The 72,089-nt window shown below is 40.8% G+C and overlaps 1 protein-coding gene and 1 pseudogene across 2 annotated transcripts; both read left to right on the forward strand.

The window, feature by feature from the left end:
• The first annotated feature begins 24,758 nt into the window (after positions 1-24,758).
• Positions 24,759-32,741, forward strand: LOC122754748 (annotated as a pseudogene).
• LOC122725467 lies at positions 32,407-43,294 on the forward strand. Of its 2 annotated transcripts, none has more exons than XM_043962586.1 (6): positions 32,407-32,736; positions 36,624-36,837; positions 39,671-40,000; positions 40,881-41,006; positions 41,180-41,315; positions 42,456-43,294. In XM_043962586.1, the coding sequence occupies exons 2-6, from the start codon at positions 36,753-36,755 to the stop codon at positions 42,481-42,483; spliced, it is 705 nt and encodes a 234-aa protein (XP_043818521.1). In that variant the 5' UTR covers positions 32,407-32,736; positions 36,624-36,752; the 3' UTR covers positions 42,484-43,294. The 2 variants fall into 2 exon arrangements, with proteins under 2 accessions (XP_043818521.1, XP_043818522.1); XM_043962587.1 differs by having other exon boundaries at positions 32,413-32,736; positions 42,560-43,294.
• Positions 43,295-72,089: the final 28,795 nt, after the last annotated feature.

The following is a 72,089-nucleotide window of genomic DNA, read 5'->3' on the forward strand; positions in this document are numbered from 1 at the left end:
CCTTCTGTTCTTCTAGTGCTCCAGTGTGCTTCTGTTCTCTTAATCTTCCAGCCTCCTTTCAGCGTCTCTAGTCTCTGGAGTCCCTCCTTAGTCTTGTCACACCCCTGCTCCTTGATGTGCCCCAGAGAACTTCTGGGGTACTCTGGGCCCACAACATTTCCCCACTTGTCTATATTTAAGGAAAGGGGATGAAGATTCTTCTGAAACTGCTTCATGCTGAGTGGGTGTTGAAGAAATCATGGCGCAAGGGAGGGGGATGGGAGATAAGTGGAGAAGGTCTGGTCCAGAGTGTGAGGAGCTTTGAGACCCAGAGGGTCCAGAGGGTGGGAGGCGACACACAGGCACAATGGGTATCTGCCATGAATCCTTGAGCCTAGATGGAACAGACTTTTTTTTTTCTTTGCAACATTTATTTTATTTTTTCCAGTTACATGTAAGGGTAGTTTTCAATATTCATTTTCATAAGATTTAGAGTTCCAAATTTTTCTCCCTCCCTCCCTTTCCTCCTCCCTCTATAAGACATCACACAGATTATATATGTACAATTCACAAGTGCTCTTTTTATCAGTTCTTTCTATGGGGATGGATAGTATGCTTTAGATGGAACAAACTTAAACAAAAAAATGAAAACTGACTGAAAAGGGACTTTATCAGATCAGGAGTAAAGTGTGACCACTTTTTTTTTTTTTCCAGTGGAAGCTGGAAAGGCTGAATGCAGGACAGGGCGTGGCCTGCTTTACTGGAGTTAAATAATCAGATCAAAGCCTAGTTCTGTGAGAGATAGTGTCTGTCTACATTTTTTAGAGTCCCTTTACCCCATCCCCACTTTGTGCCTTGATTGAATGCTAGGACCTGAATGAGAGAGTAAGACAGAGGTCGTCCCTGAATCATCCCTAGGCTTCCCTCCTATGTCCAGCTTGGCCATGGGCTTGGCCCTGGACATGTCAGTGACCAGGGGCTGGACAGGAGACCAAGCTGCAGAGCACTGGGTTTTCTCTAGGCCAGCCTCTTGGGTGCTGCTCTGGGGACAAAGAGGTAGGAGAGCTGGCCTCACCTTCATGCGGCGTCCCCCACTTCTGTGTCCCTGTTTACTGCAGCTGCCAGAATCTCAGCCACCTGGAGTTCTGCTGGTAGCAGATGTGGTGATGGCTGCTACTATTATAGAAGCTTGGTCTATGGAGTGGGCATGAGCCATCTTTTCTCTTTCTTTGGCTACTTCCAGGTCCCTGTTATTAAAAATATTAAAAGCAATATCAAGGAGTTGTGAGGATGGGATCTGGAGAACCCAGTCTAACTTCTGGAGTTCTCTCAGTTTACTTTTCTGTAAGAGGATAATAATAGAGCTTACTGCCCAGGGTTGTGAGGATCATGTGATTGTAAAGTACTTGGCATAGGGCAAATATATGAATAATTTTCTATGTAAAGTGTAGAGCAAGTACATGTTCACCTAACTTAAGATCACCTGATTGGTAATTAATTAATTGGTTCTATTTCAAATTTTTTTTTAATTACCTAATCCTATTTAAGATATTATTATGTTTCTAAATTTTCTTATACTGTGCAGTTTGGTAAACAATTATATCAGAAAGACAATTTTTCTTAAATCTAGATGTTATTAAATGAAGAATGATACTGTTAAACAACAATGTGAGAGAGAGTGAAAGAGTTAGGAAGGTCTTAGTATATTCTCTCAGCCCTAAAATTCACATTTCCCAAAGTACTATAAGGAACTACAAACTTCCAAGTTTTGCCTATATTTAAAAGGAAGTTCACCTAAAGTTATCACTTATAAAAATTGTGAGATTCTTAACTAAGCTATTTGGAATTATTGTTTTAATCAAATGTTTACACAAATTTTTTTTGAAAAAAGAAAAGTGGTAATTATAAAAAGATTGTAAAATCTCCTTTGTGAATCTATAAATATTCATAACATTTTAGAGCCACCTATACAAAAGTTTTTTGGTTTTTTTCCTGTGTGGTGAAATGAAAATTTCAAGCCTACTTATAAGGTAGAGTGAATTTCATCTAAGATTATTAGATTATATCATTTGTAGCAACTTATTATCAACAAAATCCACCAAATTAATTTTGCTTTAAGGAGTGAATGTGAAATTCCTTTAGAAAAGGATATATTATATATATATACTAATCATTTTCTAAAGGATTAAGTAAAGTGTCTCATACTCCCTGTCTATGTGGGACTCTGGAATGTAATTAGTTTTCTTGATTCCTGGTGAAAAAATATTGAGCAAGAATTTAAAGCCTTGGTAAACTTTATTATGCTGATACAGCTAGTTTAATTAGGCATTTTTCTTTTTTGGTTTAGAAGTAACTGATTTTCCTCCCCATTGCCAATACCTTTTGATGAAAGGTAGATGGTAACTAAGAAGTTATTTGTTATACTTTTAAGATCTATCTAGGCTTAAGACAGTTTTACACCAACTTAATCTAGACAAATTCCAATTTTATAGATTTGTTCTTGCTTTGAGGTTGAATAAGAGACATTTGTTATTCTAGAAATTTACTTCATAACAGTTTAGTGATTATTCCTTTTAATACTGGGATACATTTTAAGATGTTTTTAAGAAGGGAAAATGCTTTTTAGAAGAAGTATTTACATTTAAAAAAAAAACAGGGACGACTAGGTGGGTCAGTGGATAAAGCACCAGCCCTGGATTCAGGAGTATCTGAGTTCAAATTCGGCCTGGGACATTTGACACTTACTAGCTGTGTGACCCTGGGCAAGTCATTTAACCCTCACTGCCCTGCAAACAAAAAAAACAAAAACAAAAAAAAAACCTTTTGGGTGTATGTTGAAGTAAAGGATCTTTTGTATGATTTTGGAGGGCATATTAAATTTTATCTGCTAGCTAACGTATTGCAATAATTTGATGCTGCTAACCATTGTATCCAGACCTACTGTGATTAGATTTTATTGTCAGAGGGGAAAGCTTTTCTGAAACCCTGAAGATTCCTTTGAGATTTGCTGCATCTTTGGATTGTCCTTAATTAGGTTCTTTAATGGACATCAGCAGCTCAATGGAAGCAACATCTGAGATCTGAGGTTAGTATCAGCAGGAGAGATATTAATTGAACCAGGTGATTGGATCTATAGAAAAAGACAGATCCATAAGGAGTCTCATAAGCCCAGGTGGAAAGAATGTAACAAGTGGGGCTGACTACACCCAGCTAGGCTCCTGGGAAATGAGTACTGGATACATACTTCACACCTTGAAAAAGCTGCCGAACTGGTTTGGACTGCACAGCCAAATGGGGATCTTCAGCTGGCTCTGACTCACCAAAACCGGCAACAAGAAGACAACATCTAAAAGAGACTGCATTCCCAAGACTCCGGTGGGTGGAGTATACTCTGCATCCCAAGGACTCTGCCCCTTAACCCTCACTCTTTGTGTCCTATCCACCTTGTCAGGTCACTCTATGGCTCTTAACCTTATTGTTGATTTCTCCTACAGATAGGATTGGTTTTGGTGTCAGGTGTTTTTATTTGTGGGGGCTTTCTTCACAACCAGTTCTGCCCCCCATATGAAAATGCTCAATCCCTCTCATTTCACTCCACATCTGCTCAGACCCCTAGTTCAAAAAACTGTAACCCTCCTGAACCTATCCTCCTGCTGGTTTTGCATACCTACTGACTCTCAAACAGCCCACTCTGATTTATGGATCAGTACCCCTGTGACAGGGATCCCTCACATGTCATTGCAATGAACTTCCATGTCTCTGTGTGATCCTTTCACAGATTTTTCCATGTCTTACAGGGCCAACTTGGGCTTCTAAATTCAAACCCTGAACCTTATATCTGTGGCCAGTCACCTCTTGGTCTAGAATTATATGCATTCTTATTCATTCTGTTGAATGAATCATTATATTCATTCTGTCCCTATCTGTGTCCACTCAAAGAATACAAACCCCAAATTCGAATTTCTGAGTGATGTTGCATAATCTTATTGTAATCTCATCATCAGGGTAGGAACAGCCCCCACAAAATCCAATTGGCTTACCCCCTACTCTAGGTCCTCGGGATCAACAAATGGTGATAGGCACCTATTACAGGACTCATTATGTGACCACTGAGTCATGGGTTGATTCATGCTAGACAAATGGGAAATATTACCTTTTTCCTCTCTCTGCCTCCTGTTTGGGGAAAACTGCCTCAGTTTACCCAAATAACTCGAGGAGACCACCAAGTCAAGCAGAGACAGATTTATTACACTCCTGCAGGAATGGGCAAACTCAATAACTGAGTCGCAATAGCTAATACATGCCTTGAGCTTTTATAGGAATGTTGGTCTGGGGGGAAGTCCCCATGCACACTAGGGCAAGCTCACAATCTAACATCCAATCCTGTCTCACCCAGGGTGCTTGTTTAGCTCATGATCAATGTATGGAGACATGCATACGTGTTCCAGGAACAAGGGGGAAAAGGGGAGGGGGAACAAGGAAGAGGGAATGGGGAGTGATAGTCAGATGTTTCAGATCTCACAGTTCCCACTGACTCCCCCTTCCCCTCTCCTGGCCCCTATCTCTAAAGATATTCAACTTGAATAACAGTAAGAGTCACTCAAGTGTTTCAGCATTGTTTTGTAGTCATGTTAACCTCCATCCTCAGAGTTTAATCTGACTCAAATCCATAATCATCTCATACACTCCTAATGCAGGATTGTTTTTTTCTCTGTGGGGCTAAACCTATCTCACCCTACCCTTTCTCAGTCCTCGCCCTTTCACTCTTTAACTTCTCTCTCCTACATCTTCTAACCGCATCTTCTAGCATCTTCTAGCATCCTCCTCCTCTACCTGCAAGCCCCCTTCCTTTTCATACCATTTCTCTGGCGTCCTTCTGTTAGTCCTCCTAGCGTCTCTGTACTGACTGACCTTCTTCTAGCATCCCCCCTGAAAAGCCCCATTCTCGTTCCCCTTTATTAACTTCCTCTCTCAGGTGAAACTCAGGTTAGTGCCCCCCCCCCAGGCTGTGGCAGAGCCCCCATGCTAGTGCTATGTGCGCTGGGAGCTGGGGGCTAGGCGGTGCAAGCTCTGGCGTCCCTCTGGTTTTTCATACGCATCTCTGCTGTGCGCAGGGACTATGCTGTGCCATGCCTGGGGCCAGGATTTTTGTCTGCCAGTTTAGCCCGGTTCAGAGGGCCCCCCCCCACCCCCGCAGCTGAAACAGAGGGGAGGGGCAGCTCTGCTTGGGGAGCCTGAGGCTAATTTTAACACCTACACATGCCAGAACATAGCAAGTATGCTGTTCCTCTACTTTGCCTTCCTGGAAATAGTTGGGTCCAGAGTAGCTTCTATTACTGCTTTGGTTCAACAATCACAGCTCTTTGGAAATCTCTCCCTTGAGCCCTCACACAAGCATAGAAAAGACAATGGACCTTAAAGAGCAAGTTAACTCCCTTGCCAGGATAGTACCCCAGAACTGAAGGGCCATGGACACTGTTAGCCATGCAAAGTGGGGTCTGTGCTTTTCTAAATGAGGAGTGTTGTTTTCATATAAACCAGTCCAAACAAATAATTGATGATGTGTACCACCTTGTGTGTGAGCCTCTAGGCTAAAGACATGAGGCACAAAGGCCTATGATTTCCTCTCTTCCCTCCCTGGAGGACTTGGAAGTATCATCTGCTCTCTCCTGTTTGGTGCCATAATCCTCCTGCTCCTCATTTCCATTTTCTTTCTTTCTATTCATAGAGACATCCTACTGGCATCCAAATTATCAAATGCTGTCACTACAAAAATTATGTTCCCAACAGAAGTTCCTTGGTCTGCAGGGCAACAGTTGGGGAGGGGGGGTTGTTTCTTGATTCCTTGGAGTCAACCTGGAGGTGTTTGCATTTCACTCAGGCTGAACTTCTGCCCCAGGAAGTCAGGTCTTTCTTGGGGTCTTCTCTAGTTGTCTTAGGAAGATTACTGCTTTACCAGACTTTTGTTCATTCCTGTCACTCTATGTTCCCTCTGAGGTGATCTGTCTTTTCTTGTGGAAGAAATTTGGAAAGCGAAAAATTTTCTGACCCACTCTGCCACTTTTCCCAGAATCCTCTAATAATTGTTTTTCAATAGGAGTATATCTGATCTCTGCCCCTTTCCACAATTGAGACACCAGATCCTAAGAACATATGGCCCAACCCCTTCTTTTGCCACAACCTCCATCCTATTCTTTCCAGAGTCACTGTGAAATCTAGACTGAAGGGGACTCCTTTCTGTATGACCTTGCTACAGCTTTTATTTGTTGTACCAGCACTTTCACCTTTTCAAAGGCTTATCATTGTTCTTTTCCCCACCTCCACCTGGCACCTTTTTTAATCATCTGGGATAGGAGCAGCAAACATTGAGCCAGGTGGGATATAAATGTCCTCCAATACCCTAAAAGTCCCAGGAACACCTACACCTCTTTTTTGTTTGTTTGTTTGTTTGTTTAGTGAGGCAGTTGGGGTTAAGTGACTTGCCCAGGGTCACACAGCTAGTAAGTGTTAAGTGTCTGAGGCCGGATTTGAACTCAGGTACTCCTGACTCTAGGACCGGTGCTCTATCCACTGCGCCATCTAGCTGCCCCACCTACACCTCTTTTACTGTGGTAGAGAGGGGGCAAGCTTGTGACTTACACATGATAATCATTAGTACAATTCTTGTATTACCATGCCATACAACACTGAGGAACTTTATAGATATGCCAGGTCCTAGGGTTTGGCCAAATTCATTATCTTGCTCATTTCACTCAGCAGCAGTTCATATAAGTCTTTCCATGTTCTGAAATCTTCCTGCTCATTATTTCTTCTAACAGAATAGTATTCCATTACATTCATATACCACAACTTGTTCAGCCATCCCCTGATTGATGGGCATTCCCTCAATTTCCATTTCTTTACCACCACAAAAAGAGCTGCTATAAATATTTTTGTACATGTAGGTCCTTTTCCCTTTTTAATGATCTCTTTGGGATACAGACCTAGTAGTGGCATTGCTGGATCAAAGAGTAATGTATAGTGTAATTGACCTTTGGGCATAGTTCCAAATTACTCTACAGAATGGTTATATCAATTCACAACTCCATCAACAATGCATTAGTGTCTAAATTTTCCCACATCATCTCCAACATTTATCATTTCCTCTTCTGTCATATTAACCAACCTGATAGGTGTGAGGTAGTACCTCAGAGTTGCTTTAATTTGCATTTTTCTAATCAATAGAGATTTAGAGCACTTCTTCATGAGTCTAAAGGTAGTTTTGATTTCTTCATCTAAAAACTGACTTTCATATCCTTTGACCCTTTATCAATTGTAGAATGACTTGTATTCTTATAAATTTGACTCAGATCTCTCTATATTTGAGAAATGAGGGCTTTCTCATAAACACTGGCTATAAAAATTGTTTCCCAACTTTCTGCTTTCCTTCTAATCTCAGTTGTATTGGTTTTCTTTGTGCAAAATCTTATTAATTTAATGTAACCAAAATGATCAATTTTTCATTTCTTAATTCTCTCTGTGGGGTATGGATAGTGCTCAGGTGTGTAATGCCCCTGTACCCAGATGAAGATTAGATATCAAAGAAAGCCTTTGGCAGGTCAAGGATGAAAGAGATAGAATTTATTTAAAGATTTACTTACAGGGGGGTTGGTGTGTCTGTGGCAGCAGGCAGATGTGAATTGCTTTGAATTCCCATGCTTTCCCTCCCATTCCCCTATGATATTTATACATGTAGGTTACATAGGACAAGAAGCCATCTATGTCCTAACTAATGGTATTCCTTGGGTGCAGTGCTTGTGAGGAAAATGCTGATTAGGTTAAAGGCTGCATGAACTCCTCCTGCATGGTTGTTTTCATGCTATAGGCACTCTAAGTATAGCAAGTATGTCTCTTCCTTACATGGATAGTCTGTACTGCATGTCTTGGAATTCACATTCCATCCCTTATGTGGATATTCCATTCTTTATGTCACAGACCCTACACTATCTCTTGTTTGGTCGTAAATTCTTCCCTTCTCCATTGATCTGACAGATGAACTATTCCTTCCTCTCCTAATTTGCTCTTTTTTTCCCTAATTTGCTCTTACTATCACCTTTTGTGTCTAAATCATGTACCCATTTTGACCTTATCTTGGTATACAATGTGAGATGTTGGTCTAAGCCTATATCTTTCAAACTGTTTTCTAATTTTTCAAGCAATTTTTGTCAAATAATGAGTTCTTATCCCAGAAGCTGGAGTCTTTGGGTTTATCAAACAGTACATTACTATCATCATTTACTACTGTGTCCATTCTACTGATTCACCACTCTGTTTCTTAGCCAATATCAAATAGTTTTGATGATGGCCACTTTATAATATAGCTTTAGATCTAGGACTGCTAGGCCACCTTCCTTTGCATTCTTTTCACTAACCTTGATATCCTTGCCCTTTTGTTCTTCCAAATGAATTTTGTTATTATTTGTCTAGCTCAACAAAATAAGTTTTGGTAATTTAATTGGGATGGCATTGACTATATAAATTAATTTATGCAAAATTTCCATTTTCATTATGTTGACCCTGCCTACCCATGAACAATTAATATTTCTCCAATTATGAATATCTGATTTTATTTCTACAAAAAGTTTTTTAAAATAATTTTGCTCATAATGGTCCTGTGTTTGCTTTGGCAGGTATATTCTCAGGCATATTATAATGTCTAGAGTTATTTTAAATGGGGTATTTCTTACTACCTCTTCCTGCAGGGTTTTGTTACTGATATATAAGAAAGCTGATGATTTATGTGGATTTACTTTATATCTTGCTACTTTGCTAAAATTGACATTTCAACTAATTTTTTAGTTGAGTCATTAGGATTTTCCAAGCACATCATCATATCATCTGCAAAAAGAAATAGTTTTATTACCTCATTGCCCATTCTGATTCCTTCTATTTCTTTTTTTCTCTTCTTGCTATTGCTAGGATTTCCAATACAATATTGAATAGTATTGGTGGCAAGACCATCCTTGTTTCACAGCTGATCTAACTGGGACGGCTTCTATCTTAGCCACATGACAAATAATGCTTGCTGACAGTTTTAGGTAAATAATTTTTATCAAGTTAAGGAAAAAGCCATTTATAGCTATACTTTCAATTGTGTGTGTGTTTTTTTTAAACAGAAATGAGTGTTATATGTTGTCAAAGGCCTTCACATCCCTTTCCCACAGTTCTATGTTTATATTGTTTCATTGAGCAAACTCATTCATTTTTCAAATGAAACAAAGGGGGGAATGTGGTAAAAAAACAAGTTTTAACTTATTTTAAAAAAATCATTTGAGAGTTGAACGCATACTACTGAAGCGGCTTTTAAAGACCGTGACGAACAGCCATGCACCTGCTGCTGCCCAGGAGAGCATGGTCAAGCACACCGTACTTCTGGAAAGCCAACTTAAAACTGAGTAGTAGAACGGAAGTTGGCTCTCTCAGTCTCGCACACTCTGGCTTCTCAGTTTAGCGGTTATTTCGGTGATTGGCTCTGGTTCTCAGCCTGGCAGACAGTTTTGGGATTCGGTGACTTTTATAAAAGAATATAGACTAAGCTTAGATCTAAGACTATTCATTTGTATTTCTACTTTCCTATTTCCCTAATTGGTATCACCTGTTTGTCTCTAAACAATAAAAGCTAATCCCTCTCTGAATAAAGCTCAGAGGCTTCTTTTTCTTACTGGTCTGGGAGATATATAAGGGAAAAGTTCAAAGGAGAGTTTAATGCTCTTATATCCAATTTTAAATCTCACAATATGAAGAGAGAAAGCACTGCCATGTCCCAGACTGGTGGTGTTGAATGGCTGCTCTTCTGTTCAGTGGGTCATTCTAGATGTCTATGTCTTCAAGGCATTCTAGTCTTTTCCCTGCAAAGGAGACACTCACCAGGCAGACTTGATGTCCTGGACACAGGGAGTTGGCTACATACCTAGCAGTTTATTCAGTTGTGATACTCAACAATGGAAGCAGTCCATTGTAGAAATACCTTTCAGGTCTCACTGGAGATCAACCAGAGGAAGAACAGGTAAAAGGTAGAGCCAAAAGTACAGTTGTTTAGTAAGTACAATGAGGGATCAGTCCTCACCTTCCTTCATCATAATACGGTTTGCTTCATTTGATATAGAGAGTATAGTGTCTGGCAGTGTGGCATTTTGCCAGGTGAAGCAAAACACACATGTTGCCTATGGGATGGGGTTAGGGGGAGGGTTTTATGGACCACACCACAACATTTATTTCTTCTCACTTAATGGTACTGGTCCTTTTCCATGAATAGAATGATCAAGTTGGCCCTCCCTTTAAAAGTATCAAAGGATACCAAGTCAGGGCTGAAAGGTCTTCTGCATCCAGTGGGATGTACGAGGCTATCCACCCAGGGGGAACTGACCACTTCAGGTCACATTGTAGCACACCCATTTCCAGTCTACATTCCCTAGAAGTCTTCAGTATTTTGCTTCTTAAATTCAGTCAAACAAGGTACAATGGCAGTGGTGTTTAGCAGAATTGCCATAACAGTCATGGGCATTTCAGGCTGAGAGCCCAAAAAGTCATATGGGGCCTCAGACCCAACAGGAATTTCATTGATGGTCTGAAGGGCAAGAAGCAGCACCTTTGTCCAGCCCACCATTGTGTTACAACCTGTTAGTACCTTTTTCTGAGCCTTTCTTGTGCTCTACCAAACTAGCTGCTTATGGGTTGTAAAGCAGGTGGTACTGCCACTCCACAGTATGCTCATCAGCTCACCATGATTCATAAAGTAGCAACTCCTTCACCCCTGTGGTTTTCTGAATCATGCTTGCATGACACCTCTTACTGTAACCACATGTGCAAAAACATGCCTAGAACCCTCACTCCTAAGGGGAGGTCCCATATAATTGACTTGCCAAGTGTTTACTGGTTCAGTGTCTCAATGGATGTATCCAGGGGCATAAGGTATTTTCTGTGGCCTCTGACAACACATACAAGATACTGGGCAATTGCTTCCTCCATGTCCCTTTCTGTGAGGGGCAACCCAGAGACTTTTGGTATTTTCCATCCTACCCTAGCTCCTCTATAGATACTTTTACAATAGACCCAAGTGGTCATGTGAGTTATTGTTGTAGGCATTACTGCAAGTACCCTAGCTAGGGCATCTACATCAGTGTTCCAGAGTGGTGTCACTTAACAGTATGCCAAGACATGAAATACTGTTAATTGGGCTTTGGGGTCACATCCATATATCTTGCCACAAGTCACTGCCCCATAGAGGTTTGCCTAACATAGACCATTCATCTTTACACCATTGACTCATCCACATGGTTAACTGTCTCCTGACAGTCCAGTTGTCTGCCTGTTACCAAAGCTTTGACAAACCCTGATGAAGTCAAATAAAAATTTTATGAAGACCTGGAGACCTTCATCATCATTGTGCCAAAAGAGAGCAGCTTACAATTCTGAGAGACTTTAACACAAGAGTAGATGCAGACCACCAGCCATGGTAAGGTGTTCTTTGGAGGAATGGTGTCAGAAACAACCACAGTGGCCACTTAGTACTAAGTTTTTTGCATCTTATGACCTCATCACTGTCTTCCATTTACCTAAACTCAATAAAACTTTATGGATGCACCCTTGCAGCAAACATTGGCACTGTAAGGAGATGTCATTATAAGAAGACACAGGCAATATGCGAGTGACAAAGGCAATGTGTGGTAGAGAGTACTGGACTGATCACAGACTTAACCTCTCCAAGTTAAATATTCACATTCAACAAAAGTGGTGGTCCCAAGGCAAGACAGCTATCAGACTACTAAATGTCAACAGATTAGAGCCCTTCTGAAAGTTGGAACAGTTCACTGCTAACTTGGAGGGAAAGATTTATGGCAAATCTCTACTACTCAGTGCTAATGGAGCCACATTGATTAGTGATAAGGACATGATCCTGGAGACATGGACTGAACATTTCCATAGTGTTCTCAACAGACCATTATCAATCAGTGCTGAAGCCATACACCTCAAGTTGAAGTCAATCCCTCTTTAGCCAAACTTCCAACTGAAGAAGAGGCTTTGAATACCATTAGGGTCCTCTTTGTATGGCAAAGTGCCTAGTGCTGATTCTATTCCAGTTGAGATTTACAAGGTAGGGTGTGTAGTGCTCATAGAAAAGCTGACTGAAAATTTCCAGGTTATATGGCAAGAAAAGGGTATCCACCAGAAGTTCAAGGATACCTCCATTGTTCGTCCATATAAAGTTAAAGGAAATAGATTGTCCTATAACAAATCACAGCTGGGATTATCTGTTAGTCATTTCTGCCAAGATTCTTGTCAGAGTCCTTAATAGGCTGATCCTTCACCTGGAAGATGGTCATCAACTTGAGAACCAGTGTGGCTTCAGAAAGGTCTGAGAAATGACTGATGTGCTATTTGCTGCCCAACAACTCCAGGAGAAACACCAGGAGCAGAAAAAAGGTCTATACACAATGTCTGTCAATCTGACTGAGGCATTTGATACTGTCAGTCATGAGGGCTTGTATGCCTGTGCAACCTGGACAATAAACCAATGCCATGCCTAGAAACTGAATGTCTTCCATTTGAATTATCTTAAGAAGATTCTAAAGATCACCTGGCAAGATAAGGTACAGGACCCTGAGGTTCTTTATCCAGCTAAACTGCCAAGCAGTCAAACTCTTCTCTAGAGAACACAATTCCAATGAGCTGGCCATGCCTTTTGAATGCCAGACATATGGTTGCCTAAAAGACTATTTTATGGAGAACTCACACAAGGCGAGTGCTTATATAGAGGTCAGAAGAAGCAATTTAAGGACACTTTCAAGGTCTCTCTGAAGAACTTTGAAATGTGACATGGGAGACACTGCATGCCTGCATCAAAAAAGTGGGGGGCAGGTAGGTGGCGCAGTGGATAAAGCACTGTCAGGAGGACCTGAGTTCAAATCTGACCTCAGACACTTGATACTTACTAGCTGTGTGACCCTGGGCAAGTCACTTAACTCTCATTGCCCAGAAAGAAAAAAAAAAGCTTCTGTGTTCTGTGAGCAAAACAGAATTGCAGTAGCTCAAAAGAAATGTGAAATGCACAAGTTTTGAGAAATCTTCACTCCAAATGTTCACGTGTATTCGCGTGGACTATTTGTGCCCAACCTGTGTTAGAGCCTTCTTAGCTCATGTCAGTCTTTTAATCCACAGACACACTGTACCTTGACCCCAACAGAGTGATGTCATTTTTGGTCCTCTTTGGGAATGAAGAACAATAACCAATCAACAAACTATGTGCCAGGTATGCCAGACACTGTACTAAGTATTTTTTGTAAAACAAATATTATCTCATTTGAGCCTCATAACAGCCCTGAGAGGTAGGTGCTATTATTATCCCCATTTTACAATTGAGGAAACTAAGGTAAACTGAGGTTAAGTGACTTACATATGGTCACACAGCTTGTATCTGAGGCAAGATTTGATCTCAGGTCTTACTAACTCTAGGCCCAACACTCTAACCACTACACTGCAAGGTATCTCTCAAGAAGAAAGGGAAGAAGGAAAAAAGAGGGAGGGAGAGAGGGAAGGAAGGAAGGAAGGAAAAATTAGGCATTTCTAAGTGCCTGCTATATGCCATGCATTGAGCTAAGAACTTTACAATGTGAGATTTAAAATTGGATACTAGAGCATTAACCTCCCCTTTTAACCTTTCCCTTATTTATCTCCCAGACCAGTAAGTTAAAGAAGCCTCTGGTCTCTAGTTAGAGCTTTTATTGATTGGAAATTACAAGGTGATGTTGATTAGAGAGACAGGAAAGTATAAATACAAACGAATTGTCTTAAATCTAAGTTTAGTCTATATTCCGTATAAAACTCACCAAAACCTGTATAGGGCTCACCAAAAAACCCAAGTCCACCTCTGAGGTTGAGAACCACATCAAGCATGTGCTGTTACTGCGAGCTGGGCCGAGTCGTACTTCAGTCAGCATCTGTGTGTACAGCACAAACAGCGGACAAGGAGAGCCGATAAAAGACCCTCACTTCCGTTCTCTCCTTGCCTTTCAAGCTCACACCCCGGAAGTGGAGTGCCTAACAGATGGAGGTGGAGTGCGTAGCCCATGCATGGCCGTTCATTATGGTCTCCTCCCCGAAAGGGTGGTCCTTCAGTTTTTGCTAACTGACAGTTAAAAACTTTCATTTTTTTTTTACCACATTCCCCCCTTTGCTTCCTCAAGAAAGGGAATGTTTCCTTGACGGAACAATAAAAAAAATAACAGAATATAATAACTATTGCTAACTAATAATATGTTAACAACAATATAGAAAAGGAAGAGAGGAAAGTTTTGTCCAGAGGGGCGATTTTTTGTCCTCATGAACCAACGCTTTGACATTAGTCTTGCAAGGGGAGGACCTCTTCAGAGAGTACATGTTACAGATGGCATATAATAACAGAAAGGAGATAGTAAAAACTAACAAAACAAAATAGTTCATATAAAGTCTCTGAGTTCTCTTGTCTTCTTGAAGTGGTAAGATGTCATCAGGAGGAAACTGGATTCTGGTCTGGAAAACTGGATTCTGGACTCTGGTCTGGAAAGCTGGATTCTCTTCTTTAACGGTTTGAATTGCTGCATTTTTACTAAACCTTAGCATAGCATTGTCAATGATCAAATTAATAAATTCCATTACATTCCCTCCTTTATATCCTTAAACTTCTAATAGAGGGTTGAGGTAGTTATGCAATCTATAACACTTTTTTACCACCATGTGTCTGGATCAAAGCCAAATTTAGTATGTGTTCATGATACCTGAAAATGTTATGGAAAGATTATCATACCATATCTTATGGTTCCGAGACAATCAGTGATTGTGCTAGGCCACAGGTGAGTTCGACTGAGTGAGACAAAAGAAAAATAAGTTCAGTTAAATTAGGTTAAATTAGGAGGCAGAGAGGATGAATACTGGACTGTGCCTAGTAATTGTGCTCTACATAGTCACCATCATAAGCAAACCATGGACTTAGGTATACCTGTCTCTCCTTTTTTTCTTTCACATGAGATGTAACCTTCTGCCATTTTGCTTTTGATCCTGTGTTTTCAAATTAAATATTTGTTGGCAGGCATTTTGCCAGAAACCTTAAAAAAAATGTACTTGCCACTGGTAAATGTCAAAGGAATGTGGTTATTGAATTCAGATCTCAAACAATGATGAAGGCAATCCAGTTCCCCTTTAAATATATTACTCAGTAGCATTTTTTTGTCTTAATTCAAACTTCAGGCACTGTAAATATTCACAATATTATAATGATGTACAGATGATGCCATCTCTCATGCATGTCTGTAACCTTAATTCTTTATCTTATAGACTCTTTCCGAGAATACAGTATTTCTTTTGTATCTATGATGCTATAGCCATGAGTTGTTAGGGTTTTGGTTTTTGTTTTTTTTTTATAACTACATAACATAAATAAACAGTTGGAAAAGGATGTCAAAGCCCCCCAGGTGGTGCCGCACTGAGTAGTGAGATCACAGATGTGTCTGTCAAGCCTGAAAAGGAAGCTTCTAAATTAGGAAGACAACTGAACCTGGAAAGTGCAAATTTTATCCTCTACTCCAACCTTATTTATATTTTGCTTCAACTTTAGCTGGGTTTAAGGAACCAGAAACGAATCTTAGGCAGATACAGGGAGTTACATTTTTGCTTTGTAACTCAGATGGGGGCAAGAATCAAACTTCAATAAAGTAACTAGAGGCAAATAACTTCCATCTACATTTCATTAGAACAGTGTGAAGAAAAGTTAAAGGAGACCCAACAGCCACTTTTGAATTGGTTTTTCTTTTTTGTTTTGATTTGAGTAACTTTAGCTTGGAATAGCATAGTCTAAACAGCCAGGGGCAAAGGTAAAACACTAGAATTTTGAGTTGTAGAACAAATAGAATTTCATTTGATCCTCACAACAACCCTCTGAGTTATGTGCATTATTATCCCCATTTTGCAGCTGATGAAACTGAGGAGAGCAAAAATTAAGCAAAGGTTGAATTATTTGCTCAGTCACACAGGTAGTAAGTGTCTGAGCCAGATTTGATTTCAACTCTGGTCTTCCTGAATTCAGGCCCTGGGCAGTAACTGTGGAAGGAAAGAAAGAAGAGTGGAGAAAACAGGAGGAATGGGAGATGTGGGGAGTTAGTCTGTCAATAAAAAGCATTTGTTAGATGCTGAGTGAGGTGAGCAGAACCAGGAGAACAATGTACATAATAACAGCAACATTGTATGATGATCAACTGTGATAGACTTGACTCATCTCAGCAGTGAGACGATCCAAAACAATTCCAAAGAACTCATGATAGAAAATGTTCTACACACCCAGAAAAAAAAACAAAACCTGTGGATTCTGAATGCAGATTGAATCATACTGTTTGTACTTTTTGGCTGTTTTTTTTTTTGGGGGGGGGTTCCCATTGTATTCTGATTCTTCTTTCACAATATGACTGATGCAGAAACATGTTTAATGTGATTGTACATATATAACCCATATCAGATTGCTTTCTGTCTTGGGGAGGGGGCAGAGAAGGGAGGGAGGGAGAAAAATTTGGAACTAAAAATCTTATAAAACAAATGTTGAAAACTATCTTTACATGTTACTGGAAAATAATAAAATACTTTTATGACTAAAAAATAAAAAGAAAACAAAAAGGGGAAAAGCATTTGTTAAGTCCTTATTTTTGCTAAGTTCTGAGCTAAGAGCTAGAGATACAAAGAAAAGCAAAACCATACCTTCATCATTTAAAGAGCACACAGCCAAATAGGAGAGACAATATATGAACAACTACATGCGTGGGGCATTTAAAAAGGTTCAAGAGACATAATTTCTGGATAATCTCATCATTTTATTAATAATACCAAAATTTTAATAAAAGTATGGTCATTTGGCCATTTCTCTCCTAGACCAAAGTCCATGCCTGTTTGCCTTTTTGGAAGAGAAGTGGCAATCAACTTTTTCCCTCTTGAGTCCTAGAAGATCACCCCCTTGCTATATCAATTGTATTATTTCAAGTAATCCATCATCAATCACTTGTTCTAATACCCATCATCCACTGATAACTAAGGAAAAGAGGATTTCTTGGTGTAAAAATATTTCCAAATACCAAATCTGTGCCTTCAGTTGGCAGAGACAAGCTCTTAGCTGCAATTATATTTATGAATTCTCTCTCTAGAAAATGGATTCAAATTTATAAGGTTAAGATTCATGTCCCAATTGATAGATAAAAGTTCAGATGACACAAATGGGGAAAAAACAAGTTATACATAGCCATATAGAGGGGAATTTTTCACTTAGACAAATGTAAATTGAACTCTGTCATTTTACCTCACACCCAAACTGAAATGGCAATTGCCTAGATACTTGGGTAAACACTGGCTTTCTCTTGATTTGCTGGGCTCAGGAATAAAACCAAAGTATAGCCAAGGCTTGTTGCGAAATATAACCAAGTAAGCGAGCTTTCTCTTATTCATCTGGAGTAAGAATGTTCCAGAATTTTAAGATAAATCAGAGACAAGAGGTACACTCTAATACACACAAGACACAGTCCACAAAGTGTGCAGGAGCATGAGAAAAGAGCTTAGTGATCTAGGGGCAGGAACCACCAGCCCACTGCTTCAAGCTGGGTGTGTGTGCAGTGTGCCAACCAGAACCAGAGCAGGAGTGCTAAAAGCAGTGGCCCCTCAGGACAAGCCCAAAAACCTGGCTATATCTTCAGCAGACAGCCTGCACAGCTCACCATCAAAGCCCGAGGAAGCCTGAGGCTGGGCCCCAAATAGCAGTTGCCTTCATGAGCCTTCAATTTATCTATCCCATCTAGACTCCTCCAATGGAGGGTGCTGCCTTATATTCTCCTGCTTTTCACAAGTGAGTGATCTCTACTCCTATAGAGATAGACTATGGAGATGGGGATGGTGGCAGTGATTTGCAATACTGTTATTGCTTGAATTTCTCCACAATAGCTGCTTGCTTCCCACTGAGGCATCTGCTTTATTTCAGTTTCTCAAATACAAATCCCAAGCCCTATTGGCCCCTCTAGAAGGGAAGGGGCTAGGTTGAGGTAGCTACAGTCCAAGAGATGTCCTTTTCAACATTCCAGCATCTGGCTGCATCCTTCCTTTAATGTAGGTTCATTAGAAACAGCCAAGAGGGTGAAACTTCAGCAGGCCTACCCCTCTGTTCCCTGGCCCTTCAGGCTTGGAAATTAATTGGACGATGGTAAGGTGTGGGTTACAGGTAACTATGAAAGAGAAGGAAGAAGCATTATGGCATCAAAACCTATTGCATGCATATTATTGCTGCTGGTAGTTTTTACATTCTTCACTATCATCTGTAAAATCTGAGTGCTATAGTCTATGATTAGAGAAAACTCCTATTATTTTCTGGATTTTCTACCTGCTAATGAGCTCATTTTGCTGGACAAAGTATTTCAGACTATTGGTAACTTCTTCAGCTAATTTCATCTCCCTGTATTCTACCTCTGGAACAGGTATAAATGAGGTCTGACTACAACTCACTTGTAGGTCATCCAACCTCAGTCTGCCACTTGACTCCTTGCTATATATTCATTTTCATAATCAAAAGCCCTACAGAGATCTAGGGGCATGTTGGGCAATTTATTCTTCATGAATAAATTTGCATTCTCTTTTACTTAATAAATTAGCCTGAGCCCCCACTCCAGGTTTATTACAACATATGTAAATTATTCAATGACTAGAGATAAAGCTCATCTGTGTTTAAATATTAAAATTACTAAATATATGTGTATTAACAAATGAGTAATAATAAGCATATGTGTGTGTGTGTGTGTTACAATATGTTGATTGTGGCTAAAGTCACTTCAACATATCAGTAACTGACTTTTCCTCTCTGGAAAGATAATCCCAAATCATTCAACTAACTCCAGATAATGAATAAAGTCTTTAGCATCTTCTCTCCTCAAGATTAGTCTTCCCCATTCACTTTGATTTTCTCTTCATCAATGACAGAAAAGCCTTTTAGCTTCTCTCAAGCTCTTGAGAGAACCTTCTGTTATTCAGGTTAACTTTTCATTAGATATTTTGGATATGGGACCTTTAAGAGAGAAACATAATACAAAGATTGCTTTTCCAGGTGGCTTTTTCCTATCTAATTTCAGTTGCATTGAATTTACTTTGACTTTTCATTTTTATTTAAGCAAAATTGTCCACTTTACTTTCTGTGATCCTCTGTATTTCTTGTTCAGTCATGAATTCTTCCCTCCTTCATTGATCTGAAAAGCAGATTCCTCCTTTCTCTTCTAATTTGCTTATGATGTCACTCTTTCTCTAAGTCATCTACCCATTGCAATTTTATCTTAGTATACAGGGTGAAATATGAGCTTATACCTAATTTCTGTCAGACTGCTTTCCAGCTTTTCCAGTAGTTTTTATCAAATAATGAACCTTTTCTCTAATAACTGGGATCTTTGGGTTTATCAAATGCTTTGCTACTGTATTCATTTGTTTCTCTAAGTTGTATACCTGTTCTAATCTACTAATTGACCTCTCAATTTTTAACCAGTACCAATTATTTCAATGATTATTTTCTAGTGTAGTTTGAGATAAATAATTGACAAGCCTCCTTCTTTCCTCCCTTTTAAAATCACTACTATATTACTATAGGGGCAGCTAGGTGGCACAGAGGATAGAGCACTGGCCCTGGAGTCAGGAGTACCTGAGTTCAAATCTGGCCTCAGACACTTAACACTTACTAGCTATGTGACCCTGGGCAAGTCACTTAACCCCAATTGCCTCACTAATAAATAAATAAATAAAGGCACTACTATTTAGGTCCTTTTGTTCCCTCAGATGAACTTTTTTTTTTTTTGGTGAGGCAATTGGGGTTAAGTGACGTGCCCAGGTTCACACAGCTAGTAAGTGTCCTCAGATGAATTATTTAATTATTTGTTTCCAGTTCTATAAAATAATACTTTGGTAGTTTGATTGGCACTGCACTGAATCAGTAAATTAATTTTGGTAGTGTTGTCATGTTTGTTATGTTAGTTTAATCTACCCATGAGAAATTAATATTTCTTCAATGATTTCTCTGTATTTCTTCAAAGAATGCTTTACAGTTGAGTTCATATAGTTCCTGAGTATGTCTTGACAGATAGACTCCCAAATATTTTGTACCTTCTGAAGCTATTTTTATTGTAATGTGTTTTTCTATCTCTTCCTGTTGGGTTTTGTTGGTAATATATAATAATTACATTGATTTACATAGATTTACTATGCATCTTGCAACTTTGATTAATTTATTAATTATTTCCATTTATATTTTAGTTCTTAAGGCTCTTCTAAGTAAATCTGATATCATCTGCGAAAAGTGATCATTTTGTTTCCTCTTTGCCTAAGTATATTTTTTGTGTCTTATTGCTATAGCTAACATTTCTAGAATTACGTTAAATAATAATAGACAGCAAGCATTTTAATTTACCTCTGATCTTATTTAAAAAGCTACCAACATTTTGCAATTACATATAATGTTTGCTCTTAGTTTTAGATGGCCTTTCTTTAAGATATTAAGTAATGTCTTGGTTAAAGCACCCACCCTGGATTCAGGAGTACCTGAGTTCAAATCCGGCCTCAGACACTTGACACTTACTAGCTGTGTGACCCTGGGCAAGTCGCTTAACCCCCATTGCCTAAAAAAAAAAAAAAGATATTAAGTAATGTCTCATTTATTTATATGCTTTTAATTTTTAATTGAAAGAAGTATTGAACTTTGTCAAGTTTTTCAGCATCTATATATAATCATGTGTTTTATTAAGTATATTATAACCAATTTATTATATTTATAATCTTTCTGAATAAACCGACCCTGCATAAAGCTATTCAGAGTATAAATTCATAGTAATATTAAAACAAACCCTAGTCAGTTACCCAAAATGCCAAAAAATTACATAATTATGTATACTCATTGACCTAACCATATCACTATGAGTTCTATGCCCCAGAATGATCAAAGAAAGATGAAAAGGCCCTATGTGTATTAAAACATTTATAGCCATTTATTTCAGAATAGTAAAAAACCAGAAACTAAGGGAATGTCCATACATTAGGCAATGGCTAAATAAATTATACTATTTAAATATAATGGAATATTATTGTGCCATAAGAAATCACAAAATGGAAAATTTTGGAAGAAACTGAGATGACTTCTATGAAGTAATGCTGTGAGGTGCATAGCCTTTAGAAAACAATTTATACAATGACAACAATCTTATGAAGGAAAAAAAATTTGAAAGACTATAGAATTCTAATCAACACAAAGATAAACCATGAGTTCAGAGGAATGAAAATGAAACATGATACCCACTTCCCACCACAGAAGTGATGGATTTAAAAAATAAAAAGATTGAGACATTCTTTTTTTGAATATGACTATTATGGACACTAATTTTTCTGAACTATGCATGTTTATGATGAAATTTTTATTTATGTTTTTTTTAAATTATTATTCAATTGGGGATGGGAGGAAATATGAGAGAGAAAGATAATAAATGTTTATTAAAAACAAATAAATATAGCAGAAATTTTTATAATGTGTTTTTGTAGCCTATTTGCTGATCTATTACTTAAAATGTTTTGCATCAAACTTGACTAGGAATACTAATCTATAATTTTGTGTCTCTGATTTATCTCTCCTTGGTTTAAATATCAAGACCATTTTTTTTTTGTCCAAGAAAGAGAATGAAAGAATCCCTTCTTTTCCTACTATTGCAAATGGCTTACAAAATGTTAGAATTAATTGTTCTTTGAAAGTTTGGTTAAAATCAGTTATAAATCAATCCAGTCCTGGACTATTTCTTTCCTTGGGAGTTCATTTATGCTTTATTACATTTTCCCCTGATATTAGGTTATTTAAGTAATCTACTTCTTCTTAGTTAATGTAGGTATTATATATATATATATATATTTTGGTGAGGCAATTGGGGTTAAGTGACTTGCCTAGGGTCACATAGCTAGTACGTGTTAAGTGTCTGAGGCCGGATTTGAACTCAGGTCCTCCTGACTCTAGGGCTGGTTCTAGCTGCCCCAGGCTCTCACTCATATTAAGGAATGTGGACCTCCTTGGGAAATTTAACCCTTTACTGCCTGATCTTCTATAATCTCATTCTTTATACTGGTGGTTCTCAAACTTTTTGGTTTCAAAAGACTTTTATACTCTTAAAAGTTATCGAGAATGCGCTCTCCCAGAGCTTTTACTTATGAGTTACAATTATCCATATTTTCTATGTTAGACATTTAAATATCTTAATAGTTTTATGAAACTAGTTTAAACCCCTACCACCCTTGCCCTTGAAAATGCCTCTGAAAGTTCTAGGAGACCCCAAACCACTGGGAACCAATAATGGTGATCTCTAGATTTTTTTGATCACATAAAACTTTCAGCAAAAATCCCAGTGCTATCTCTCCACCCCCCTCCTCAAAACCTTGGAATAAAAAAATCAGATATATTTAGAGAGGTTTCACCTTTTTATTTCCTAAGAGTTCACAAAGCTGCAGGCCTCACAAGGAACCAAATATCTGTCATCATCATTCTAATAAGGACTAGACAGGAAACTTTGACTCTAGTAGTTTTTCCCTCATAATTCCTATAAGGGTCATATCATTTCGAGTAATCCATTATCAATCATTTGTTCCAATAGCCAATCATTCACTGAAAACTATGGAAAAGGGGGTTTACTTGATCAAATAACATTTGGTTTTGTTGTTCATTCATGACCCTATTCATGACACCATTTGGGCTTTTCTTGGCAGAGATACTGGAGTGGTTGGCCATTTCCTTCTCCAACTCATTTGATAAATGAGGGAACTAAGGCAAATAGGTTTAAGTCACGTGCCCAAGGTCACATACATATTAAGTGTCTTTGGCCAGATTTAAACTCAGGAAGATGAGTCTTCCAGACTTCAGCCCGGGCACTCTGTGCACTGTGGCACCACCTAGTGGTCTACAACAACAATTAGACATATGTGGGGCTTCAGGTGGCAGAGCCAACCTCTCAGCTGCGATTCTATTTGTAAATTATCTCCCTAGGAAACTGATTCAAACTTACCAGATTGAAAGTCATTTCCGAATTTATAGGTAAAGGTTCAAAGTTATCTATAACCAAATAAGAAAAAATGCTCCAAATTACTAATTAAACAAATACAGCTAGGTGGCACAGTGGAAAGAACGCCAGGTCTGGAGTCAAAAGGGGTCATAATAAGTTGGATGTGACTGAAAAACTACTGAGCAACAAGTTAAATTCTGAAATTTCAACTCAAATCCACACTAAAGGGGCTGCAGGTGGACAGCAAGGTACTTGGGTAGACCCTGGCTTCCTCATGACTTGCTGGTGGGAAGCTGGCTAAAAATAATATAAAGTGAGCTTCCTCTAACTCATCTCAAGGAAGAATGTTCCTGAGTGTTAAGATGAATCAGAAAATAAAAGAAAAAACACCTCCAAGAGGCAGTCCAAAAAGCTACAGTCCAAGAGATGTTTTTTCAAAATGTCAACATCTGCCTCCCTTGGTGTGTTTTCATTGTTGCCATTGTTTTGTTTTGTTTTAGGTAGCTAAGTGGCACAGTGGACAGAATCCTGGACTTGGGAGTCAGAGAGACTTGAGTTCAAATATGGCCTCAGACATTTCCTTTTCTTTTTTGTTTGTTTGTTTTCCAATTACATGCAAAGATTTTTTTGAGTTACAAATTTTTCTCCCACCTTTATGAAGTCACCAAGCAATCTGATATAGGTTATATATTACAATCATGTTACACATATTTCCACATTATTCATGTTGTGAGAGAAGAATCAGAACAAAAGGAAAAATTTAAGAAAGAATAAACAACAACAAAAAAAGTGAAAATAATATGCTCCGATCTGCATTCAGACTCCATAGTTCTTTTTCTGAATGTGGAGAGCATTTTCCACCATGAGTCTTTTGGCATTGTCTTGGATCATTATATTGCTGAGAAGAGCTAAGTCTATCACAGTTGATCATCACACAATGTTGTTGATACTGTGTACAATGTTCTCTTGGTTCTGCTCATTTCACTCAGCATCAATTCATGAAAGTCCAGGTTTTTCTGAAATCTATCTGCTTATCATTTCTTACAGCGCAATCATATTTCATTATATTCATATACCACAACTTGTTTAGCCATTCCCCAGTGGATAGGCATCCCCTCTATTTCCAATTGTGTGCCATCACAAAAAGAGCAGCAATCAATTACAACACTGTAGTACATGTGGGTCCTTTTCCCTTTTTTATGATTTCTTTGTGATATAGACCTTGTAGTGGTATTGCTGGGCCAAAGGGTATGCACAGTTTTATAGCCTTTTGGGCATGGTTCCAAATTACTCTCCAGAAAGGTTGGATCAGTTCATAGCTTCACCAACAGTGCATTAGTGTTCCAATTTTCCCACATCTTCTCCAACATTTATCATTTTTCCTTTTTTGTCATATTAGCCAATTGGATAGGTGTGAGGTGGTACTTCATAGTAGTTTTCATTTGCATTTTACTAATCAGTAGTGACTGAGAACATTTTTCCATATGGCTGTAGATAGCTTTAATTTCTTCATCTGAAAACTGCCTGTCCATATCCTTTGACTACTTCTCACTTGGGGAATGATGGCCTCAGACATTTTCCAGCTGTGTGACCCTGATGATGCTGCTATGACTCAGTTTTCTTCCCCTCACCCCTTCTTTAGGTGGCCTGGGTGGCCAGTCCAGGATTGCTGCTTTGAGGATGAGAATCCTCTTCACCAGAATACGAAGACTGTCCAGGAACAAAAAATTATCATAGTTGAAGTCTGGATAATGCAGGAAAAACCATACTTCTTTTACAAATTTTCTATGAATGAAGCTGTACACACATCTCCTACAGGAAGTAATGTAGAAGAAACAGTAGTTAATACATGTGTCCTAATGTGAGACATTGACAGTCAAGAATCTCTTCATTCTTCATGGAATACTTATTATACTAACACTGAGTTTATTGCCATTGTTGTAAACAGTGCAGACAGAGAGAGGATTTCCCTAACTAGAGAAGAACTCTATAAAATGTTAGCACAAAAGATCTAAAGAAGGTTTGATTGCTGGGTTTTGCAGACAAACAAGATGTGAAAGAATGCATGGCCAGAGATGAAATTTCCTAGTTTTTGAAGCTAACTTCAATTAAAGATTACCAGGGGAATGTCCAGGTATGTTGTGTTCTCACAGGTAAGGGATTGTGCCAAGGACTTGAATAGATGATGTCATGATTTAAGATTAGATTATTTCTACTGACCTCAATTTGTAGACCGCCTAAATGAAGTGCTGGACTATAATTAACCTGAAACTACAAAAATTAATGGGTTGGGGACAGCTAGGTGGTGCAGTGGATAAAGCACCAGCCCTGGATTCAGGAGGACCTGGGTTCAAATCTGGCCTCAGACACTTGACACTTACTAGCTATATGACCCTGGGCAAGTCACTTAACCTTCATTGCCCCATAAAACAAACAAAACAAACAAACAAACAAATTAATGGGTTGGATATACTTATAGTAGATAAACTTTTCCCATAAGAAACATATTAAGACCACTTCTTTGAAAAGAAAGATGGAGTCCCATGTTCCAATTTGCTTTCATATTAGTTTCTTCTGAAGTTAGGTCTTAAAACCGTGACATTTCTGTTATGATGAAGCCTCTCAGGGCATTGTGTATTCTGTGCTAAGTATAAAAGGAGAAGAAGACATTTTGAACTACAAGAGCTTTATTGTCAGTATAACCCTCCCTAAGTTAAATGTTGTCTTTTCATTCCCTTAAGTCAAAAAAATAAATCAGTGAAACAAGTATTGAATTTCTACTATTTTTAAATATGAAGTTACATATAAGAAAGATATTTTGCATCAGTTTGTATATGTATTATGTGTATACTTCAAATTTAGGTTAGTGGTTTTGATTTATATACTAGAGAAAGATAAATAATATACCTTTATTTACAATTTTATTGTCCCAAATTACATGTAAAAACAAATTTTCACATTGATTTTTAAAACTTTGTGCTCAGGGGCAGCTAGGTGGTGCAGTGGATAGAGCACTGGCCCTAGAGTCAGGAGTACCTGAGTTCAAATCCGGCCTCAGACACTTAACACACACTTACTAGCTGTGTGACCCTGGGCAAGTCACTTAACCCCAATTGCCTCACTAAATTAAAAAAAAAAAAAAAACTTTGTGCTCCACATTCTCTTCCTCCCTCCCTCCCCACTCCCCCTTAAGAATTCAAGCAATTCAATATAAGTTGTACATGTATAGTCATGCAAAACATTTTCACATTAGTCAGGTTGTAAAAGAAAACAGACAAAAAATACTTTAGAAAAAGGAACTAACAAAAAAGCTTCAATCTGTATTCAGATACCATCAGTTCTTTCTCTGTAGATGGACTGAATTTTTCATAAGTCCTTGAGAGTTGTCTTGGATCATTGCTTTGCTGAAAATAACTAAGTCATTCACAGCAGATCATCTTACATTATTGCTGTTATTTTGTATACAGTACATTTCACTTTGCATCAGTTTGTGTATGTCTTTCCAGGTTTTTCGGATACCATCCTGCTCATCATTTCTTATAGCACAATAGTGTTCCATCATAACTTCATCCCCCAATTTTTTCAGCCATTACCCAATTGATGGGCATCTCCCCAATTTTGAATTCAACTTTTTTTTAGAAATCTCTTTAAGATATCAACCTAGTAGTGGTATTACTAGGTCAAAGAATTTGCATGGTTTTAGCCATAGTTCCAAATTGCTCTACAAAATATTTGAATTAGTTTACAACTTTACTAAGAGCGTATTAATGTCTCATTTTCCCCATATCCCCTACAACATTTGTCATTTTCCTCTGCTGTCATATTACCCAATCCAATAGGTATGAGGTAGTACCCAGAATTGTTTTGACCTGAATCTCTCAAATCAATATTAAGTTAGAGCATTTTTTCATGTGGCTATAGGTAGCTTTGATTGTTTCATCAGAAAACTTCATATCTTTTGATGGTCTATCAATTGGGGAATGGCTCTTATTTTAACAAATTTGACTTAGTTGGCAAATAATATATTTAACCTAAATGAATAATATGCTTACTTATACCTAGAATGAAACTAGTACATAAATGTTGACATGTGACTTATACTTTGTCTTTTCTGTTCTCTGTGTTACATTAACCTAACCAGAAAATTTTTGCACTGCTTCCTTAAAAAAAAAGAAAAGAAAGCTGAAAGTTTCTAAATTTGGGTAGTAGGAGGGGGTCAGACTAAATCATACACACACATAAAAAAAGATATGGTACCCTGGAATGGAATTCTTAGGCAATAGAGGATTTAGTATTAACTACTGCCAATAATTTATATCTAGAATGATCCTTTTTTTAGGATTTATAATGGTCTATTTAAGTAATCTTGTATTTCAAATTACAAGAATACAATTTAGGAAGTAAATTTTCAGTCAGTCATAATGAAAAAAAAAATTTTAAGAAATGTCTATCAAATGGTATGACCCTTCAAAAATTTTGAAGTATTGGGTTTTAGTTAGAATCACTAAACATATACTAAATTACATGGCAACTGTTGAATGAATTTGACATGATCAAGAGGAATGCATACTGTTATCTTCACTGAAATGTGGAGGTTCTGTCATTGGTTTGTAGTGGAAAGCAAGAAGTTTTCTTCACTTTTTTGAGTTTTAAAACATCAGTAGTTTGAGAACATTCAAAATTATAGCTAAGTGACTTCTCCCCATTTATATCTTGCTTAATAACTAGGCAACTAGAAAAAGCAAACATTTCTGAATGTTCATTATGATTTTAAAATGGGTTTGCACTGTAAAGGGACTTTTAAAATAATCTATATTAAACTTTATTGTCATTTACAGTACTGTTACTCAAAGTGCTATAAATGTTAGATTGATATTTTTTAAATTGTTAAAAGTAAAAATATAAGCATCTGACATAACCATAAATAGCCTGTATACTGACATACTATTACCATTAAAAAATTCCTGTGTATTATTTTGGCTTAACTTTAAAATCCCAACTATTTCAAAACAGTATAATCCAAATTGTACAAGAAATAATATTAAACTTAATGTGAAAGTCTTTTCAAAATTAATGAAGTTATAGGGAGAAATAAATGTACATATAGCAAATAGTAATATAGATTTAAAGGTCATTACTATCAAAATATGTTCTAAAAATAATGAAATTTTAACTAAATCAGAAGCATGTGATTTTTGGTAGATCACTTCATTGTTTAACAGTTTTAGCATTTTATGTTTTTGTAGCCCCACAAAAAAAAAATTAGGGGGAAAATGCTCTTGCCCCATATCCTTGTCCCCTCCCCTAGGGAGGCTTTTGGAGGCCTCTCCAGTGAAATGGGAGCCATCTAACCTTTCTGTGCTTCCCTAGGAGTGGAAGTTGAGGGATGGGATTTGGGGAGCAGCAGGGTAATAACCTTGGTGTCAGGGAATATTTCTGACATGCTTTGGAATGGACCTACCCCTAAACCTCACATTTCACCACCGAAGGTAGTACAGAGAAGGTAGCATGGTTTTACCTTAACCCTAGTCCTGCCCCTCAAGTGACATCAATGTTCTGACACTATCCTCATTTAAAAGCTTAACTGAGTGCTCTAGCATCCTCTAACATCCATTGAGACTGTGCCCAATCAATCTCTTGGAGCAGGTTGCCCAGTTTAATTCCCAGCCATCATCCCAACCAGCCTTAACTGTCTCTTTTGGTTTTTTTACAGGGGAATGAGGATTAAATGACTTGCCCAGGGTCACACAGCTAGTAAGTGTCAAGTGTCTGAGGTCAGATTTGAATTGAGGTCCTGCCCCTTGAAGTGGATTCTTCTGTGGAAAGGGCTTCTCCTCCTTGGGATCCTTTTGTGGACACTGGGCATCAGGTTCACCCTGGACAAAAGGCAAACTGAAGAGGGCTGAGGTAAAAAGCTCAAGGTCAACAAGCCCCAGCCATGTCCAGTAGTAAAAGACATGGCACTGATTGACAAAAAACAACAAAGCCCCCACCACATCCCTCGGGTTCCTCAGCCACTGTTGGAAAAGAAATTAACATGCTGAAAACAACCAAGACCCTCCATCCATAATTTGCATGCTTAGCCAAGGGATAGAGCTGCCCTTTCTCTCTCTACCCATGCCAGAGCTAACAGAAGAAAGGCTAAGAGACCCTCCTCCCCATGATGTAGTAGATTGCAGAGATAATAATGTTAGAATAATTGATGAATTATCCTCTGGGCTTGTGGGACCTCAGGGTCAGTGAGGGAAGTCATAAGAGGCTGGTGAGAAGAATAAAGTCAAAGCTGACTTTTTCCTCCACTGGGGCATAGTATAGACAGACATGAACCTTCTATTTTATACATGATTTCCCTTCCTGGTGTCACAGAGCTTTTTTATATGCCCAAGTCACCAAATTATATTTTGTGTCTAGATACTGAATGCACAGTTCTATCCATGTCCCTGTTTTATTCCCCTAGATCTTCCCAGCAGTCACCTTACAGCTCTCTGTGTCTCTGGGCAGGAGTCAGCTTCATGAGACTGACTATACCTGCATGTCTCTGAGACAGTGGCAGATAATTCCATGAAGTCTTCCTAGCAGCCTTCCATTAAGCTATTAATTCTATGATGGCAGGAATCCTATATTATCTAATCTGTGTATATTACCAAGCACTTACCACAGTGCTTTGTGCTTAGTAGGCACTTAATAAAAGTTGATTGATTAACCTCTCTGAATGGAATCTCTTGTTGCTATTGTTGTTCAGTCATAGCCACATCCAACTCTTTGTGACCCCATTTGGGGTTTTCCTGGCAAAGATACTTGTGTGGTTTGTCATTTCCTTCCCAAGCTCATTTTACAGAAAAGGAACTGAGACAAATAGGGTTAAGTTCCTTGCCCAGGGTTACTACCTAGCTGGTAAATGTCTGAGGCTGGATTTGAACTCAGGAAAATGAATTTTCCTCACTGCAGGCCCAGTACTTTATCCACTGTGCTACTTAGCTGCCTCTATTGGCTTACTACTCTGGTATGGCAAAAGTAATTACAACCCCCCCCCCTTCCCCTAGAAAATCAATGAAACCATATTACCTCATTTAAAATGTGTCCTTTGTGGGGCAGCTAGGTAGTGCAATGGAAAAAGCACTGGCCCTGGATTCAGGAGGACCTGAGTTCGGATCTGGCCTCAGACACTTGACACTTACTTAGCTGTGTGACCCTAGGCAAGTCACAACCCCAACTGCCTCACCAAAAAAAATAAAATAAGTGTCCTTTGTGATATCATCATCTGTAATACTATAGATGTCCCCAAGGCTCTGTCCAGGATCCTCTTCTGTTCTCTATATTCTCTCATTAACTGATCTTATCAACTCCGATGGATTTAATTATCTCTGTGAAGATGCCTCCTAGTTCTAGATACCTATATGTAGTCTCCCTCTTGACCTTCAATCCTACATTACTAGCTGCTTATTGGGCATTTCAAACTTCATGTGTCATAAGGATCTCAAGTTCAACACATCCAAAATAGAACTCATTACCTTTCCCCCAGTATCTACCCTTTTCCTATTTTCTGTTTTCTATTACTGTCAAAGATGCCATCTTCATTCTAGTCACCAAGTGGCAATCTGGTTGTCATTCCTCCACACATTATGCTCACTCATCAAAAATATCCAATCATTTGCCAGATCTTGTCACATCTCTACAACATCTACCCCCTTTTCTCCAATTACACAACCTTTCCTCCAGTTCAGGCCCCAATCACGTCTTGTCTGGACTTCTTTAGTAGCTTCCTAATTCATCTCCTCGTATCCAGTCTCTCATTGCTCCAGTCTATCTTCCACACTTACCAAAGCGGTTTCCTAAACTCCAGGTCTGACCTTGTTTTTCAGACATTGTCCAACTTTTCATGGCCCCATTTGGGGTTTTCTTAGCAAAGATAATAGAGTAGTTTTTCCATTTCCTTCTCCAGTTCATTTTACAGATGAGAAGACTGAGGCAAACAGGGTACAGTGACTTGTCCAGGGACACACAGCTAGTAGGTGTCTGAGGCCAGATTTGAACTCAGGAAGATAAGTCTTGCTGACTCCAGGCCTGGTGCTCTATCCACTGTGCCACCTAGCTGTCCTCAAGTTGAGCTTATGACCCCTCTAATTCATAAACTCCATTGGGTTCCCTGTTACATCTAGAATTAAATATAAATGCCTTTGTTTAGCATTTGAAACCCTTCAGAACCTCATCTCAATCTACCTTTCCAGGCTCCTTCTACATCTCTACCCTCCCACACACATACTCTGGAGTCCAGTCTAACCAACCTTCTTACTGCTGCTCATGTGTCTCCATGCCATTGCATCTGTTCCCTATACCTGGAATACTCTCTGTCCTCACTTCTCCCTCCTTGAATCCCTAGAATCCTTCAAGATTTAGCTTCAATGTGACCTTCTCTATTATCGGTCACTCTTCCAGCTACCAGAGCCTTCCCGACCAAAATGACCTTTTATTTATTTTCTGTGTTTTCCGTACATACATATAAAGCACACAAAACAGCATGTAGTTTTTCTCAAGGGCAGGGACTGTTTCGATTTTATCCTAGTCCATTGCCTGGCCCTTCCTAGGCAAGTTTAATAAATGTTTGTAAATGGATTGATCGATCAACTCCACTTGACACCCAACCTGGAAGAGATAAAAAAAGCTGTGTTTATCTGAAGTACTTCAGCCTAAAGCCATGTTCACTGTCAGAATCTAGCCAGGATATTGGAGTTGAGGAATATCCATGTCTTTGTTCTCTGGCTCTGGCTCTCTGACTCTCTTTCTCTGTCTCTGTCTCTCTATGTTTCTGTCTCTATGTGTCTCTGTCTCTTTGTCTCTGTCTGGGTCTCTGTCTCTCTCTCTCTCTCTCTCTCTCTCTCTCTGTGTCTCTCTTCCTCCTCTCCCTCTCTCCCCTGCCCCACCCCCAGTCTCAAGGGAATTGTCCAGTTTTGGGGGTGCGAGACAGATTAGTGATAGTCGGCTGTGAGGTGACAAGGCTGATTGGTGGTGGTCAGTCTCACTACACTGTGTACTCTAGAAACTAGCTCCTTAAACTGTGGGGTTCGCGAAATATTTAGCAACGATAAAAGGTTATGTATACCTATTTTATATACCGGGGACGTGTGAAACTTTCTCGGGCGAAAAGGAGTCGCGATTGCAAAAAGTTTAATAAGCCTTGCTCTAGAAAAACTCATCCTTTTGTCAGTAGCCTGGATCGAGAAGGAGAAGACAAAAGGGGTGGAGCGTAGCAGGGGGAGGAGAAGGAATTTGAGCTTCCAGGAGCCCGCACCAGTTGCGAATTTCATTTCGCTTCCAGTTTCAAGAGAATTGTCCAGCCCTCGAGGTCGCCAGCTGGATTGGTGGTGGTCTGAGAATGAACGTGGTGTCTCCCCGGGAAGTGACCTGGGGAGAGGGACACGGATTTCCAATCGAGTTGGGGGAGAGATTGGCCAGGTGCCGCAGCAGCGAGCAGCGTGCAGCCAGGCGGACGAGAGGGGCAACAGCCCAGTGGGCGTCTTGCGGGCTGGTGGCAACGGAGAGCAGGCAGAAGCGGCGGAAGCTCTTGAGGCGTCCCGGGGAAGCTCCTGTCGTCTACGGCCATACCACCCTGAACTTGCTCGATCTCTTCTGATATCGGAAGCTAAATACGGTCGACCTGGTTAGTACTTGGATGGGAGAAGCCTGGGAATACTGGGTGGGTGGCTTTTTACTCCCTTTTCCTGGAGTCCCCCGCACCCATTAACACGCCTGCACTGACCCCACCTCTGCTTCGGGCGCGCACTGGTTTTCTGGATGGAGATCCTCACGGTGTCCGTCCCTCTGTCCCTCCGTCCCTCACTTCTTCCCTCCTTCCCTCCCTCGGCCCGCCGGCGCTGGACTCGGGGTTCAGGGCCAAGGGCCAGGACGGACCCTGGACAGCCGGAGTCCCCAAGAGAAGGGGGCAGGCGACAGGCTGTGTGTAGGGACGCGGACGCACTCAAGAGAGGGAAGGGCCTGGGCTGAAGAGGCATGGGGACAGGCTTCCCGGAGAGGATGGTGCTCGGGGGTCAGCGGGCACCCGAAGGAAGGCCAAGCAGGCAGGAGGCTCCGGAGAGCAAGCAGCCCGTTCCACTTGGCATCGCGAACTGCCCAGAGCTGGCAGGTGCTGGGGTCTGGCCCACTTGGGTGTGAGACCGGAACGGGGCGGAGCCCGGAGAAGAGAACGGGAAGAGAGAGAGACACTGGTGGCCTAGCATGAAGGACCATCCTCGGCGCGCCAGACCGGCCACAGGCCCCCGCCGAGCCTAGGGAGTGAGCTTGGTTATCCAGGAAGGATCGGCGAGCCTGGGACACCAGGAAGGGCAGGAAGACAGAGGAGGGGGAGGAAGGACTGGGTTTGGGAAGTCCTGCCAATCAGTTAGGCCGTTGCCGTGCGGAGTCGTGGGGTACGTGAACTGGAGAAGTGCCAGTTGATGGGAGTCAGGGAAGGGAATGTGCCGTGACTGCAGACTGGGAGCGGACCGAAAAGGGACCCGGCCTTCCTATGGCTTTGGGGGAGGAATTGGCCGGTTTCGGAGAGGGATTGGCGGGGCGCAGCAGAGGCTGCAGCAGCAGTGAGCCACGTGCAGCCAGATCGGCCAGAGGGGCAGTAGCCAGGTGGACGCTTCGCAAGCTGGTAGTAGCTGAGAGCAGGAGGAGGCGGCGCGAGCTCTTGGGGCGGCCAGAATTTCTAGCTGTCTATAGCCCTAGCACCCTAAACTCACCACATCTCGGAGGCTAAAGAGGGTAGGTCGGCTTAATACTGGATGGGAGACCTGGGAATAGGCGGGTTTGGTGCGGAAAGGGGGGGGGGGCGGTCCGTTTCCTCCACTCACATCTACCCACTGCCACAGAGCAGGATGGGCCGGAGACTCAGACCCTGGAAAAGTCGAGGGGAGCCCCCGCTCCCGAGAACCCCTGCTCTTCCACTCTAAGGGCAGAGCCTGGGGCTCTGGGAGGACCCGGGTGCCCTGGAACAGTACTAGGGCAGTTTGGAAGAACGAGCAGACTTTGGGAAGTCCTCCCAGGCCGTTCCTCTGCTCCCCAGAGAGGTCTGAATGCTCTCCTACCGATAGACAAAGTCCAAAAGCAGTGTAACTAGTGGGAAATGAGGAGGGAAATTGTGCTGAGCTCCCTGGAGCAGGGCCCTGGAGCCCATGGCCGGCCCTACCCTCCAGTCTAGAAAACTACAGTGGAAAAAGCAGTGGCTTCGATCCTTGAAGACACTTTTCTAGTAGCTTTGCTTGTCCTTGGAGAAGTTTTCTCCCAATTCCCTTTCCCAGCTCTCTGGGGGAAATGAGCTGGAGCACTTCACTACCCTCAAAACACAGCATAGTCATCTTCTAGTATCATAACCAGAAGCAATGTGTTCCACTCCCAGGAAATCAAAGATGTCCAGTGACAGGAAATTTGTATCTGCTCAAGAGCACAAGTTAGCAGCTCTTGGTGGCCATATAGCCCAGCACTTCCTTCAAGGGAGGTTTGAAATTTCTGGTCATATGGTCTGACCTTTCCCAACCCTTCCCTCCAGGTTTAGGGAAATTGCATGGGATGTTGGAGAAAGAGCACTAAATATGAAAAACAGACAGTCTCTGATACTTAAAATCTGTGCAACACATTTAGATTTAGATTTAGATTTAGGCAAGTCACTTTTTCTTTCAGGGCCTCTGGGGATAGTTTGAAAGAGAGAAAAATTCAGAAGAGGAAAGAAGGGCTTTGGGTCTGCTTTGTTGTAAGGGCTGGGAGCTGATTGGGCAGTGCAGCATCCTGATTAAAGAAAAGCTGGCTGGGCATGTCTGCACTGCCCAGAGAGCCAACAGTCATACTCTGCTGGATAAAGAAAACTCCTGTTACTAAGAGAGAGAAGCAAGGATGGGCAAAGTTACAATTTATGACATCCTCAAAATGACAAACAAAATTCCACACAAAACTTATATCGATCAGGGTAAAGAGCAAGTAACATTTTATTCCATGAAAATGAACAATAATAATTTAATTTGGGGCACATTCTTGGAGAATCATTTTCCTAAAACTATTCAATCCCTCTTTGACCACTTTTCTTTTTGTTTTAATGATGTTTTATTTTTACATTATAAACATTTACACATTACTCCCTTTTCATGAGAGGTCTCTTGAAACAAATTTTAAAAGTTAAATAAAACTAATACCACATTGACCTCATCTGAAAGTGTAGGACATTTCATATCGTTTACATGTGTATGCTCTCTCTCTCTCTCTCACACACACACACACACACACACACCTATTTTTAAAATTAATTTATAACTTAGAGCTTGGTCAGACATTGAAAATGCCAGTGTCATCCATTGCATCCTGGGCCTTCGGCAATCATCTAGACTTTTGTCTCACCACTGGCTTTTGATGACTCTGCAAGTGTGAAGCTGATAACTTCATGCAAGTCGGCCTCACTTAACCAATCCCAGCATGAGTCAAGACACCAACCCAAGATGTCAGTGAACCTCTTCGAAAGGAAGGACCAACAACATTTCATCACATTCATATAACAAAACTTTTTCATCCATTCCTGATAATTGGACATTCTCTTTTTGTTGTGATCACTTTTTTCCCTCAGGGCAATGACGGTTATGTGACTTACACAGGGTCCCACAGCTAGTAAGTGTTAAGTGTCTAAGGTCAAATTTGAACTCAGGTCCTCCTGAATCCCTGGCGGATGCTTTATCTACATCACCACCTAGCTCTGCCCCCTTAATCACTTTCTTAAAGAATTCTCCTTTCCATCTAATGAGAGAGACTTCGTATAAATGAAATAATCAAAGGATTCTTTCTCCTCCTCTGATTGTTTGGTTAGAACAGGGAAAGAGAGTATTGCTCTTGGATGGATCATTCAAGGTCCTTTGCCCTAATCTAATCACCATCCTAATTACTAGGGGAATGAGTCTTTTCTGGGATGATCAGAAGAAAAAGGATCAGTACTGTGCACTGTTTCAAAATATTTAGTTAAAGAAAGCCCCATAAAGTTTATCTTTCCTATCACTGTCCATGGCATCAACATTCAATCTAATCACCCAAGCTTACCCCTAGCTGTCATCCACCACCCCTCTTTCTCAGTAATCCCATATACCCATTCAGTGGTCAAATATTGTAATTTCTTTCTCCACATCCTGGGAATATGCCAGGGTAGGTGTTGGTTGGTGGCTGGAATGTGAAGCAGGGGGTTGGCTAGATAAAGTACATTGGTTGAGTTTGCTCTCACTCATCTACCTGCCATTTTGGACTGTTTAGGCCCAAGGCTTCATTCCAAAACTGAGCAAATTAATGGAAGGGATGAGGGAGGTTAGTAACAAGGTATCTGGGGAGAAGGGAGAAAAGTTACAGGGAGAGGAAGATCCCATTGCCAGAGCAGTTAATAGGATGTCCCTACCTCATAGTGGATTCTTGGTTTGCGTATAAAGGGTGGGTTGGGCCTAGGTGAGATATGATTCACTATTTAGTATGAAGTATGTCTGAATAAGTGAGGATATATGTAACGTATGTCTGCAAATGCAGGGAGCACCGGTGCAGGAGGCTGTGACTGTCCTAGGCAGGCATGCAGGTTGGTGAGACCAGTTGGAACCAAGGCCGTCAGGGGAAAAGCCTGAACCATTTACTGAAGAGGTTTCCCAGAGCGCTACAGCAATGATTAATTTCAGGGGTCAGAGAGTGAATCAGCAGCAATACCTGTTTCTCTGGTTTCTCCTGTGTGCTTTCAGTCACATTACAGGTGAGTAATCATATCCATCTGGTCGTGTCCATACTCTGGGCCTGGAGTTTATTAACAAGGCGGGGGAGGAGGAGAGAATGGGAAGGGGGAAGAGGGGTACCCTTACTCTTTACGCAGATGAAAGCCCAGCTCAAGAGGTCTGAAGATCTAAGAGCTGAAGATAGCTGGAGGAGCAGGCAGGACTAGGTAGGGTTTTGCTGAGCTATGTCACCTACACTGCTTAACAGAAATTGTTTACTTCCAATTGAGGTGCCTTCTTCGTGAGATTTCACAAATACAAGTCCTGTGACTGTAGGGGCCTCTTTACATACCCTTTTTTGTCCCCTCTTCTTGGGCTGAGGCAGGGCTGGGGCAGCAAGAGTAATGGCCTTTCACTGTGACTGCATCTGGTGACTTTCCTCCCTTTAGTGCAGCTCATCAGCCACACTGAAATGATGAACCTCTGAAGCAGACTTGACCCCATAGGCTTTGGCCCTGCAGGCTTGGAAGCTGATTTGATAATGGGGCCTGGGGGGGAGGGGGGGGGGCTTGGTAAGGATGAAGGAGAGGAAAGAAACTGAGGGTTGAGAGATGGAAGTAACCTTAGAAGCCATTGAGTCCAACCCAGACCCAAAAAAGAAATCCATCTAACCTGTGCTTAAGGACCTACAATTGAGAAGGAGCCCACTCCTGCCTCCTGAGATGACCCATTCTACAAGTGGTTAGCACTAATGGTTAGGACATTTGTTTTTCATTACATAAAGCCAGAATTTGGTCTTCCACCCATTTGTTCATGACTTTTGGTTCAAGTCTCTAGAACCAATACTAACAAGCCCTCATGCACATTATAATTTGGGGAATACTTTATATCTATAAAGATAGATATGTATATGTATGTATTATCCAATATACCATTAACATATAAGTAAATGTGTTTATATGGGTCTATGTGAATATGTATGTATAAGGTGTCCCCAAAACAACACTAATAGCATATTGGAGAGAGGGAGGGCGAGAGCGCAAGCAAGATGGATAGGTGTGTGTCTATGAGTGTGCATTTAAAATATGTGTGTTTTTTATATATATATATATATACACACACATATATACTTATACACACATATATACTTATACACACATATATGTTAATATCAGGTAATATAAAGTGAGAGAAAAACTCTTAGATGGGGCGTGAAAGAAGAAGAGTTAAAGATAACTGAGCTTGAAATCATGGATTACTGGGCAGGATGATTGTGTCTTTGACAGAAATAGCCAAGTCTGGGGAAGGAGAAGGCTGCTGATTAGCCTTCTCTGGGGCCGGCTGAGTTTGAGAAAGAGAAAGGTGATCCAGGCCTTCTCCAAACCTACACTTCCTTTTTCTGTCCTTGGTAAGTAAGTGTCATTTGTTCCTCTTCCCTGGCTCAGTCATGACTGCCAGTGGAACAGGTAACTGCAGCCCTGGATATAAGGGGTTCAGCCTGAATAGGATGTGAAGAATTTCCATCTTCTTCCAGATAGGCACAAACTTAGGAACTGAGATGTGAGACTGAAAAAAGGACTCAACTTAGAGTCACAGGGCTTGAGTTTAAATCCTGCCTCCAATACTTATGAACTACATGATCTTTTTGGGCACAGAGATATCACTTTACCATACTGCTGTCCCGCCAATAATAGCATTCTGCTTCCCTGGTACCAAATTAATGCTCTGACTCCAATTCGACTCCATTTTCTAATGCATCATAATACCCACACATGAACTGAGGTTTGAAAGAAAGTGAGCATCAAGATGGGGAAGCTAGGTGGCACCATAGTACAGAGAGTGCTGGGCCTGAAGACATTCACTATATGACCCTGGGCAAGTCACTTAGCCCTGTTTGCCTCAGCTCCTCATCTGAAAATTAGCTGGAGGAGGAAATGGCAAACCACTCCAGTATCTCTACCAAGAAAACCCCAATTGGAATCACAAAGAGTCAGACAGGCAAACAACTGAACAACAACAAAACATTCCGATAGATGCAAGGAAGGTGTGCTGTTTGACCTGGGAAAGACATGGAAATGGGAAATGGAATGCAGCCTTTGGGGAGCAGCTAGTTGTCAAGTTCCTCTGGAAAAGAAAGAACACAGGAAGGCTGGAAAGGGAGCAGATTGTGGAGGCTCAGGGGTTTGTGTTCTCATCCTGGAGGCAACAAAACCCCTCCATGGAAGTTTTTGAGCCATGGAGCAGAAAGTCAGGGCAATGCCTTAGGAAGATTACTTTGGCAACTGTGAAGGATTGATTAGAGAAAGAGAGAATACAAGCAAGGAAGTGAATTAAGAGGCTACTAGAGGGGCAGCTAGGTGGCGCAGTGGATAGAGCACTGGCCCTGGAGTCAGGAGTACCTGAGTTCAAATCCGGCCTCAGACACTTAACACACACTTACTAGCTGTGTGACCCTGGGCAAGTCACTTAACCCCGATTGCCTTACTTAAAAAAAAAAAAAACTACTAGGTAAGAAATGATGAGAGCCTGGCCAAGGGTAGCCATGTGAGCAAAAGGAATGGATTATATAGGAGAGGGGGTAAAGAGGGAGAAAAGCCAAGACCTGATGACCAATTGGCTATGGAGAGTAGGAGAGGGAATGTTAGGACTGAATCCAAGACTCCAGACCTTGAGGACTGGGATCATGGTGGGATTAACAGAAGGAGGGAAGTCTGGAGAAGGGTCAGGTTTGGTCTTTTATTTTATAAAGCATCTGAGATGCCCATGGTACACGAAGATCTTTCTTTGGGACCTTTCTGCATTTTTTATTCCCTCAGGTAAGCAAGGGGCCACTTTTCCTGTGCCCTAATGAGTCGTGTTTCCATCCTGTCACAGGCAACTGCATCTCAGAAGTGGGGTCCTCTCTGACCAGGACCCAGGGAAACGATGTTCTTTTCCGTCTAGACCGAAAAATAGGAAATGAGACCCGGCAGATTAGATGGTATTCGGAATCTAAGAAGCTGCTCCTACTCACTACCTATCCAGGGAAGAGCAGTCAAAGCCAGATCATTCCCCAAAAAGCATATGAGGGGAGACTGTCTGCCCCTGATGATAATTCTCTGAAGTTAATTAATCTGACCTCTGAAGACAGTGGATGTTATAAAACTGAAGTAACATCGGTCTTAGGAGAGACACATACCCAGCAGTTCAATTTAACTGTCATTGGTAAGTGAACCACTTGCCCCATTTGGACCCCACCCTGCTATCACACTTGTTCACTTTTAAAAGCTTCCTTTCCCTCTCTCATCCTTCAGACCTTTCCAAAACCTGTCTTCCCCTCCAACTTTTCCCCCTAGAAAGGGGAAGAAGGGCAGAGCTGCTCTTTCCTTACATAAGGGAAAAGTTGGGGATAAAAAGTGAAGCTGGAAGGAGATCCCAAGGTCACACACCCATGAGTCAGCCCAAAGGAATGAATAGAATGTACTGAATTGCAGACCTACCTTCCCTGGAGAACCACCTGAAAGTCACTCAGTCCTTCCTCAGCCCTCTCCCTGGGAATTTCTCTGCATTGAAGAATCCCTGAAGGTTCAATGGGCCCCTGAAATAGTGAAGTAGGAACAATGTCCCTTTCTTCTGGATGTGTCCATGCTGATGGGAGAGAGAGGTGTAGGGGTAAGGAAGGGTCCTAAAGGAAGAAGACTGGTGCACACTGGGAGAGCAGGAAGGCTTTCTGGGGAGCAGTTTGGGGAGAACTGAAGGAGTTTAGTAAATACTGGTGCTCTAGAAGAGACATACTCCAGATACTGCCTACTGCCATATTTTATTCCTAGCTTATCTGGTCATCTCTGTACTCTGCCCTCTGATCAAGTCATCTAGGCCCTGTTCTCTCTTTATTACCTTTCTGTCCACACTCCCCCAAACCCTCTTTCCTGGTCCTTCTTTACCCAAGCCTATAAGGAGTAGAATCTCTGCTAGTCCCCCTTTCCTATTTATGCCCTTCTCCTTTCCACTCCCCCTTGCTTCCTTCCCATATTCTGCTCCCCAGGCCTCTATCCTGCTTCTCAGTGACAGACTGATCCTGTACAATTCTCATTTATTGTTTCAGGGACTGTGAGTACAGTATCTAACATGAACCTATGGATTTGGACAGTCATAGTCCCAGGATCATTGGCGGTCCTAATTCTAGTTGCCTACTGTCTACGAAAACGATGGAACTGTTACAAAACTCAAGGTAACCTGAAGATAAGAGAGATTATGACAGTGTTGGGGCAGTGAGGCTTGGGCAGAGACTTGCCCTGGTTTTACTTTTTGGAGGGGGTGGGAGGAGATGGGCCCCAAATCCTGCGTATTCTTATCAGTGGCCTAGCTTCATGCAAAGGATGTGAGCAGCCTGTTCTTTCACAGCCACTCCAGGCAATGACAGAGGAAGAAACATGCCACCAGTACCAAACCATATGGAGGACAGAAGACTAGAGGAAGGATGTGCACTTGTCCAGATGGTTTCCCTTCAGATCAAGAAGCACAGCCCAAGAGCACATGGGTAAGACAGCACCTTGCTACCCCATAATTATAGCAAAGGCAAGAATTGAGGCCTGTCAGATTAATGGGAAAAAATGCAGAAAAAAGGTGGTCAACCAGTACCAGATCTCAAACTGTATTATAAAGCGGTAATTATCAAAACAATCTAGTACTGGGTAAGAAATAGAGAGGTGGGTCAGTGGAATAGAATAGATACAAATTACCCTATAGTAAATGACTATAATAATCTAGTATATGATAAACCCAACGATTCAAGCTTTTGGAACAAAACTCGTTATTTGACAAAAACTGCTGGGAAAACCGGAAGACAGTATGTCAGAAATTAGGTATAGACAGAACAACACCTCACACAGTATACTGAAATAAGGCCAAAATGGGTACATGATTTACAGATAAAGGGTGAAAAGAGTACCTTCACCTTTAGAGCTCCTGACAGTTTTCTGGAAGGGTACCCTCTAAATGAACAGTGATGAGGTGCACTTCAGCAATCAGAAACTAAGCAGCCTGGCCCAAGAAAGTCTCATCCTAAGTACAAGAGGCCTCTGACAAAGACCTTGACCCTGGTGACCAGGAAATCAGTGAGGAAGGGAATGGAATTCAGTTTAAAGAACTAGGTGGAATGCATAACTGTGTTTCAAAGTGATTGGCAATTGGGTCAAGACATCTCCTTCTGGAGAGGAAATGCCCATTCTAGCCAAGGCTGGAAGAGCAGATAGATTCCACCCTATTGGGGAAAATCCTCTAGAGTTTTTTCCTCTAGTGTCATAATTGGGTATCTTGGGGCTCTCTTGCCTTTTAAAAGAGCTGTCCTGTGGTAAAAGGTTTCTGGGTTTAAAGCTAAAGGAGCAATGGTGGCAGAATCCAGTCCTCATCCTGTGAGAAAGAGGGAGCAGCTCAGCTGAAGATCTCAGCTTGAGCCTGGAGAGGACAGTGAGTGGAAGTGCCAGAGCCCAAAGCACAACTTCTGGCAAAAATGAAGAAATAACAGGCCACCTTTGAAATATTTTAGAGCAAAGTGTGTAGTTTTCTGACAAATCTGTGAATAATGGCTGGACAGAGTAGAAAGGTCATTTATATAGAACTTCCAGTCCAGGAGAGCCTTGGTGGCAATGTTGTTGTTGTTGTTCACCCTTCATTCCAGAAGAGAACCAATGACAGCATCAGGGTGATGTCTTGACTTGCAAGTGAACTGGGTTTCAGTGAAGCAGAGCTTTGCAAAGTCATCATCGTCACTCTCTCCTCCAGAGACATCTGAGTCCAGCAGGAAGACATAGATTAGGACAACTTGGGAACCACACAAGACAATGAAGGAGGAATGCTGGATAGAGCCTCCACACCCCAGGAGAGCAGTGGAGAGCAGCAGAGACAGGAGTAGTCCAAGCACATCGACCAAAGATATATTTCCCCTGCACTGTTGGAAACCTGAGCTGATTTGTCCAGACCTGTGGCCTGGGTACTGATGTCTTCTATGTGTGTGCTTCTCTATAAGTGTTAACCTACATGTATCCGTGCTTCAGACTGAGGGTATATATTGGTGGCAAGCTCTGCCTTGGGTTTCCAGGGGAAATGTCCTTGCTTCTCTCTTTACTAACTTCGGAAATCTAATTCTGTCCATAATCCTCATTCCTCCCCCTCCTTCCAGAACTCCATTACCTCAATGCTGATCTCTAACAAGGGGAAACCCTTTTTTTTTGTCCAGGAACAAGAGTCTAGGCCATTTCTGACAAGCTCTACACCAGGCCACAGAGCACTTTCTCTACCTCATTCTAATACCCCTTTCTGTATTGTCTTCTACCATTCACATGTAAGCTAACCTGAAGGCAGTGTGAATACTGAGAAAGAGAATGGTATCAAGAAGACCCCAGCTCAAATCCCATCTTAGACACTTAATAGATGTGTGACCCTGAGTAAGTCAATTAGCTTCAGTTTCTTCATCTGTAAAATGTTAATAATAGCACCTACCTCCCAGAGTAGGAGAAACTGAAATAATATTGGGTTTTTTTAAAAGACTATTTTCTTCCAATTTACATGTAAAAACAAATTTTTAACATTGAGTTTTTTCAAATTTTGAGTTCTAAATTCTATCCTTCCCCCTCCCTCCCTGAGATGGTAAGCAGTCTAATATAGGTTACACATGTGCAATAATGTAAAACATATTTCCATACTAGTCATTTTCTGGAAGAAAACTTGAAGCAAAGAGAGAAAGAGGGAAAGGAGGTGAAGAACTAGTATGCTTCAATCTGTATTCAGATGCTATCAGGTGTACAAAAAATTAATTATTAATAACTATAACTAACCTGGAAAATTATATATAATTGGATTTATGAAAATTATGATTATATGAAAAATTATAAATTTAGAAAAATTATAATTGGGCTGTAAGTCCCTTCGTGGTTGCCATTCAAATGTTAGAATATTTTTGAATTGACTAACCTAATTTGGGGGGGCTAAAGCTGACTGGAGGACTAATCTGGGACTTGTGACTATTTGGCTGACTGCGTTTATTTTAATATGGGCCGTTTATAAAGTTCCACCACACTGCTCCCAAACTGATAGACTAAAGATTAAGAAGGCTCTTAACTAAATAATCAAAGCAGAGTTTATTTATGAGATACTATTTCAAATTAGGAATACAGGGAAATAAAGTGTACAACCTGACTGCTTTCCTTCGGTCTCTTTCCACTGTGTCTCTTTCCCACCTGCTGCCCTTTGAACTTCTTGAATACAATAAGAGCCTTAGCTGCCTCTGGCCTCAGGGCAAGTTACACTTTCCCTGGTTTGTATTAAGGCCTACAACCTTGTCAGCCCTGTCTCTCTCCTTTTCCAAACCGAACTCTCCTCTGTCCTGGTCCGAGCTCCCCTCTAGTCAGCCTCTCTCCTAGTCCATGCTCGAATCTCCTTCTTTATCTAGTCCGTCTCCCTTCTTCCTTAGTCCGTCTCTCGTAGGCCACTTCCTCTTTTTAATCTTGTCTCTCTATCTAGTCCGTCTCCCTCTAGTTTCCTTCCTTCTTTTTCTAGCTAACTCCCAGGTCTATATATACACCTTTTCTTCTCTCCACTCAAATCTCGGGGCTTCCTTCGCCCCCACAGACCAAGCTAATCCGCCAGCCAGAGCTGCAGCTGGTGGGGGGGGGGGTGCTCTCGAGCCTTATGCCTCAGCACAGGCCATCCGGGATCCTTCAGATAGCTCCGCTCAGGTCGGAGGAAGCTGAGGGCTTTTTTACCCCCCAGCTGGCTGATCTGGCGTCTTGTATAGCCCACGGGGCTTTTTCACTCAGCTGAAGCTGAGGAGGAGGGGGAGAGACCCTGAGGGCCTAAGGCTTTCTAATCTCAGCCTAAAGGTAGGGTCCCCAAATCAAAATAAATTTCCACACAGGTCTTTCTCTGGAGGTATATATCATTTTTCATCGTGAGTCCTTTGAGATTGTCCTGGATCAATGTGGAGATCAGATCATATTTGTAAAGCACTTTGAAAACCTTCAAGCACTATTAAATGCTGGCTATTATTACTACTAATATTTTGTGAAAAGCACGCCCCTTCCCCCACAAAAGAATTCTAGGTCAATTGGCCTCCCAGAAATTGCCTAAGAATTCATGGACCACTTTTAAGTCATGTCAATCAATGGACTTGAATGCTACCAGCCAATTAGCTTGGAGCTGTGTGTGGGGGGACCACCCCTCTTCTGGTCCCACAAGGAGTTTCCAGTGGAACTGAAGGAGCCTCTGTCTCGTTGATAGTGTCAGACCAGGTGAAGGAGGCTTTCTCTCTCTCTCTCTCTCTCTCTCTCTCTCTCTCTCTCTCTCTCTCTCTCTCTCTCTCTCTCATAGATCTGAGCTAGGTGTTTTTTTCCATTCTTTCAGAGACACGTGCTCTCTCTCTCTTTACTAACTTCTAATATACTTTAATAAATGCTTAAAAGCCTAAACTGTTGCTGAATTTATAAGTAAATCCTAGCTAGTTTTCCCCCACACTGGGGGGACAGGTAAGGACACACACATTAGATTTTACTTGTCGCAATTGTTATTTGTATCTCAAGCATTTTATACAATGGCTGGCACAAAAGCACTTAAATTCACTGTGTACCTATCTCTTTCATTAAATGCCTTTGCTTTGAACTAATTGTGTTTCTAGATGCCTAGGAAAAGTAAATTCATCAATGGGAGCTGGTGAACTTGAGTGAATATGGATCAAAACTGTCCTTCAAACTTTAGGTAGCTTTCTTTGGATCACTCTGGATGAGTTTGGGGGTGGAGAGGGAGGTACTCACAGGTGCTAAGTACTAAAGGGCAAGATGAAAAAGACTGACAACCCACTGACTTCTCCCATGCATCACCACCATCTGTATCTACTAACAGGACCCAGCCACTCTGTACCAAGTCACCAGTAGTTCTGCTTTGGGTTCTTAGGTTCACAGGCTTAGAGTTCCTTCTCAGAACTGGAAAGAACTCAGGCCATAGTGACCAAGTCCCTCATTTGTCAGAGGAGGCAACTGAGACCTATGGAAATCAAGTGAGTTGTCTAAGAGCACACATAGTATTCATCAGGGAGAATTTGAACCTTGGTCCTTTGACTTTGACTGAACTCTTGCATGGTTCAAATCTGTCTTATGACACTTATTAGCTGTGTGACCCTGAGCAAGTCACTTAACCCAGTTTATCTCAGTTTCCTCATCTGTAAAATGAGCTGGAGAGGGGGCAGCTAGATGGTGCAGTGGTTAAAGCACCAGCCCTGGATTCAGGAGTACCTGAGTTCAAATCTGGCCTCAGACACTTGACACTTACTAGCTGTGTGACCCTGGGCAAGTCACTTAACCCCCATTGCCTAAAAAAAAAAAAATGAGCTGGAGAAGGAAATGGCAAACCACTACTATATCTTTGCCAAGAAAACCCCAAATGGGGTCATGAAGTATTTGACACAACTGAAACAGCTGAATAACAACTTCTGACTCTAAAATTAGTGTTCTTTCCATTGGAGTACAAACTGGTATGGTGACCTTAGCAATCATTTAACCAATACTCTTTTTCTTTTTTCTTTCTTTCTTTCCTTCCTTTCTTCCTTTCTTTTTTTTCTTTTTTTTTTTTTTTTGAGAATAAGTCTCTCTATCTTTCTTAGTTTGGAACTGTAGCAGCCACTCATGGGATAGATTCCATACTGATCATCATGGGAGCTTTAACACACTCCATTTTTCCCCTCCTTGGTCAACCTGGTGGCTCCCCTATTCTGGGGCTCATTATGTTAGTTCCAGACTTAGTGTGGATTCCTGATCACCTTAGCCTACTACCCTTCAAAACTCCTGAACTCAAGAAATCCCCTACCTCAATCCCTTCAGTAGTAGGGATTATAAGCATGTACCAACACACCTGGTCAAATCCCATTTTTGACAAAAGAGGAAACAGAAAGCAAGAAAAGTGAAGTGACCTTGCAAAGTTCACACAATTGTTAAATGGTAGAACTAGGATTCCAGTCTAGGTTTTCTCCCCAAAATCTAGTTTTCTACACATGATACCAAGCTACTTCCCACAAGCTTGGGTAATGAATCCTGCCACGTCTATCCTGACTTAGGTAGATACTGGGGCAGAAGGAGGTCAAGTTGTTGGGTTTCTTCCTTTGCTGGGTGCTCAGAGCTCTTGGTGAGTCCCTTCTGTCCTGCTTCTAGAAAACAGGTAGTTCAAAACACTCTTTGTAGAAATAAAGACGCACTTCAATAAGTGGAGAAATAATAATTGTCCATGGAAAGACCATGGCAATGGAATAAATTGGTAATAGTAACTACTTTTCTCTTTCAGTGCTGTAACAAAAACCAAATTATTATTTTTGTAGAATTTTAAAAACCCAAAGTAATGCCCAAATTCCTCTAAAGCAAGTGTCAAACATAGGACCAGCAACCCTCCTGAGTAATTAAAAATACTACAGAACATAGATAATGTTGATATGTTGTTTTCTAGGTCAGTATTAGGATTCTTATGTACAGCTTAGTGACCCTATTTCCATTTTAGTTTGAAATCTCTGACCTAGAGGAACAAAAGGTTAGGAAAATCAAGGGTAAAAATGAAAGAAAGGTGAATGGAAAGAGGCAAGTACTAGATTTTATCCTATACTAAAAAGTGGTAATCACCAAAATGGTGTGGTATTGCTTAAAAAATAGAGAGGTCAATGATGGAATAGATTAAGTACTTAAAATACAGAAGGAAACAGCAGCAGTGTTTGACAAATTCAAAGGCTCCAGCTACTGGGATAAGGACTTAGTATTAGATAAAACACTTCCAGGAAAACTGGAAAGCAGTTTGGCAAAAGTTAGGTATAGACATCTCACACAACATAAAAAGATAAACTCCAAATTTATACATGACATAGACATTATAGGCCACATCATAAACAATCAAAGGAGAAAGTATGAGCATACCTTTCAAAACTATGGATAAACAAAGTATTCATGACCAGACCAGAGATAAAGAAGATCATGAAAGAAAAAAATGGATACTTTCTGATATACAAATTTTTTTTAATAAATAAAACCCATGCAGATAAAATTAGAAAGGAAGCAAGTAGCTAGGGGAAATCTTTACATCATGTTTCTTTGATAAAGATATAATTTCTTAATATATATAGGGAACTGGTTCAAATTTATTAATATAAAAATGATCAAAGAACACATATAGGCAATACTCAGAAGCAGAAATCCAAACTATCAATAGCCAGCCATATGAAAAGAGACTCTAAATCACTAATAATTTGAGAAATGGACATTTTAAAACTTTAAGGTACTGTGTATGTTGTGTCCAGCCTACAATAAAAGAGACTGAGGCAGAGCTCTGAGCCAATAGCATTTTATTAAAAAGTCCACAGTCCCTTCTAATGAAGTGGACCTTAGATTTTTCTCACAATCTGAAGTTCACTTCATTGGAGGGGACCTGGAACCCCTGAATAAAGTGCCATTAGCTCAGAGCTCTGCCTCAGTCTCTTTTATTGTAGGTTGGACAATTTTAACCTCCACAATACCACCTCACAGCCATCAGATTGGCAGAGTTGTCAAAAGAGGAAAATGACAAATATTGGAGGGGCTGTGCTTGTCAATGGGGAATGACTGAACAAATTACAGAATATGGGTGAAATGGAATACTATGATAGAATGAGAAATGATGAAGAGAACAATTTAAACTGATACAGGGAACAATTTCTCCAGTAAAAACACTGAAGAAAAACGACTTTGAAAGACTTAAGAACTCTGATCAATGCAATGACCAACAAGAATTCTAGAGGACTGACTGATGAGGAAGCATAAGGGATGATGGAAGCAATTTGAAGAATAAGACATCCATTTTCAGTTAGAGTCATTTTTTAGATTTGTTTTGTTCAAGAATATGTTAGAAAGCTTTTATTTTAAGGAAGAGGAGATCTAGGGATAGAGAAAAAGGAAGGAAGGAAAAAAGAAAGAAGGAAGGAGGGAAGAAGGGAGGGAGGGAGGGAGGAAGCACCACCTTCATTTTCAGGTCACTGCTACCATAAAACCAACTGTAGACCTAGTAGTAGCATCACTTGATCAAAGCTTACGTGCAGTTTAAGAACCTTTAGGAAGCTCCTTTTGTTGTTTACCTTTACTCAAGGAAGTTTACACTTTCTGTGAGACTCAAGGTCACATTCCTGGGCTCTGTCTACCACCATACACTCTACCCCTTGTGACTTGCTCATACATTCTTTCTAACATAATCTTCCACAAAATTCCCTGGGGGGTGCACAAGTGGTTTTGTTCATGTGAAAACAACAGAGGACTCCACCACTGAATTACACTGAAGACTTTATAATACAGGATAGCAATACAAGCACAAGCAAGAGAATAATATCACCAATAGGAAATTACCCCAACTGTACGATTTTCTTCCATCACACCTACCCCGGGGAGAAGATGACAGAATCTATAGCATCTGGTGGTTGTTCTAGGGTATTAATTTGGGTTCTCCTATGTTTCAGTGCTTTGGTGATGTTTTATGATTCCTCAGGGATAAAGGCATCATAGGAGGTTTGGATTATAACACAGGTCCCACCTTGGGCATCAGTCAAGATATCTAGTGTCATGATACTTTTGTAATACCATTTTATACATTTATTATGTAGAATAACCTCCACACTACCAATAGGGGTACTTTGAAGGAAATGGGTAAGAGCTTCTTTTTGGGTCCTTACAAGTTCTAATCCAATACTGGGTGCAATGACACTTAAAAGGTGATTGTACCTACCAATGGAAAACAGCACCTGTCCTGAGGGCTTTGATAAAGTGTAAATTAGCTATAAGTTTGGCAGGCAGGGTATCTACAATGGTTCCCTGGGCATATACATAGTCTAAGGTACAGCATCCATCCAACCTAGCAGCAGCCAGTGCCATGAGTAAGTACAACGAGGAGTCAATCATCACCTTCTTTCACTATAATACAGTTTGCACCATTTGATGTGGAGAGTATGGTGGCTAGCACTGGCATTTTGCCAGGTGAGGCAATCCACACATGTTGCCAAGAGGGGGTGGGGGAAGGGTTTATCAGTGTGAGGGGCGGAGTGTCTATGGACCACGGCAAAATGCCTCTTAATGGTCCTAACCCCTTGCCGTGTGCAGTGTGATTGAGTTGGCCCTCTCTTTAAAAGTATCAAAGAATACCGAGTCAGGACTGAAAGGTCTGCCTTGGGTGTCTCTATGGGGGAGGCACACCTTGGCTACAGACAGACAGCCTTTTATACCCTAAACCCAAGTCCAAAAATCCTCCCCCCAGTCTCCCATTGGCTAATTCTTACAGAAGCTACAGTATCTCCAGAGAAGCCCACTCAGATTCTCCTTAACATGATCCCCCCTCCCATTACATACATCTTCATATGTCCCATGTTCAAAAATGTCGGCTCTCTGCCCTTGGGGCGTTGTCAGATAATAGTCATAAACTGATTAAGCATACTCAGAAGGGAGTTGAGGTAACTATAGTTCACTTAGCCTAACCTTACTGACAAAGACTGGAAACAGCCAGTTTTTTATTATCATAGTTTAGGACAGAAGTTGCTTCACTGTTTCTGAAATAAGTGACTCTGTATTTTCATTTTTCACAATAGAATAAAGAAAGTATAGTGCCAAGGATGGCCCAGAGTCATGTGCAAGTGTTCCCATGGAATAATTGAAGCTTTTTTAATGCTATTTACCTTTACTCAAGGTAGTTTACATTTTCTGTGAGACCTGAGGTCATGTTCTTAGGCTCTGCCTATCACCATACAGAAGTATGACAAAGTTAGATCTCTAGGATAGGATTATCATGTTGGCATTTTTGTAGAGCATAAATTGGAAAGGGAGAGCCTAAAAACTAAACAACATGTGCTAGGTCCTGGGATATAAAAGCATAAAATGAAATCATCCCTGCTCTTTATAGGCTTATACTCTATCCAACATGACCAATTAAAATTGCAATAGACAAAAAAAAGTAATGTTGGACTAACCTGGAATAGGGACTGTATGAATGGAGAGATGTATTGGAAGTAGAGCTAACAAGTCCTGGCCACTGCCTGGCTACAGAAAGTGATGAAAAGGGAAGAGCCTAGGATAACTCCAAGGTTACAAATTGAGTCCATTTTAAAATGGTCTTGCCCTCAACAAAATTGGGGAAATTTGGAGGAGGGATGTGCTTGAGGAAATATGAAGAGCTTTGTTTTGGACATGCTGAGTTTGAGCTGCCAATGAGAAGTTCAGGTGATGGCCAGCAGGCAGCTGTTTGGTGTGGCTAGAGTTCAAGGAAGTTATTCCTCTGGATTCTTTGATCTGGCAGTTGTCTGTCTAGAGAAGAGAATTGAATTCAAAGGAGCCAAGAAGCTTACCTGGGGAGCATTTAGAGAGATAAAGAGACAGTGCTTTAGAGAGAAAGAGAAAGGTGTAAAATGGATTCTTAAGGGATATCCACACGTATACAGAATGAGTATCATAATATAGCAAAAGAGGGGCCTCTAGGTGGCAAACTGGATAAAGCACTGGCCCTGGATTTAGGAGGACCTGAGTTCAAATCCGGCCTCAGACACTTGGCAATTACGAGCTGTGTGACCGTGGGCAAGTCACTTAACACTCATTGCCCTGCAAAAACAAAACAAAAGAAAACCATAATATAACAAAAGAGACTAAAACTTTTCAGTTTGGTTTATGTCAGTCCTTCACCTTGAATCACAGACATAGAGCTGAAAGCTATCTTAGAGGTTATCTAATCCAACCCATTCTTTTAACATATAAAGAAACTGAGGCCCAGAGAGATTGACTGACTTGCCCAGGATCACAGAGGGAATAAGTGGCAGGTTAGCTTTCAAACCTAGGCTTGCTGATTATAGACCAGTTATCCTGCCATTTGGACCATTATCCTATTGTTATACAGTTGAGGAATTTTGGCAACTTTGGAGGGAAAGGTTTCGGTCAAGTAGTGGGATCAGAAGCCAGATTGAAAATGGCTTGAGGAATGAGGAAATGGACACAAGGAATATAGACAACACTTTCCCAAAGTTTGGCTGTGAAAGGGAGAAGAGATAATAGGATGACAGCTTCAGGGGGTGGCAGAATCAACTATAAATTTCTTTGTTGTTGTTTTTTTAAAGGACTTGGGAGACATCAATATATATGTAGGTGGTGGGCAAGAAGCTAGTGAATTAGATAAGATTAAAAGTAAAAGAGAGGGGCAGTGGATAGAGCACTGGCCCTGGATTCAGGAGTACCTGAGTTCAAATCTGGCCTCAGACACTTAACACTTACTAGCTGTATGACCCTGGGCAAGTCATTTAACCCCAATTGCCCTGTAAAAAAAAAAAAGGTAAAAGAGAGAGCATCATTGAGGACAATCTTCCAAAAGAAATGAGATGGAATGGGCTCTGAAACACATGGGGAGAGGGTGGCTTGGGCAAAGAGAAAAACTAATTTTTGATCAGATACTGGAGCAAAGAGAGAATGGAGAATGATGAAGTGGGCTTTTGAGGTGTGATGTAAGGTAGAGAGGGAACTTGGGACAAGATTCTATTCTTCCCAGTGAAGTAAGAGGTCAAGTCTCTACTCAGAAAGAGAAGAAGAAAGATGGAAAAGGAGGCTTTGAGAACAAAGGAAAAATTTTGGAATAGCTACTGCAAAAACACCAGCCCTGGATTCAGGAAGACCTGAGTTCAAATCCAGCCTCAGACACTTGACACTTACTAGCTGTGTGACCCTGGGCAAGTCGCTTAACCCTCATTGCCCTGAAAAAAAATTCAAATTAAAAATTAAATAGCTACGTCAGAAAGTGTCATGCTAGAGAGTCAATAAAAGAAAAATAGCAAGATTGCCATGAGCAATGAGGGCCAAGTTGAAATTAGACAACAAAAAGTCCTAGTGAAACTAGTCAGCTCATGTATTTGATTTTTTTAAATGCTTTATATGGGTGTATTTTTTTATATCACTGTTATTTGTCTAGCTACCACTAGCCATCAGAAATAGAATCAATGCTTTTCAAGTTTTGGGTTGGGGGGGGGACGGCAATGAGGGTCAAGTGACTTGCCCAGGGTCATACAACTAGTAAGTTTCAAGTGTCTGAGGCCAGATTTGAACTCAGGTCCTCCTGAATCCAGGGCCAGTGCTTTATCCACTGCATCCTAGCTGCCCTCAGAACCAATGCTTTTAACAAAGAATGATTAGATGAAATTAACTAGAACACTGACCCTGTGGAATAGTATATGCTTCCCACCATGTGCCTCTTCCTATAACTGCAGTCCATGACCTCTTTAAATTAGCATTCTTTTCCTTTCCATGATTGTGGTCATTTTCCTATTGTTCTTTGATCCTCCTTATTTCCCTCTTTCTCAATTCTTACAAATCTAAGTTTTGCTAAACTCTTCATAGTTATTGTTTCTTTTAGAGTAATCAAATTCCATTATATTTAGATGCCAAAATTTCTTCAGGCCTTCCACAATTGATGGGAAGCCATTATGTTTCCATATTTTTGTTGGCACAAGCAATGCTACCACAAACATTTTGGTACATGTGGGGCTTTTTCCTTTGTCTTTCAACCACTTGGCATATACACCTAGTGTGACACCCCTGGAGCCATGCATATAGTTTAGACATTTTCCCAGAAGGGTTAAAAATTACTTTTCAGAATGGTTGGACAAAGTCACAGTTCAGACAGCAGGATAACTGTGTGTCTGTCTTCACACACCCCAGATTTCCAGAATTTCTCCATGAACAATTAATAGCATGTGAAGGGAAATAAAGTTGTGACAGCTGAGGGCTGGAATTGATCAAGGATGGTGATTGGGAAAGGGAAATTGGGCTTATAGGTAGCTCATGGAGCAGGGCTGAAGTAGTGGACAATAGAATTTGGATTGTGAAAGGAGAAATGTGAAACCAGAGAAGATTAAGAGAATGGACCTGTTGGAGGGACTTGCAATCTGGATCTGGGGGCTAGCTCACCCAAAGAGGTGGATGGTGAAAGGGAAGGAAGGGAGGGATGGAAGGAGGGAGGGAGGGAGAGAGAGAAAGAGAGAGAGAGAGAGAGAGAGAGAGAGAGAGAGAGAGAGAGAGAGAGAGAGAGAAAAGGAAGGACGCACTGACGGTCGGACGGAAGGAAGGAAGGAAGGAAGGACGGAAGGAAGGAGGGAAGGAAGGAAGGAAGGAAGGAAGGAAGGAAGGAAGGAAGGAAGGAAGGAAGGAAGGAAGGAAGGAAGGAAGGAAGGAAGGAAGGAAGGAAGAGAAGAAAGAAAGAAAGAAAGAAAGAGTGAGTCCTCGTCACGAGAAAACTGCGGCAGGGCAAGGTGGTGGTTGTAGGCTGGAGGTGGCGGTAGCCGCTGGGATCTGAGGGGAGTAACCCCAAGGGAGAGGGAGTAGCTGTCTAGGATGGCGCTGGAGAGCCTAGTTGTGCATGGGGGAGGACGGGGTATACCCAGGAGTGTATGAGCCCTTCCCCTCCCTCGAGGCGGGCTGACTCACGCCCCCAAACCCCAGATGCTGAGAGCGGACACAGCGCAGTTGTGGCCAGTGAGCCCCGAGGGAGGCGGCGCCTGTCAATCGGCCTTTCCCGGGCTTCTCCAGCAAGGCACCGGTGCGTACCTCCACAAAGACCTTGTCGTGCCCCGCGGCCGCCAGCCCCTGCGCCTCACCCGCTTTGGAGGAGGCCCGCCTGCTGGTCCCGGAGTCTCCAGCAGCCTCGGACCGCGGAGCCCGTGGTCGCCACTGGGAGCGGGCCACAAAGTGTGTGAGCCAATGGGAAAAGAGCTGGGACAGGAAGCTTAGTGATTTTGGGGCAGGAGCCGCCTGTCCACAGAAACAAACCTGGGCGGTGTGTGTCATCCCGGAGCTAGGCGGGAATATTGATTGTCCGGGACGCTCAGGAGAAGACGACACACCTGACTATCTTCAGCAGCAAACCGGCACAGCTCACTGTCACAGGCCGAGGGAACCAGAGGACTGAAACCCCAACAGAAGTTGCCTTCATGAGCCTTCGACCTACACCGCCTAGACCCCTCTGTGTCCTCCTGATGTTCACAAGTGAGTGATCTACACACCTGTAGAGATGGACTATGGAGAGGCAGCCCTTGGGGAAGGAAGGTGGTGGCGGTGGTGATCTGCAAAACTGTTGTTGCCTGCATTTCTTCACTGTAGCTGCTTGCTTCCCGCTGAGGCATCTTCTTTGTTTCAATTTCCCAAATACAAACCCTAAGCCCTGTTGGTCCCTTTTGAAAAAAAATGGGGGGCTAGGCTGAGGCAGTCCAAGAGATGTCTTTTCAAAGTGCCTGCATCTGGCCCTCTCCACCCTTAATGTAGTTCATTAGAAACAGCCAAGAGGGTGAAACTGCAACAGACTTGCTCCTCTGTTCCCTGGCCCTTCAGGCTTGAAATTGATTGGACAACGGGAAGGTGTGGGGTAGCTATGAAAGAGAAGGAAGAAATATTATAGGGTCAAAACCTATTGCATCCATATTTGTTATTGAGGCTGGTATTTTTTACATTCTTTACCATCTTCTGTAAAATCTGGAGGCTATAGTCTTCGATTAAAGAAAACACAGAAACTTCTCTTATTTCCTAGATTTCCTACCTGCTGATGAGTTCAACCATAGTCATTTTGCTGGGCAAATTCTTTCATACTATTGGTAACTTCTTCAGCTATTTGCATCTCCCAGTATTTACCTCCATAACAGCTATAAATGAGATCTGACTACAACTCACTTATAGGTCATCTAACCTGCCACTTGACTCCTTGCTTTATATTCATTTTCGTAATCACAAGCCCTGCGGAGATCTAGGTATGTTCTTCATAATGAATTTGCATTCTCTTATCCTTAATAAATTATCTTGAGCCCCCATTCCAGTTTATTACAGTAGTATAAATTATTCAAATATTATTAGTAAAGCTCATGTTTTAAAATAAATATTAAAATTACTAAATATATAGTGTTTTGACAAACTGTCAATAATAAGCATATATGTATGTACATATATATTTTACAATCTGTTGGTTATGGCTAAAGTCATCTCAAAATATTAGTAGTCAACTTCTCCTGTTTGGAAAGACAATCTTAAATCATTCAACTTAGTCCAGATAATGAAAAGTCTCTTTAGCTTCTTCTTAACATTTTCCCTCAAGATTAGTCTTCCCCCTCCCCCTTGGTTTTCTCTTCATCAATAAAAGAAAAGCCTTCTAGATTCTCTCAAGCTCTTCTGAGAATCTTTAGTATTTGTGGTTAACTTTCCATTAGATAGTTTGGATAGGGGGCAGCTAGGTGGCAAGTGGATAGAGCACTGGCCCTGAAGTTGGGAGGACCTGAGTTCAAATCTCACCCTAGACACTTAATAGCTGTGTGACCCTGGGCAAGTCACTCAACCCCAACTGCCGTAAACTTCCAGGGCCATCTCCAGTCAGACCTGATTATATGTATATATGTATATGTATGTGTGTGTGTGTGTATATATATATATGTGTGTGTGTGTGTGTATGTGTATGTATATATACACATACATACATATATACACATTTATATTTATATACATATATGCTTATTGAAAACAAATTAATAGAGCAGAAATCTTTATACTATGTTTTTGTAGCCTATTTGCTGATCTATTGCTTAAAATGTTTTGTGTCAAATTTCATTAAGGATATTCATCTATAATTGTATGTCTCTGCTTTGTCTCTCCTTTGTTTAAATATCAGCACCATGTTTTTTGTCCAAGAAATTGGAAGAGTTCTTAAAATGTTAGAACTAATTGTTTTTTGAAAGTTTGATTAAAATCACTTGTAAATCCATATAGGCCTGGAATATTTCTTTCCTTGGAAGTTAATTTATATTTCATTGCATTTTTTTCCTTGATGTTGGGTTAACTAATCCATTTCTTCTTTAGTTAATCTAGGTATTTCATATTTTTGTAAGAATCCATCCATTTCATAAAAATTTCAAGCTTTATTAGCATACAGTAGGACAAAATAATTTCCTGGAAAATCCCCTTTATGATTTCTTTATTTAGTCTTCAGTGGTCATGAATTCTTTTTTTCCTTTTTGATATGAATATGAAAAATATGGTTGTCTTTTCTCTTTTTAGTTTTATTTGTATTAACACTTTATTTTATTAATTTAAAAAGTGTTTGCTATATGCTGAATTGATTTATTCTTTCTATCTTTTGTTGATGAAAGCTTTGAGAGATCTAATTTTTCTCCTCAGAACTATTTTAACTGAATCCCATAGGTATTGTAGGTTGTCTCATCATTTTCTTCAATGAAATCCTCTCTTATTTCTACCTTGACAAACAAGGGGTTTTTTTTATTTTTTAATTAAATTTTATTTTATTTTCACAAATATCTGCTTTTCCTTCCTGCTTCCCCTTCCTCAAATGCAGTAAAAAAGCAAGAAAAACAAAATATTTATAACAAACATGTATAGTCAAACAAAAATTTTCACATTGACTATGTCCAAAAATAAATGTCTCAGTTTACACTCTGAATCCATCACCTCTAGCAAGAACTGATTAACATGCTTCATCCTGAGTTCTCTTTAGGACACCATCCTGGGTTCCTAGGAGGATTTAACAGAAAGAGCAAAGTTTGGGGAAGGATAAAGTTCAGATGTGGTGATAATTAGCTTTCTTTGGGGTATTTTGAGTTTGAGATGAAAGGGGGGGGGCAGCTAGGTGGTGCAGTGGATAAAGCACCGGCTCTGGATTCAGGAATACCTGAGTTCAAATCCAGCCTCAGACACTTGACACTTACTAGCAGTGTGACCCTGGGCAAGTCACTTAACCCCCATTGCCCTGCAAAACAAAATCAAAAACAAAAAGAGAAAGAAAAGAAAGAAAGAAAAGAGATGAAAGGGACCATTTGGGTATTCTTTATCTTTTTGATTACTTATTCTGTTCCCAGTAAGTAAAGTGTTTTTGGTTTCTTTTCCTTCCCCAATCACAGTTATTATTGTCCCAAGTACCTACATCCCAAGGGGTCAAAATCTCCTTCATCCTAAATAATATGTGAAAAGTTTCCATCTTCTTCCCATAGAGATGCAGACTTAGGAATTGAGATTGTGTGAGAGCCTAGAAAAAGGATTCAACTTAGAGTAATAGGACCTGAGTTAAAATCCTCCCTCTAATGCTTTTTGCTTGTCTCCCTTTGGGCAAGTCAGTCTTTGATAAATTGAGGAAGATGACCTCTAACATCTCTTATAACTTTAAATAAATGACTTGTCTTTTATTTTAAGTCAATGTTCTTTCCATTACTGTGATATCATGTCAGTCTAACCTTACCTCTGATATATTGTGGGTTAGTTGTTCGGTTACATCTGAGTCTTTGTAACCCCATTTGGGGTTTTCTTGGCAAAGATGCTGGGGTGGTTTGCAATTTCCTTTTCCTAATCATTTTACAGATGAGGCAACTGAGGCAAACAGGGTTAAGTGACTTGACCAGGGTCACACAGCAAGTAAGCTTCTGAGGTCCTATTTTAACTCAGGTCTTCCTTACTCCAGGTCCAGCCCTCTATCTCTTCAGTGTGCCTAGCTGCTCACCTTTGACATATAGGGGCTGTGGGAACTAAACAGATCACCTAACATCCCACTGCTCCAAAAAACATTCCTCTGACCTGTCTGAGGCTGCTGCATAGATCATAGGTTCATAGTTTTACAACCAGAAGAAACCTCAGAGGTTATCTAGTCCAGCTGCCTCATTTTACAAATTAAGTGAGCCTTAGAAAGTGATTTGTCTAACCTCACAGAGTAACATAAGAGCAGAGTTGGAATGAGAATCTCAAGCCCCAGATCAATGCTGTTCTTTTTCTACCTAAGAAAACAACCTGTATCCAGGAAACCAAAATCAAATTTACAACCTAATGCTCACCCCATAATCTGAGATTGGGAGGAAGGTAAAGAGTTGATAGATACAGGTGAGGACATTATGTGTACCAGCCACACAAACCAAAATTGATCTATGTGAAGACATGGAAATGGGAAATGGAGTACAGAGTTTGGGAGGTTGCTAATAGTTGAGTTTGGCTGGAATGAACAATACACAAAGGGAAAGAACATGAGAAAACTGGAAAAGAAGCAGATTGTGGAGGCTCAGGAGTTTATACATTCATGCTAGGGGAACCACACACACACACACACACACACACACACACACACACACACACACACACACACATACACACACCACTCAGGCTTTTGAGCAGAGGAAAAGTAATGGTCAGTACTCTACCTTGCTGCAGCAACTCTATGGAGGATGAAATGGAGAAAGAAAGAAAAAAAGGACACAGGGAGAGGTATTAGGAGGTTATTATAATAGTACAAGAAAGAGAGAGTAAGGCCCTGACCTAGGGTAATGGCCCTGTGAGTAGAAAGAATGAGCTACATACGGCACATTCTATAGAGATAGAAGAGATAAGATTTGGCCTCTGATTGAATATGATCAGGAGAGAGAATATCAAAGCTGAACCCAAGACTCCAGTCCTGGGTGACCAGGAGCATGGTGTGGCTCTCCAGAGGAGTGAAAACTGGAGAAGGGTCAGGTTTAGAGGGGAAGTCAATGAGTTCAATTTCACACCTGACTCTGAGATGCCTATGGGACGTGCAGGTGGACCTCTTCAGCTCTCTTCTGCATTTATGGTTTCCTGATCTGTCCCAAGTGAGTTAGGCAGCCACTTTTCCTATACCCTGATTAGTCTTATTTCCATCCAGTTATAGGCAACTACATCTCAGCAGAGGAGGAATCCATTCTGAGAAGGACCAAGGGAGATTCTGTCCTGTTGCATGTAGACACAGATTTTGGAAATGACACTAGATTGGTTGAATGGGAGTTTCCAACTAAGAGTCTACAATTAGTCAAAATCTATCATGGGGCAAGCAAGCCAAGCTGGATCAATACCCAGGAGAGCTACAATGGGAGGCTCTCTGTACCTGACATGAAGTCTCTGAAAATCATGACTCTAACCTCTGAAGACAGTGGGCACTATGAAGCTCATATCAAGTCATTCTCAGGAGAGATAAATACTAAGAAGTTCACATTAATTGTCTCTGGTAAGTAACCTTCTCTCCCACTTGTACCCCAACCCACACTGCCCCCATCTGTTAACAACTTCCTTCCACTTTGTCACATTCAGAACTTTCCAAAACCTGTCTCCCCTCCAATTTTGCCCTTTGAAAAGGGAAGGAGAGATGGAACTGCTGTACATTGAAGGAACATGGGAAGTAGAAAACTGAGGCTGTATACTATTTTCACTTTTTTTGGTTTTTGGTTTTTCTTACTTGTGGTTTTTCCCTTTTGTTCTGAGTCTTCTCTCTCATGAATAATGTGGAAATATGTTTAACATGATTGTACTGTATAACCTATCTCAGATTGCTTGCTGTCTTTGGGAGGGGTTAGGAAACAGAAGGAGAGAGAAAATTTTGGAACTTAAAAAACTTACAAAAATGAAAGTTGAGGGGCAGCTAGGTGGCGCAGTGGATAAAGCCTTGGATTCAGGAGGACCTGAGTTCAAATCTAGCATCAGACACTTGACACACACCACTTGTGTGACCTTGGGCAACTCACTTAAACCCTCATTGCCCCACAAAAATTTAAAACAAACAAACAAACAAAAATGAAAGTTGAAAACTATCTTTACATGTAATTGGGGAAAATGAAATACTATTAAGTGAAAAAGAAAAGAAAGAACATATCCTACTATTTTAGACCACATATTAGTATGAGCAAACGGTTTTATTTTATCCTATTTTAAATTAAAAGAGAGAAATAATCTAAATTTGGGATCAAATTTAAAACTTTATATGTATGGTAGTAAACCAAATACTGCAAACCTTAATTCAAATAAATAAGTCCATCACCAAAATTAAGTTTACACATGATTACTATAATGTATTTAATGTCTTCCAATTTGTAAATTATTCCATTAAAATGCTATTTATATTTTTTAAAAACTGAAGCTGGAAGGACTTTCTCAAGTTCACCCATTTAAGGAAGGGTGGGGAAAGAGACAACTCTTCCCCTCTGCCCCTTGGTTTGGCTCTCCATTCAGAGTTCAATGAATGAATGAGCCTGACTGAAAGACAGCTTGACCTTCCCTGGAAAGAAATCGAGCTTATTGAGCTCATCAGTCAATGAATGCTACCCGAGTTCCTAAGCATGTCCTGTGGGCAAATATCTCTATCCTGTGGGCTGAGGAGCTCCAGAAAGAGAAAAGAGAGGACCCTGTCCCTGTCTACTGAGAGCTCTGATTCTGATAGAAAAAAGAGGAGATGGAGAAGGTGCACTAAAGGAAGGGGACTGGAGGACCTGAGGGAGAATGGAGGATTCCTGGGAAGGAATTGAGGGAGAAGTGCAGGTACTAAGTAAACACTGGAGGACACTGCAAATCCTGCTTATTATAATATCTAGTCCCTAGCTCACCTGGTCCTCCCCTCTTTTTCTCTGCCTTCTCTTTCAACCACTCAGCTCCTTTTCCTTCTTTGCCCTCCTACTCTCTTTATTCTTTACTTCCTGATCTCCTGGATATTCTATTAAGAATATAATCTCTGCCAGCTCCTTCCCTGTTCCCTACCCCACATGCTTCCTTCACCCTACCCCCTTCCTTGCCCCAACTCTCAATCTCCCTTCCCAGTGACAGATTGTTCCTAGTTGATCCTGATTTATTATTCTTGGCACTTTTAACTACAGAATCCAATATGAAACCAGGGAGTTGGTGGCCTCTGATTGTCATCCTGGTCCTGGTGGTGATAGGAGTCCCGGTGGTAGTTTGCACTTACATATTTCATGGTAATCTGAAGAAAGAGGGAAGATGGCTGTACTGGGGAAATGGTATTTGGAGGGGGGAGAATTACACTGGTTTTACTTTGGGGGGAGGGAAGAGAGGAGATGGGCCTTGAGCCCTGAATATTCTGGTGAGTGGCCTCACTTCATGTAAGGGATGAGATTAGCCTGTTCTTGAACAGTCACTCCTCTTATACCTAGAGAATTGCAGAAGAAACTTACAAGGAATACTAAACCACAGAGATGACAGAAGACTAGAAGTGCCAACTAGTCTAGATGACTAACCTTCTGACTCAGAAAAATTAGACTGAGGATACCTAAGTGTAAGTCACTTATTTGCTGTATGCATGTATGCATATATACAAGCATACGCAAGTGTGTGTATATATGTGTGTGTGTTCATGTGTGTATATATGTGTCTATGTATGTACATGTATATATGTGTGTACATATAGATATATATCAGTAATACAACCACTTGGGCTTGGTTTTGTTGCTGTGTTTTCCCCCTCTGACTCAACTGCATGAGAGAACAATAATTTTGAAATTGAAAAGCTGAAGTCACCTCAACCTTGAAAGCCCTTGACAATTTTTTGAAGAGTATCTTCTAAATGGGTATTGATAAGGAACTACTGAGCATTAATAAATTAAGCAGTGAGCTCCAAGGAATTTCTTTTTTTTTTTTTTAGTGAGGCAATTGGGGTTAAGTGACTTGCCCAGGGTCACACAGCTAGTAAGTGTTAAGTGTCTGAGGCAGAATTTGAACTCAGGTCCTCCTGAATCCAGGGCCGGTGCTCTATCTACTGCGCCACCTAGCTGCCCCCCAAGGAATTTCTAATTCTAAATTATTGAGGCCACTGACAAAGACCTTGCCCTTGGTGACCAGGAAATAGAAGAGAACAGATAAGCCTAATGGCAAGAGTTATCAGGGGGCAGCTCTGTTCCAAAATGATTAGCTCCTGGGACAAGAAATCTCCTTCTGGATATGGGAATTAGCTATTTTAGCAAAGGTAGAAAAAGACACACCCTGTCTTGCTGTGGAACTATCCTCTAGGTGTTTGTTTCTTTGTTTAGTGTGATGATTTGGTGTCTGAGGGCTCTTCCGTTTTAAAAGGGCTGTGCTGTTGCAAAAGATCTCTGGGCTTTAAGCTAAAAGAGCAATGGTGACAAAGCCCAATCCTCCTCCTATGAGCAGAAGGAAGCAGCTCAGCTAAAGGTTCCAGCATGAGCCTGGAGCTGATAATAGCTAGAAGCACCAAAACCCAAAGTGCACTTTCCTGTAAAAAGGCAGAAAGTCTTTAGCAGTACATTTGAAACCTCCCAATTCAAAGCCTATGTTTGGGGGCAAGAGTATGATTCTTGATTAATGTGTTGACAGGCCATAAAGATCATGTATCCCAAATGTACCCAGAAGAGTCTGTCAGTGACCAGCAGCAGCCACACAAGGAACTATGACCCAGAAACTACCTGCACTCAGTTGGCCCACCATATGTAACCATCAAGAGCAACATGGGGCAAAAAGGAGCAGGACAATGACACCAACAGAAACCACTGTTCTCACAGCAATGCTGGAGGCATGTTCCCTGGAACCTATGTGTGCTTTCTTAAGGTGCTCCTTATGTGAATGCCTGAACAAGTTGTGGTATATGATTGTGATGGAATATGACTGTGCTATAAGAAATGATATGGGGCAGCTAGGTGGTGCAGTGGATAAAGCACCGGCCCTGGATTCTGGAGGAACTGAATTCAAATCTGGCCTCAAACCCTTGACACTTACTAACTGTGTGACCCTGGGCAAGTCACTTAACCCCAGTTGCCTCACCAACCCCCCCCAAAAAAAAAAAGAAATGATGAACAGGATGGTTTCAGGCTTGATTTCTCCTGTCAAGAGCATCCCCTTTTACAAAGGTATTTAAAGCATTCAGGGTCTCCATGGTTTTGTCTTTGGACACCTAGAGAAACTGCTGACCATCAATATACTGCCAAGAAACTCAGTTTCTCAAGTTTTTCACTGTTCACAGAAGATGTATATGAACTGAAGCAAAGTCAGCAGAACAGTAATAGCAACATTGTACAATGTTACAACTGTAAATGACTTAGCTCTTCTCAGCCATAGTAATGATCGAAAACAATTCTGAAGGGCTTATGATGAAAACTGCTGTTCACCTGCAGAGAAAAAACTAATGGAGTCTGAATGCAGAGCAAAGCATACTTTTTTGTACTTTCTTTTCATAAAATTTGGAGTTTTATGTTTGTGTTTTCTTTCACAACATGACTAATATGGAAATATGTTTAACATGACTACACATGTATAACCTACAAAGTGTTTACCTTCTATCAGGGGGAAAGGGTAAAATCAAGTGAGAGAATTTGAATCTCAATTTTTTTGTCTCTTTTATCATAAATATATTTTATTATTTTCCAGTTACATGTAAAGATAGTTTTCAACATTAGTTTTCATAAGATTTTTAGTTCCAAATTTTTCTAATTTCCTCCCTTACCTCCCCTCTCCCCAAGACAGAAAGCAATCTGATATAGGTTACTTAGGTACAATCACATTAAACATATTTCTGCATTACTCATGTTGTGAAAGAAGAATCAGAACAAAAGGGGAAAAACCTCAAAAAAAAAAAAAAAAACAACCAAACAGTAGAGACAGTATGGTTCAATCTGCATTCGGAATCCCCAGTTCTTTTTTCTGGATATGGAGAACATTTTCCATCATGAGCTCTTTAGAATGGTCTTGGATCATTGCATTGCTGAGAAAAGCCAGGTCTATCACAGTTGATCATCACACAATGTTGCTATTACTGTGTACAATGTTCTCCTAGTTCTGCTCACTTCACTCAACATCAGTCCACTTAAGAATTTCCAGTTGTTTCTGAAATCTGCCTGCTCATCATTTCTTACAGCACAACAGTATTCCATTACATTCATATACTACAACTTGTTCAGCCATTCCCCAATTGATGGGTATTCTCTCAATTTCCAATTCTTTTCCACTACAAAGAAAGCTGCTATAAATATTTTTGTGCATGTGGGTCCTTTTCTCTTTTCTATGATCTTTTTGGGATACAGACCTAGTAGCGGTGTTACTGAGTCCCATAGTCCTTTGGGCATAGCTCCAAATTGCTTTCCAGAATGGTTGGATCAATTCACAACTCCACCAACAATGCATTAGTGTTCTAATTGTTCCACAGTTTCTCCAAAATTTATTATTTTTCTTTTTTGTCATATTAACCAATCTGATAGGTGTGTGAAACTCAACTTTAAAAAAAATGTTTAAAATAGTATACACATGTAACTGGAAAATAATAAAATGCATTTGAAAAGCGTTCCCTACATGAGTCCATCCTTCCTACTACTGGTGTGCATTTATGGGGGGGAAATACCTCAGGTTTATGACAGAAATAATGTATTACTTCTCTTTTTACTGTACCTTTTCATTAAATGACTTCTGCCCTACTAGAAAATCACATTATTGAAGGCTTCTGGATTATGGTCAAGAGAGGATGTGGTTCTACAAAAATGCCTTAAATCGGGGTAATCTTATTTGGGTCACTATGTCTGGAGGTGGAGGACTGGAGGCCATGTGCTCTCTGGCTCTTACTCTTAGCTCTCTCTCTCTCTCTCCAGCCCCTTCCTGGGACTCTTACTTTCCATGCTGAGAATGTTTGAAAGTTCTGTATCAGATATTCATGGGGCAGAGCCAAGATGGCAGAGGAAAGACATTAAATGCACAGAGCTCCTGACACAATTACCCCCAAAGCAGCAATAAAACAATCCCTGGAGCAGCAAAACTATGTCTGGAGGAGGGGGTGGGGGTGGGGTCAGGTAGAGGAAGAGAAATTCCCTTATATATGGAAAATACTGGCAGCTTTTTCTGTTCATTGGTACCGTCGATATCTATCAACAATACCCAATAGTACTGAAACTATGAGGTTTATCTACAGGATAAATTATTGTTAGTTTAAAACTCCCATTCTGGATATATCCAAGTCATTCATTGCCTGAGGTGTTCCCAAATGTGGACATTAACTCAATGAAACTGCAGTTCTGCTAGAAGCCACCAGGTGTCACAAGCTTTCCTATTGATTTAGTCCCTGTTTGGGTACCCGGGTTCACAAGTTTATGCCTGGAAGGTTCCTTATAGATCATCGAGACCTTATTTTATAGATGAGGAAATAGAAGCCCAGAGAGATAAAAAGTCCCCACAAGGATTAAGTGGCTTAACTAGGATTCTAGTCTAGGCTTTCTGTCATAAATTCCAGTGTTCTTCCCATAGTACTATGCCCCCTTCCCAAGCATGGGGGAAACTAGGCTGCAGGGTCCATCCTGAGTTTGGTGGACACTAGGTCAGGAGGTAAAGGCATTCAATCTAATTTCATCCTTAATTAGAATCTCGAGCCCCTTCTGTCTTATTTTTAGGTAGTAGGTAATTGGTGCCTATTGTTGTTCAGTCATGTCCAACTCATTACTACCCCATTTGGAGTTTCCTTGGCAAAGATACTGGAGTGGTTTGCCATTTCCTTCTCTAGCTCATTTTATAGATGAGGAAACTGAGGTAACAGGGGTGAGTGACTTGCCCAGGATCACACAGCTAGTAAGTGTGTAAGGTCAAATTTGAACTCAGGAAGATAAGCCAATGAGCTAAAACAGGTTGAGGGTAACCAAGGGGTTTCAAACCTTTCAGTGAGTGGTGGGGGGTATACCCCAAGTATGTGAAGACTTGTACAGCAGAATGGGCAAATGTAAACAATTTGTTCCAATGACCATGAAGGTGGCTGGAGTAGGCACTGGACAAGGCTTAGGGCTTGGTTAGACATTGAATACACCAAGGTCATCCACTGCATCCCAAGTCATCATTAGCTACCTTGACTTTGTCTTTCCACTGGACAGTGATGACTCTGCAAGAGAGAGTAAGGCTTACAACTTTGAGCAACTCTGCCTCACTTAAATCCAATTTATGGACTAATCAAAAGACATCAACCCATACTTTTTACTAGTCTCAAAGTCCTGTGATGACAGATAAGTGATAAAGCAACAGGTGCACATACCCTGGGAGCTGTAGTTACAAACCTGCACACAGGAGGCCCAGGCCATAGATTTGTCTTCTCTTTGGACTGAAGCAGCAGTGAGATTTAACAACCCTCTTGGGTGTCTGAGGAGTATTTTTAAGGACTTTTTAAGGCAGTAAATGCTCAGACTTCCTGACACAATTACTCCAGAAAAAAAAAAAAACTCCAAACACAGCCAGCAAACAACTCCTGGAGCAGCAAAACCCACAAAAAGATGGCTGAAATTATTTTCCAGCCAAAAATACCTTGGAAGTTCAGCAGAAGGGGGAGCCAGGCTGGGAGTGGAGTTCAGCTGACACAGACCAAGCCCCAGACAGACTGCACCAGAGAAACTAACTCCCAGTCTCCAAATCAGCTGCAGTGATGGCGTCTTCTGGAACTAAGCTCACAGTCTGGTAAGAGGGCTGAATGGCTGGCCAGTGGGGAGTCTAGGGGGGTGTATGCAGGAGCTAAGGGGGGATTTGGATGTCCCACCCCAGTGGGGAACCAGGAAAAAACAAATAGAAGCTAGTGACTTTATGAGAAACCAAGACACAATAAAGCAAATCCAAATGAATAAAAAAATAAAGGGCAAAAATATTTATAGCTGCTCTTTTTGTGGTGACAAGGAATTGGAAATTGAGAGGATGCCCATCAATTGGGGAATGGCTGAATAAGTTGTGATATATGAATGTAATGGAATACTATTGTGCTATAAGAAATGATGAGCAGGGGCAGCTAAATGATGCAGTGAATAAAGCATCAGCCCTAGATTCAAGAGGACCTGAGTTTAAATCCAGCCTCAGACACTTGACACTTATTAGCTGTGTGACCCTGGGCAAGTCACTTAACCCTCATTGCCCCACCAAAAAGAAAAGAAAGGAAGAAAACAAAACAAAAGAAAGGAAAAGAAAAGAAAGGAAAGGAAAGGAAAGGAAAGGAAAGGAAAGGAAAGGAAAGGAAAGGAAAGGAAAGGAAAGGAAAGGAAAGGAAAGGAAAGGAAAGGAAAGGAAAGGAAAGGAAAGGAAAGGAAAGGAAAGGAAAGGAAAGGAAAGGAAAGGAAAGGAAAGGAAAGGAAAGGAAAGGAAAGGGAAGGGAAGGAAAGGGAAGGGAAGGAAAAGAAAAGAAAAGAAAAGAAAAGAAAAGAAAAGAAAAGAAAAGAAAAGAAAAGAAAAGAAAAGAAAAGAAAAGAAAAGAAATGATGAGCAGGCAGATTTCAGAAAAACCTGGAAATACTTAAGTGGACTGCTGGTGAATGAAATGAGCAGAACCAGGAGAACACTGTACACAGCAACAACATTGTGTGGTGATCAATTGTAATAGATTTAGCTCTTCTCAGCAATACAATGATCCAAGACAATGCCAAAAGACTCATGATGAAAAATGCTCTACACATCCAGAAAAAGAACCATGGAGTCTGAATTCAGATTGAAGTAAGCATTTTCACTTTTGGGGGGAGGAGGGGTTGTTTCTTCTTTCTTATGTTTTTTTTTCCTTTTCTTCTGATTCTTCTCTCACAACATGACTAATGTGGGAAAATATTTAACATGATTGTAATGTATAACCTATATCAGATTTCTTGCTGGCTTCAGAAGGGGGGAAAGGAGGAAGAGAGGGAGAAAAATTTGGAACTCAAAATCTTACAGAAATGAAGGTAAAAAAATTTTATGTGCAATTGGAAAAAATAAAATACTAAATTTTTTTTAAAAGGCAAGCAAAAAAAGGAAGAAGGCAACATAGAACTCCATCAAAAGTTAAGTACAAATAAAGCATAGAGAGATGCAGGATTTGGGGTTCAAAAAGGAGGCAGATGAAATTCATTTTTACACTGATAGTAATAACCTAAAGTGCTTGTTTGATATCCTGAAGGCTATTTATGGGTCAAAGATATATGGTACATCTCAACTACTCAGTGCTAATGGATCCAGGTTGATTAGTGATAAGGACATGAATCTGGAAAGATGGGCTGAACATTTCAATAGTGTTCCCAACAGACAGTCATCAATCAGCGTTGAAACCATTTACCATATACCTCAGTTTGAAGTAAATCTCTCTCTAGTCAAATTTCCAACTGAAGAAGAGGTTCTGAATGCTATTAGGCTCTTCTCCTGTGGCAAAGTGCCTGGTACTAATTGTAATCCAGCTGAGATTTACAAAGCAGGGTGTCCACTGTTTATACAAAAGCTGACTGAAATTTTCCAGGTCTTATGGCAAGAAGAGGTTATCCCACAGGAATTCAAGGATGTTTCCATTGCCCATATCTATATAGGCAAAGGTAATAGATTGTCCTGTGACAATTACAGAAAGCTCTCTCTCTTTTAGTCATTTCTGGCAAGATTCTTGCCAGAGTTTCCCTTACTAGGATGATATTTGACCAGAAAGATGGTCATCTACCTGGGAGCCAGTGTGGCTTCAGAAAGAGCCAAGAAATGGTTGATATGGTGTTTGCTGCCCAACAACTCCAGGAGAAATATCAGGTGCAGAGCAGAGGTCCATACACATTTATCAATCTAACCAAGGCCTCTTTTACTGTCAGTTATGAAGTTGCCCATAGAAGTTCATCAATATTGTACATCAATTTCATGGTGGTATGCTTGCCCATGTTCTGGATAATGGACTATGCTCTCACACTTTCACAGTCACCAATGGAGCGAGGTAGAGCTGTGTGCTTGCTCCCATGCTTTTTAGCATGATGTTTTCAGTAATGTTGTTAGAAGCCTTCAGCAAGGACCAAAAATGGTATCAAGGTCAGCTATAGCACTGCTGGTGAATTATTTAACTTGAAAAAGCTATAAGCCAAGATTAAAGTGGATGGAGAGTTGGTGAATGGTTTTTTGTTCACAGATGATTGTGCGCTTGATGTAGTCTCTAAAGCTGAGATGCAACAAATTATGGATCAATTCTCTGCCATTTATGCTAATTTGGGCCTAACAATTAACACCAAGAATAAACAGGTTCTCCACCAGCCAGTATCATAACATCCATATATGGGACCATCAGTTACAGCAAATGGAGAAATTTTTAATGCTTTGGATAAGTTCACTAACCTTGGCAGTCTAATTTCCAGGAACATACACATAAATAATGAGGTTGGCACACACATTACCAGAGTTAGCTTAGTGTCTGGGAAACTCTGAAGGAAAATGTGGGAGAGAAGAGGCAATAGGCTGCCCACAAAACTGAAGGGCTACAGGGCTGTTGTGCTGACCTCATTATTGTAATGACTGTGAAACCTGGACAGTCTACCAGCACCATGCCAGGAAATTGAATGGTTTCCATTTGAATTGTCTTAGGAAGATTCTGAAGATCACCTGGCAAGATAAGGTACTGGACACCAAGGTCCTTTCTTTTTTTTTTTTTAGGGCAATAGGGGTTAAGCGACTTGCCCAGGATCTCACAGCTAGTGTCAAGTGTCTGAGATCGGATTTGAACTCGGGTCCTCCTGAATTCAGGGCCAGTGCTTTATCCACTGGGCCACCTAGCTGCCCCCACCAAGGTCCTTTCTTGAGATGAATTGCAAGCTATTCAAATTCTACTGCAGAGATCACAACTCTAATGGACTGACTACATTGTTCAAATGTCAAATGTACATTTCCCAAAAAGAGTATTTTATAGAGAATGCACACAACGCAGGTGCTCCCATGGTGGTCAGAAGAAGCCATACAAGGATGCTATTAAGGTCTCTCTCAAGACCTTTGGAATTGTGTGACATGGGAGATACTGGCAAAGGACTGCCCGGTGTGGTATGCCTCATCAAGGAAGGCACTGTCCTCTATGAGCAAAGTAGAATTGTGGTAGCTCAAGAAAAATGTAAGATGTGCACATTTAGAGACATCTCCACTGCAGATGTTATATGGACTATTTGTGCCTGACCTATGGTAGAGCCTTCTGAATTCATACTGGTCTGAACAGCCACAGTCAGACACAATGTACCATGATTCCAACATGGTGATGTCATTTTGGTCCTCTTCAAGAGCGAAGGACAACAACCAACCAGCTCACACCCCTCCTTTTACAGGAGACTTTTTTCATTGCCTAGTAACTAGTGCCTCCTCCATCCCCATTACCTTGTTTTCACCATTTTTTTTTTTGCAGGGCAATGAGGGTTAAGTGACTTGCCCAGGGTCACACAGCTAATAAGTGTCAAGTGTCTGAAGCTAGATTTGAACTCAGGTCCTCCTGAATCTAAGGCTGGTGCTCTATCCACTGTGCCACCTAGCTGCCCTCCATCCCCGTTACCTTGTAAAAAATTTTATATACTATTAGCATTTGTTTCCAAAGTGGAATGTATGCTCCTTAAAAGCAAGAGAGCTATTTTGTTTTTTATTTTCATGTCCCTGATGCTTAATCATAATGCTTGTCACATAATAGGGGTTTTAATAAATGTATGTTGGCAGAATGCTGGATTGAGGGGGAGGGACTAAATAATCTTTAAGTTCCAGCTCAAAATCTATGATCAGGGCAGCTAGGTGGTGCAGTGGATAGAACACAGGCCCTGGAGTCAGGAGTACCTGAGTTCAAATCCAGCCTCAGACACTTAATACTTACTAGCTGTGTGACACTGGGCAAGTCACTTAACCCCAATTGCCTCACTAAAAAAAAAAAAATCTATGATCCAAGGCAGCTAGGTGGCACAGTGGATAGAGCACCGGCCCTGGAGTCAGGAGGACCTGAGTTCAATTCTGGCCTCAGACACTTAACACTTAACTAGCTGTGTGACCCTGGGCAAGTCACTTAACCCCAATTGCCTCACACAAAAAAAAAAAACAACAAAACTCTATGATCCTATCAAGCTACATTCTATCAGTACAGCCAATTACTGAAGCCAATAAGTTTTATCTAGAGGCCTGATTATTATTCTCTAAAACCTCCCATTTCCTTCTTGCCCCAGTATTACCAATGAGCCCTTTTTAAATGAAGCTGCAATTTTGTGATTAGCCACTAGGTGTCACCAGTTTCCCTGCTAATTCAGTTCCTGTCTGGGTTCAGTTCAGTAATTTTCAGTCATGTCCAACTATTTGTGACCCCATTTGGGGTTTTCTTGGCAAAGATACTGCCATTTCCTTCTCCAGTTCATTCTGCAAATGAGGAAACTGAGGCAAACAGAATTAAGTGACTTGCCCAAGGTCACAGAGGTGGTAAATATCTGAGGCCAGATTTTAACTCAGGCAGGTGCATCTTCCTGACTCTAGGCCAAGCACTTTGAAAGCATGAGGAATATTAATAACCTGAGCCAACCCCCTTATTTTACCGATTATAGATACCTAAATTAAATGTAAAGATCATATAAAAAAGATACTCTCTAAATCCAGGGAAAGAGCTGATAAATAGAAATATATCGAATAATTATATATTTGTGTGTGTGTGTGTGTGTGTGTGTGTGTGTGTGTGTACCTTTTGTATCCAATGTTAGCCATCTATAGGCCAGGGGGGAGGACAGAAAAAAGAAAAAAATACATAATAATTTTGTCAT

Source organism: Dromiciops gliroides, chromosome 4 (genome assembly GCF_019393635.1).
Source record: "Dromiciops gliroides isolate mDroGli1 chromosome 4, mDroGli1.pri, whole genome shotgun sequence".
Lineage (NCBI taxonomy): Eukaryota > Metazoa > Chordata > Mammalia > Microbiotheria > Microbiotheriidae > Dromiciops > Dromiciops gliroides.

What these genes read in the sequence shown, in the direction of transcription:
- LOC122725467 (XM_043962586.1), top strand. Translation starts at nt 36,753, where the DNA reads ATGATTAATTTCAGGGGTCAGAGAGTGAATCAGCAGCAATACCTGTTT. An exon ending in TGCTTTCAGTCACATTACAG is followed by an intron (nt 36,838 to 39,670) that starts GTGAGTAATCAT and finishes ATCCTGTCACAG; the next exon opens with GCAACTGCATCTCAGAAGTG. An exon ending in GTTCAATTTAACTGTCATTG is followed by an intron (nt 40,001 to 40,880) that starts GTAAGTGAACCA and finishes TTATTGTTTCAG; the next exon opens with GGACTGTGAGTACAGTATCT.